Raw genomic sequence first — 67,909 nt, 5'->3', positions numbered from 1 at the left:
GGCAAAGTAATGTCTCTGCTTTTCAATATGCTATCTAGGTTGGTCATAACTTTCCTTCCAAGGAGTAAGAGTCTTTTAATTTCATGGCTGCAATCACCATCTGCAGTGATTTTGGAGCCCAGAAAAATAAAGTCTGACACTGTTTCCACTGTTTCTCCATTTCCCATGAAGTGTTGGGACCAGATACCATGATCTTAGTTTTCTGAATGTTGAGCTTTAAGCCAACTTTTTCACTCTCCTCTTTCGCTTTCATCAAGAGGCTCTTTAGTTCCTCTTCACTTTCTGCCATAAGGGTGGTGTCATCTGCATATCTGAGGTTATTGATATTTCTGCCTGCAATCTTGATTCCAGCTTGTGCTTCTTCCAGCCCAGCGTTTCTCATGATGTACTCTGCATATAAGTTAAATAAGCAGGGTGACAATATACAGCCTTGACATACTCTTTTTCCTATTTGGAAACAGTCTGTTGTTCCATGTCCAGTTCTAACTGTTGCCTCCTGACCTGCATACAGGGTTCTCAAGAGGCAGGTCAGGTGGTCTGGTATTCCCATCTCTTTCAGAATTTTCCACAGTTTATTGTGATCCACCAGTCAAAGGCTTTGGCATAATCAAGAAAGCAGAAATAGATGTTTTTCTGGAACTCTCTTGCTTTTTCCATGATCCAGCGGATGTTGGCAATTTAATCTCTGGTTCCTCTGCCTTTTCTAAAACCAGCTTGAACATCTGGAAGTTCATGGTTCACGTATTGTTGAAGCCTGGCTTGGAGAATTTTGAGCATTACTTTACTAGCATATGAGATGTGTGCAATTGCGTGGTAGTTTGAGCATTCTTTGGCATTGCCTTTCTTTGGAATTGGAATGAAAACTGACCTTTTCCAGTCCTGTGGCCACTGCTGAGTTTTCCAAATCTGCTGGCATATTGAGTGCAGCATTTTCACAGCATCATCTTCCAGGATTTGAAATAGCTCAACTGGAATTCCATCACCTCCACTAGCTTTGTTTGGAGTCATGCTTTCTAAGGCCCACTTGACTTCGCATTCCAGGATGTCTGGCTCTAGGTGAGTGATCACACCATCATGATTATCTTGGTCATGAAGATCTTTTTTGTACAGTTCTGTGTATTCTTGCCACCTCTTCTTAATATCTTCTGCTTCTGTTAGGTCCATACCATTTCTGTCCTTTATTGAGCCCATCTTTGTATGAAATGTTCCCTTGGTATCTCTAATTTTCTTGAAGAGATCTCTAGTCTTTCCCATTCTGTTGTTTTCCTCTATTTCTTTGCATTGATCGCTGAGGAAGGCTTTGTTTAAAAACATACAATAAATTTCATGCACTTCGGTGTTCATCTCTATGAGTCAAACACATATTTCTGTGTTTCCACTACCATAATAATCTAATTATAAACTGTCTGTCACCCTAAAAGTTTCCTTTGTGCTGTCTTTTGTGGTCAACACCTTCTTCTCACCAAGCCTGTAGCATCTATTGATTTGTTTCCTGTTCCTATGATTTGGGTTTTCCAGAAAAGATTCTCTGAGGTGGGAAAATAGTGTGATTTGAATGTGATAGAGAAACTGACTCAATCTATAATGTGTACTCTTTCGTGCTATTGAATATTTCCTTAAATGTACACATTACTATGCCTTAAAAATAGCAGCAAAATAAGATTTTTGTAAAAGAAAAAGCTAAGATCTCAGAAGGGGATGACAGAGGTTGAGATGGTTGGATGGCATCACCGACTCAATGGATGTGAGTTTGAGTAAGCTCTGGGACTTGGTGATGGACAGGGAAGCCTGGCGTGCTGCAGTCCATGGGGTCGCCAAGAGTTGGACACGACTGAGCGACTGAACCTAACTGAACTGAAGATCTCAGAAAGTGTTGGGGACCACTGAAACCAGTTCCACCTAACACAGTTTAAACTCCCCACAGGGCAGAATGACTTCAGCTTAGTTTCAGATCCTGAGATCTTTTCCTTCACAAACTATGAAAGGCTCCCAAAGCCTGGTAGTTCTTAATGGGCTGAGAACCAAGTCCAATTAATTGGCAAAGAATTTACTGGGCCAATCAGAGAACAATATGCAAATAAATGAAAACTATAAAACCTCACCTTTGCTTTGGACATTGCAGAATTGAGGCTGTGAATGTTGCTGCCCCCTACCGGCCACATCTCTCAACAGCAGGTTCATGGAACTAACTCATATGATCCCACTTCAATTAAGACCTCTGTAGGACTCTGGATTAGAGACACAGGACTTATAATAAATTTACTCTTTGCTGGTAAGATCACTATTCTGCCACAAACATAAGCTGGTAATTATTGTTGTTCAGTCACTAAGTCGTGTCCGACTCTTTGCGACCCACTGGACTGCAGCCTGCCAGGCTTCCCTGTTCTTTTTCACTGTCTCCCAGAGTTTTCCCAAACTCATGTCCATTGAGTTGGTCATGCCATCCAATTGTCTCATCCTCTGTTGTCCCATTCTCCTGCTTCCCTTAATCTGTCAAAGTATCAGGATCTTTTCCAATGAGTCAGCTCTTCACATCAGGTGGCCAAATTTATAGGAGCTTCAGCTTCAGCATCAGTCCTTCCAACGAATATTCAGGGTTGATTTCCTTTAGGACTGACTGATTTGATCTCCCTACTGTCCATTATATCTACTACTGTGGGCAAGAATCCATTAGAAGAAATGGAGTAGCCCCCATAGTCAACAAAAGCATCCGAAATGCAGTACTCAAAGATGACAGAATGATCTCAGTTCATTTCCAAGGCAAACCATTCAATATCTCAGCAACCGAAGTCTATGTCCCAATCACTAATGTTGAAGAAGTTGAAGATGAAAGATTCTATGAAGACCTACAAGATCTTTTAGAACTAACACTAAAAAAATAAAGATGTCGTTTTCATCACAGGGGACTGGAATGCAAAAGTAGGAAGTCAAGAGCTACCTGAAGTAACAGGCAAGTTTGACCTTGGAGTACAAAATGAAGCAGGGCAAAGACTAACAAGAGTTTTGCCAAGAGAATGCACTGGTCGTAGAAAACACCCTCTTCCAACAACACAAGAGACTACTCTACACATAGACATCCGCAGATAGTCAATACCAAAATCAGATTGATTCTATTCTTTGCAGCCAAAGATGGAGAAGCTCTATACAGTCAGCAAAAACAAGACCAGGAGCTGACTGTGGCTCAGATCATAAACTCCTTATTGCCAAATTCAGACTTATATTGAAGAAAGTATGGAAGACAACTAGACCATTCAGGTATGACCTAAATCAAATCCCTTATGATTATACAGTGGAAGTGAGAAATAGATTCAAGGGATTAGATCTGATAGACACAGTACCTGAAGAACTTTGGAGGTTTGAAACATTGTTCAGGAGGTGGTGATCAAAACCATCCGCCAGAAAAAGAGATGCGAAAGGCAGAAGAGTTTTCTGAGGAGGCCTTAAAAATAGCTGAGAAAAGAAGACAAACTAAAGGCAAAGGGAAAAAGGAAAGATATGCCCATCTGAGTGCAGAGTTCCAAAGAATAGCAAGGAGAGATAAGACAGTCTTCCTCAGTGACCAGTGCAAAGAAATAGAGGAAAACAATAGAATGGGAAAGGCTAGAGATCTCTTCAAGAAAATTAGAGATACCAAGGGAACATTTCATGCAAAGATGGGCTCAATAAAGGACAGAAATGGTATGGACCTAACAGAAGCAGAAGATATTAAGAGGAGGTGGCAAAAATACACAGAAGAACTATACAAAAAGGATCTTCACAACCCAGATAACAATGATGGTGTTACTGTTATTGTCACCCAGAGCCAGACATCTGACTTCTTGGAGTGTGAAGTCAAATGGGCCTTAGCAAGCATGAGTGCCAACAAATCTAGTGGAGGTGATGGAATTTCAGCTGAACTATTTCAAATCCTAAAAGATGATGCTGTGAAAGTGCTACACTCAATATGCCAGCAAATTTAAAACACTCAGCAGTGGCCAAAGGACTGGAAAAGGTCAGTTTTCATTCCAATTCCAAAGAATGTTGAAACTGTCACACAGTTGCACTCATTTCATATGCTAGTTAAGTAATGCTTAAAACTCCAAGCAAGGCTTCAACATTATGTGAACCGAGAACTTCAAGATGTTCAAACTGGATTTAGAAAAGGCAGAGGAATCAGAGATCAAATTGCTAACATCTATTGGATCATTGAAAAAGCAAGAGAATTCCAGAAAAAACATCTACTTCTGCTTTATTGACTACACCAAAGCCTTTGACTGTGTGGATCACAACAAACTGTGGAAAATTCTGAAAAAGATGGGAATACCAGACCATCTGACCTGCCTCTTGAGAAACCTGTATGCAGGTCAGGAAGCAACAGTTAGAACCAGACATGGAACAACATATTGGTTCAAAATTGAGAAAGGAGCCTTTTCGATGGTTGCGGTGGTTGTGGGTAGAGCGCCATGAAGGTCTCAGGGACGCTTCGAGAGCATAAGGTGGTGGGGCGCTGTCTGCTGACCCCCAAATGCCGCATGCTTCCCTTCTATGGCATGAGAATTTTTGTGCCTAATCATGTTGTTGCCAACTCCCGCTTCTGGTACTGTGTTCTCAGTTGAAGAAGATGAAGAAATCCTCTAGGGAAATCGTCTGCTGTGGACAGGTGTTCGAGAAATCTCCTCTGCAAGTGAAGAACTTCGGCATCTGGCTACGCTATGATTCCCGCAGCGGCACCCACAACATGTACCGGCAGAACCGGGCCTTGACCACTGCCGGCGCCAGCCCGGCACCGAGCCCGGCCCACTCAATCCAGATCATGAAGGTGGAGGAGATCGCAGCCGGCAAGCGCCGCCGACCAGCGGTCAAGCAGCTCCACGACTCGATCATCAAGTTCCCAGCGCCCCATTGCGTCCTCCGTCGCCAGCACAAGCCACGCTTCACCACCAAGAGGCCCAACACCTTCTTTTAGGTGCAGGCCCTCTGTCCCCGGGGCTGCCCCAATAAAACTTAGTGGGAAAACCGGAAAAAAAAAAAATGGGAAAAGAGTACATCAAGGCTGTATATTGTCACTCTGCTTATTTAACTTAGATGCAGAGTACATCATGTGAAATGAAAGGTTGGATGAAGCACAAGCTGGAATCAAGATTGCCAGGTGAAGTATCAATAACCTCAGATATGCAGATGACACCATCCTTATGGCAGAAAGCGAAGAGGAACTAAAGAGCCTCTTGATGAAAGTGAAAGAGGAGAGTGAAAAAGCTGGCTTAAAACTCAACAGTCAAAAACGAAGATCATGGCATCCAGTCCCATCACTTCATGGCAAATAGATGGGGAAACAGTGGAAACAGTGGCTGACTTTATTTTTCTGGGCTCCAAAATCACTGCAGATGGTGACTGCAGCCATGAAATTAAAAGATGCTTGCTCCTTGGATGAAAAGCTATGACCAACCTAAACAGAGTATTAAAAAGCAGAGACATTTCTTTTCCGACAAAGGTCCGTCTAGTCAAAACTATGGTTTTTCCAGTAGTCATGTATGGATGTGAGAGTTGAACCATAAAGAAGGCTGAGCATCGAAAAACTGATGCTTTTGAACTGTGGTGTTGGAGAAGACTCTTCAGAGTCCTTTGGACTGCAAGGAAATCAAACCTGTCAATCTAAAGGAAATCAACCCTGAATATTCATTGGAAGGACTGATGCTGAAACTGAAGCTCCAATACTTTGGCCACCTGATGCAAATAGCCGACTCATTAGAAAAGACCCTGATGCTGGGAAAGATTGAAGGCGGGAGGAGAAGGGGATGGCAGAGGATGAGATGGTTGGATGGTATCACTGACTCAATGGACATGAGTTTGAGCAAGCTCCAGGAGATGGTAAAGTACAGGGAAGCCTGGCATGCTGCAGTCCATGGGGTTGCAAAGAGCTGGACATGACTGAGCAACTGAACAACAGCAGCAAAGCACAATGCCTGGCACATAGTGAGCATGCAGCCAATATTAATAGCTGTTAGGCAAATCTTCAGGCTTCCTACATGGCAACAGTGGTAAAGAACATGCCTGCCAATGCACGAGACACAAGAAACCCAGCTTCCATCCCTTGGTCAGGAAGATCCCGTGGAGAAGGGCCTGGCAACCCCACTCCAGTATTCTTGCCTGGAGAAACCCATTGACAGAGTAGCTTGGAGGGCTGCAGTCCAGGGGGTCACAAAGAGTCAGCTTAGCACACATGCAGGCAAGCCTTCAGAAGCCTCTCCCATTCTAAACTGACAAATTGTCCATTACACACTGTAGCGCAGTGAAAAGACTTTTAACACTTGGCTCCACCGCTTATGACCTTGAGCAAAAGTATCTTAACCTCTTTGAACTCTATTGACCTCACAAGTGGTTTCGAATGTTACCTGACATCATTTATGCAAAGCACCAACCACAGTACCTGGCATGCAGTAAACAGTGGTAATTAACACAGGAAGAATTACCAAGTACAGCCAGAGGCTGAACAGCTCTTGTTGCAAACAAGCAGGTCACAGGTGGTCACTATTCTGTCTATATTTTGAGCTGGCCCTCAGTGTTTGACAATTTTTAAGTTATTTGCCAGCATTAGAAACAGAAATTTCACATGTAAGCCCAGATTCTTCTATTTTTTAATGTGAAGCTCTGACTAGGTGTCACACCAGATCTATAAGGAAGATGGCAAATAGCAGTTGTTGTTCAGTCGCTCAGTTATGTCCGACTCTTTGTGACCCCATGGACTGCAGCGCAACAGTCTTCCCTGCCCTTCACCATCTCCATGTAGCATATAGCAGAGAAACCTAATTTCCTGCAAAGGAGCCAAGTAATCGCTGAAGAAGTGATGTTACAGCTGAGACATGAAAGTTAAGTAGGAGTTAACTTGATAAAGACAGTGGGGACGATGTCCCAGCAAAGGGACTGGCAGGTCTAAAGACCCTGATTCAGGGACATGAGTGCCTCCAGGACACTTCAGGGAAGCCTGGCTGGAGCACAGAGGAGGGGAAGGTGGGAAGATGAGACTCCAGTTGACACTTTATGGATTTTGGACTTTATTGTGGGGTTGAATATAGTTCAAGGCTGGAAGCTGGGCAGTAGCCAATCGGTGTAACAAACTGATGGGGCTAGACAGGGTCAGAATGGATTAGAGTCAAGGGTCGAGACTGAGCAGATGAAAAAGCAGAGCAGTACGAGGAGCCCCATCTAGAAACTCTGGGCAGACACAGGATAGCCTGTCAGCTGTGGTCTTGCAAAGGGCAGACTTTACAAGGACCAAGCTAAGCTGGACACCAGGGTGAATTTCCCATGTTCATTTTCAAAGTGAAAAAAATGAGAAAAATAAAGATTTGGACAAGGACATATAACAAGCGAGATACAGAACTAGATTCACAACGCCTACCTCTGACTTGCTGCTTATCTCACTGTATTAATTTTCTCAAGGTGAATAATCTCAGTACCAATACTGTGTTGTTGATAATAATATAGGTCCTTTATCAAGAGCTTGCTAAATGGTAGGCTCTGTGTTTATGTGCATTATCATTCTCATTATTTCATTTAGTTAACAGCTATAGTCCACCCAAAACAGTATGTACCAGGGGACTGTTGGGCACTGGAGACACAGGAATGAATGAGACAGACACATGCCTATCCTGTGGGAGTTCACCATCCGGAAAGGAGCTGAGTAGTTGAGGTAATGACAAAGGGTAATTGGCAGGCATTGTAGGGAGAGTCTAACAGTGAGCCTGTCCTACCATGGGCAGCTGGGAAGGCTTTCTGGGAGAAGTGACAGTTGAGCTGAAAAGGCAGGAGTGAAACTCAGAGGAAGATTGTTCCAGGAACAGAGAACAGCACATGGAAGTCACTATTGTCACCATAACCTGATGAGACAAGTGCTGTGGTTATCCCCTTCTCACAGATGAAGAAACTGAGGTTCTAAGAGAGATGAAGTAGCTGCCCCACTAGACAGTGCTGGAGCCAGGGTATAAGCCTGGATCTGCCTGGACCAAGGCTCATTCTCTTCGCTGCTAAACTGGATATTTCTCTTAGTTGGTCTGTTCCTTCTAAGGGTCATGTGAGTGAAGTGGAATATTAACTGAGATGCCTGCAATACAAGGAGTTGAAATCATGGCTTACAAACTATGCAAGCATGTCTGTGTCAGGGTTGGCTGTCTGTTTGGGAATGATAGCTATTCAGTGACACAGCTCCTGTGCTAACATCTGAATAGATGTTCAGTTCAGCTGAATATGATTCAACAGCCATTTATTGAGTGCCTACTATGTGCTAGGAAGGGTGCCAGGCATTGTCAGAGTTACAGAGATGATGAGAAAAGTGCCCAGGTGCTAGGCTAAAGATCATGTCTGTTGTTGAGTCGCTAAGTCATGTCCGACTCTTTTATGATCCCATGTTAATCACTAACAGATTTTAAAAGTTAAACAACAAAGCCATAAATAACCCTGGCAGTTAAAAACCATAGATAATGTCATAATAGCTACCAAGTTTTGAGAACTTAATGAAAATAAAACTGATCATGAAATCGTAGCTAAAAACTAAAAGCCCATTCTGTGAGATTAGGTTGAGGACTTGGCATGTATTATCTCCCTTAACCCATGTTCATTCTGTAAAGTTAATATCATACTGCCAATGGTACTAATATGACCCATTTTATAGATGAGGAAACTGAGCTTCAGAGGTTTTTTCTTGAGATTGCAGGGCTTCCCAGATGGCATACTGTTAAAAGACTCTGCCTGCTAATGCAAGAGACACAAGAGATGAGTGCAATCCCTGGGTTAGGAAGATCCCCTGGAGAAGGAAATGACAACCCATGCCAGTAATCTTGCTTGGAAAATTCCATGGACAGAGGAGCCTGGCAGACCACAGTCCATGGAGTTGCAAAGAGCTAGTAAATAGGAGAACTATAATTCAAACCCAGGTCTGCCTGACTCCAAAACTTGGACTCTAGAGCACCACACCATCTTTGCAAGAAGAGTCAGTTTGTGAAAACCCAGGGGAATGTATGATCTGCATTTGGCCAGGCACACATCCAGACAGGAGAAATAAATATCAGTGCTCTAAAAACCCTCCAAGGGAGTAAAGAACCAGAGGAAAAAAATAAAACAAGATGTCTAATCATTTAAAGACTAGTTAATCCCTAAATGGAGAAGGCAATGGCAACCCACTCCAGTGTTCTTGCCTGGAGAATCCCAGGGATGGAGGAGCCTGGTGGGCTGCAGTCTGTGGGGTAGCAAAGAGTCTGACACGACTGAAGCGACTTAGCAGCCGCAGTAATCCCTAAATGGAGAGCCCACCTCAAATATTTATACTGTCCTTTTCGTCACTTAATTCTACTTAAACTGGCCTCTAGAAGTATCTTTAACTAGCAAAAGCTTAGAATTTTTGGTATCAAGATATACCTCTTTGAGTTTTTTTAAATTAATTATTTAATTAATTAATTTGGCTCTGCCTGGTCACAGTTGTGGCTCTCAAGACCAATATTCTTTGTCGCATGAGGGGTCTAGTTCCCTAACCAGGGATCAAACCCAGGCCTCTTGCATTTGGAGCTTGGAGTCTCAGCCAATGGACCACTAGGAAAGTTGCACCTCCTTTAATTCTTGTTTTACATTTATATGGGAAAGAAAAGAAACTATTTCATAAAAATCAGTATTAAGCAAATAAGAGAACCTCATTAATGGTGAGCTAGATGACTCACAATCTAGAATTAAGATTGCCAGGAGAAATGTCAACAACCTCAGATATGCAGATGATAACTCTTTAATGGCAGAAAGTGAAGAGGGACTAAAGAGCCTCTTGATGAAGAGTAAGTGTTAGCTGCTCAGTCACGTCCTACTCTTTTGAGTTCCCATGGATTGTAGCCCACCAGGCTCCTCTGTCCATGGAATTCTCCAGGCAAGAATTCCAGAGTAGATTGCCATTCCCTCTTCCAGCAGATCTTCCTGACCCATGGATCAAACCTGTGTCTCCTGCATTGCAAGCAGATTCTTTGCTGTCTGAGCTGAAGAGGAAAAGAGGTGAGTGCAAAAGATGGCTTAAAACTCAACATTCAAAAAATGAAGATCATGGCATTCAGTTCCATCTGTTCATGGCAAATAGGGAAACAATGGAAACAGTGACAGATTTTATTTTCATGGGCTCCAAAAATCACTGTGAACAGTGACTTCAGCTACAAAATTAAAAGATGCTTGCTCCTTGGAAGAAAAACTCTAACAAATCTGCTGCTGCTAAGTCACTTCAGTCATGTCTGACTCTGTGCGACCCCATAGACAGCAGCCCACCAGGCTCCCCGTCCCTGGGATTTTCCAGGCAAGAATACTGGAGTGGGGTGCCATTGCCTTCTCCGCTAACAAATCTAGACAGTGTATTAAAAAGCAAAGACATCATTTTGCTGACAAAGATCCATCTATTCAAAGCTATGGTTTTTCCAGTAGTCATGTACGGATGTGAGAGATGGACCGTAAAGAAGGCTGAGCACCGAAGAATTGATGCTTTCAAACTGTGGTGCCTGAGAAGACTCTTGACAGTCTCTTGGACCAGTCAATCCTAAAGGAAATCAACCCTGAATATTCATTGGAAGGACTGATGCTGAAGCTGAAGCTCCAGTACTTTGGCCACCTGGTGTGAAGGGCTGACTCATTGGAAAAGACCCTGATGCTGGAAAATATTGAAGGTAGGAGGAGAAGGGGCCAACAGAGGATGAGATGGTTGGATGGCATCATCAATTCAATGGGCATGAGTTTGAGCAAACTCCGGGAGATGGTAAAGGACAGGGAAGCCTGGTGTGCTGCAGTCCATGACATTGCAGAGTCGGACATGACTGAAAATAACAATAGTTAAGGATGTGGGTACAAACTGTGCTATGCTTTGCAAACTGGGGGAAGAACATCCCTTGCAGTAGGCAGCCATCCGTCGTGGGACATGAACATCCTGTCTCTGTGATTATCTGTGCTGTGGGGAGGGAGGTATCCAGCCTCATTCCAGATGTTCAGATACTGCCAGAAGTGAAATCTATGTAGCTAAGGGAGTGCCCCGAATTGCCTCTGTGACACATGGATCAGGAAGATCATTGTTGTGTTCAAACATATGACGTTTACCCTGTTGTGTTCAAACATATGGATGCTTGCATTTCCATCTGCTTATTTACCCTTTGTCCTAGCATAAAAAAGGCGTGAAATAAAACTAATGCTTACTTTATGCCACTTTGAATATGCTATGTTATTGTCTCTTTAACAGTTCATTTAATACTATAAAATGAGTTCAAAGAGGTAGAACACACAACAGCCTCTATCACAGCAACTGTAACAAGTTACTTATTACAACTATTGTGTTAGTAGAAAAGTAAACTGAGAGCTTCCATTTATTGAGTGCACACTATGTGCCAGGCACTGTACAGAGCACTTCTCATAATTGTCTTTTTTTAAGCATAAAGTATTTTTATTTGATTTTAAATATTAATTGAAATATAGCTGATTTACAATGCTGTGTGAGTTTCTGCTGTACAACAAAGTGAATCATGTATATATGTATTAATAGCAACATTTTTTTAGATTCTTTCCCCATATATATAGGTCGTTACAGAGTATCGAATAGAGTTCCCTGTGCTATACAGTAGGTCCTTATTTGTTATCTGTTTTATATATAGTAGTATGTATATGTCATTCCCAGTTTCCCAGCTTATCCCTCCCCCTCCCTTACCCTCTGGTATCTGTATTTTTATATCTGTAACTGTTTCTGTTTTGTATTTAAGTTCATTTGTACCCTCTTTTAGACTTCATGTATATGATATGATATTTGTCTTTCTCTGACTTACTTCACTCAGTATGAGAATTTCTAAGTCCATCCATGTTGCTGCAAATGGCATTATTTTGTTCTTTTTATGGCTAAGTAATATTCCACTGTATACTTTATCTATTGTCTTCTCTATCCATTCATCTGTCAATGGACATTTAGGTGGCTTCCATGTCTTGGCTATTGTAAATAGTGCTGCTATGAACACTGGGGTGCAAGTATCTTTTCCAATTATGGTTTTCTCTGGATATATGTCCAGGAGTGGGGTTGCTGGATCATTGTGTGTGTGTGTGTGTGTGTGTGTGTGTGTGTGTGTGTGTGTTAGTCGCTCAGTCATGTCCAACTCTTTGTAACTCCCTGGACTGTAATCCACCAGGCTCCTCTATCCATGGAATTCTCCAGGCAAGAATACTGGAGTGGGTAGTCATTTTCTTCTTCAGGAGATCTTCCCCACCCAGGGACAGAGCCTGGTTCTCCTGCATTGCCGGCAGATTCTTTACTGTCTGAGCCACCAGGGAAGCCCTTGCTGGATCATATCATAGCTCTGTTTTTAGTTTTTTAAGGAACCTCCATACTGTTCTCCATAGTGGCTGCACTAATTTACATTCCCAGAGTTCTCTTTTCTTCATACCCTCTCCAGCATTTATCGTTTGTAAATTTTTTTATAACGGCCATTTACAGCAGTGTGAGATGACATCTCATTGTAGTTTTGATTTGCATTTCTCTAAAAATTAGTGAAGCTATGACAAACCTAGACAGTGTATTAAAAAGCAGAGACATTACTTTGCCGACAAAGGTCCATCTTGTCAAAGCTATGGTTTTTCCAGTAGTCATATATGGATGTGAGAGTTGGACCATAAAGAAAGCTGAGTGCCGAAGAATTGATGCTTTTGTAACAGTGGTGTTGGAGAAGACTCTTGAGAGTCCCTTGGACTGCAAGGAGATCAAACCTGTCAATCCTAAAGAAAATCAACCCTGAATATTCATTGGCAGGACTGATGCTGAAGTTGAAACTCCAATACTTTGGCCACCTGATACGAAGAGCCAACTCATTGGAAAAGACCCTGATGCTGGGAGAGATTGAAGGCAGGAGGAGAAGGGCGTGACAGAGGATGAGATGGTTGGATGGTATCACCGACTCAATGGACATGAGTTTGAGCCAGCTCTGGGAGATGATGAAGAACAGGGAGGCCTGGTGTGCTACAAACCAGTGGGTTCACAAAGAGTCGGAAATGATTGAGCAACTGAACAACAGTGATAGTGACATTGAGCATCTTTTCATGTGTCTCTTAGCCATCTGTATGTCTTCTTTGGAAAAATATATATTTAGATCAACTGCCCATTTTTTGATTGTGTTGTTTGTTTTTTTTAAATTTTGTGTTGCATGAGATGTTTGTATATTTTGTAGATTAATCAATCCCTAATTGGTTCCTTTGTTTGCAAGTGTTTTCTCCCATTCTGAGAGTTCTCTTTTTGTTTTGCTTATGGTTTCCTTTGTTATGCAAAAGCTTTTAAGTTTAATTAGGCCCCAGTTATTTATTTTTGTTCTTATTTTCATTACTCTATGAGGTGGATCAAAAAAGATCGTGTTGCCATTTATGTCAAAGAATGTTCTGCCTATGTTTTCCTCTAAGAGTTATCTGGCCTTACATTTAGGTCTTTAATCTCATACATTATTTCATGTAATCTTTAGAACAACCCTATGGTCTAAGAACTATCACCTATTTTACAGAAAAAGAAACAGACATTGAGGAGGTTAAGCAACTTCCCGAGGTCACACAGAGAACAAGTAGCCTCTGAGGCAGACAGGTCGTCAAGGCTCTCTGAGAGACTAATACCATATTTAGACATCAGGCTTCTCTTCCCCATGCAAGCTTTTCTCTTTTTCCTCATCAATATAGACACCTGATTCCCCTCCCCAGTTGTGGTTGCTGTTCAATCACTAAGTCCTGTCTGACTCTTTGAGACCCCATGGACTGCAGCAAGCCAGGCTTCCCTGTCTCACTCTCTCCTGGAGTTTGCTCAAATTCATGTTCACCGAATCGATGATGCCATCCAACCATCTCATCCTCTGTTGCCCTCTTCTTCTCCTGCCCCCAATCTTTCCCAGCATTAGGGTCTTTTCCAGTGAGTTGGCTCTTTGCATCAGGTGGCCAAAGTATCGGAGCTTCAGCTTCAGCATCAGTCCTTCCAGTGAACGTTTAGGGTTGATTTCCTTTAAGACTGACAGGTTTGATCTCCTTGCTGTCCAAGCAGTAAGAGAAGTATAGCAACTGAGCCTTGAGAGGATATTTTTGCAGTCAGGCAGCCTAGGCTAAAATCCATTTCTACCTCTTACAGCTGTGACCTTGGCTGTATTTCTCCATGAGCCCCAGTTTCCTTATCATTAAAACAAGGATAATAATGTCTCTCAGAAGATTGTTGAAGTGTTTAAGACGTGACAGTTTTTTATTTTTTACTTTTTGAAAAATATTTAAAAAATTTATTTCTGTATTTATTTTTAAATGTTTTGGGCTGTTCTGAGACTTCATTGCCACCCACAAGATTTCTCTAGTTGTGGTTCTAAGGGGCTACTCTCTAGTTGCCGGGTTCGAGCTTCCCGCTGTGGTGATTTCTCTTGTCACAGAGTGAAGGCTCAGTAGTTGTGGCCCACGGGCTTGGTTGCTCTGCAGCATGTGGAATCCTCCCTGATCAGAGATGGAGCTGGTGTTCCCTGCATTGCAAGGCAGAGTCCTAACTGCTGGACCACCAGGGAAGCCCCTTTCAAAAATATTTATTTATTTGGCTGCACTGGGTCTTAGTTGTCTTATGTGGGATCTTTCATTGCTGTACACGGATTCTCTAATTGCTGGCTTATTTGCTTTGTGGTATGTGGGATCTTAGTTCCCTAGCCAGCGACAGAACCTGAGTTCCTTGCATTGCAAGGCAGATTCTTAACCACTGGACAACCAAGGAAGTCCCTTGTAGGTTTTTAGTACAGAGATCAGAGCATAGTAATTGCTTAATAAACAGTAACTCTGATTATTACCTGTCAGCCACCAACCTTATCAAGTACATCTAATAAGGACTGAATTTCAGGAGTGGACCCAACTTAAGGTCAGACTGGGGCCCAAAACAGTATTATGCCTGTTTCTTTAAAAACATAGGATGCCTTATGTGTACAAATGAAAATTGTTAACTTCAAGTTGTCATCACCTTGGGGACAGTGTGCTTATTCCACGGACACTTCCACTCTCCAAAACATTTTGGGGATACCCAGTTCAGAAATGGCTTCAGGTTCTATGACACATTCTTTTGAATATTGTCATCAATAGCAAATCTTTACCCTCTGTAAAGATAAATTCAATGTTTGAAATAATCAGAAGTTGGTGAATAAATAGGGTACAGGGGAAGATGAAGTAAGACTAATTTTCTAATATGGCTTTTACATAGATTTTGTCCTTTTATTTTTGGTCATGTGACTCGATGAATCTTAGTTTTTCTGCCAGAGACTGAACCTGAACCCTCAGCAGTGGAAGTGCAGAGTCCTAACCACTGGACAACCAGGGAATTCCCAAGGATTTTATCCATTTAAAATAGACTAGTTTTTCTTATCCTTCAATTAAAAAATAAATTAATTTTAAAAAATAAAAAAATAGTTTTTCAAAGATAAAAGCAAATGAAGTCCAATTAAATTAAAACAAGAAAGAAAATTACCCATAGCTTACAACACATGCATGTTAAGCTGATTCAGTTGTGTCTAATTCTTTGTGACCCCATGGACTGTAGTCCGCCAGGCTCCTCTGTTCATGGGATACTCCAGGCAAGAATACTGGAGTGGGTTGCCATGCTCTCCTCCAGGGAATCTTCCTGACCATGGATTGAACCCACATCTCTTAAGTTTCCTGCATTAGCAAGCAGATTCTTCACCACGAGTGCCACCTACAACTGCTATCATTTTGGTGCATTTTTTAATATCTTTCCTTAATACACAATTTTAAAAATAGAAGTAAAAGTGTATATACAATTTGTAAAATGCTAACCTGATTTAAATTATGTCATAAACATATTTTTATGTTGCTGTAGTCTTTGTAATATTTTTAACGGCTGCATAATATTTCATCAAATAGACATGGCAGAATTTACTTAACCACTTCTCTTCTGTTGAACATGTAGGTGGTTGTTTCAAATGTTTTATTATGAAATATATGTAATTTCCCCCCAATTTTTTCTTATTTCTTTAGCTTAGATTACTGGAAGAGGGATGTTGGATCAAAGGGTATGAGAATTTAATGATTCTTTTGTTTTTTTTTAATTTATTTTTAATTGAAGGATAATTGCTTTACAATACTGTGTTGGTATTTGCCATATATCAACATGAATCAGCATAGGTATGCATTTGTCCCCTTCCTCTTGGCCCTCCCTCCCACCTCCCACCCCATGCCACACTCTTAAGTTGTCACAGAGCACCTATTTGAGCTCCCTGAGTCATACAGCAAATTCCCACTGGCTATCTATTTTACATACGGTGGTGTATACGTTTCCCAGTGGCTCTTGATATTTACTTCCAAATTGTTTTCCAATAGGTTTTCACTGGGGCTTCCTTGGTGGCTCAGCTGTAAAGAATCTGCTGCAATGCAAGAGACATGGGTTTGATCCATGTGTCAGGAAGATCCCCTGGAGGAGGGCATGGCAACCCGCTCCAGTGTTCTTTCCTGAAGAATCCCGTGGACAGAGGAGCCTAGTGGGCTACATACAGTCCATAGGGTCACGAAGAGTTGGAAGCTCCTGAGCACGCATGCACACAGGTTTTCACTCATTTATAATGCCACTGGAAATATTAGAATATCCATTTCACTGCATCTAAAACAAGAACTTGGTAGCACAATTTTAGTAAATTAGGAACTAGAAAAAAATTTCCTTGGGAACTAATTTTAAAGTCAGCTGCGGGGCTTCCCTGGCGATCCAGCAGTTAAGACTCTCCGCTGTCAGTGCAGGGAGCCTGAAACTAAGATCTCATATGCTGCATGGTGTGGCCAAATAAATAAATAAAATAAAATTGGTTTGACTTCTCTCTCTCCCTCCCCAAATCAAAAAATATATATATTTGAAAAAAATTTACAAAAACATGTAAATAAGTGTGTAGTTTCTCAAAATTAGTACTTTGAAGGGAATCACTTGTTTAGGTGTTTGTCTTCTGATATTTTTGTTTTTTAAAAAAATTAACCTCATCACTTCACATTCACACCTCCAAAGAAAAACACAGGAGCAATTATAGTCAACCTGACAAAAACACTGGTGTGATGACTCATATCCTGTCCACCTTGAGTTTGGCGCTGGTGCTATACTGCTGGGCCCGACACTGCTGGGAGCCTGCCATTGCCTAAAGGCTTCTGGGGGTGGGATCGTCTCTGCTTTGAAAGAGGAGGGATCACCTTTTAAAGTGAGTGGAAAAGACTGGCTTTACCCTCTTATAACAATTACACCAGCTGAAAAGGGCCCAGACAGGTGGAAAATTCCAGATACCTGTTGCTGCTGCTGCTAAGTTGCTTCAGTCGTGTCCAACTCTGTGCAACCCCATAGATGGCAGCCCACCAGGCTCGTCTGTCCCTGGGATTCTCCAGGCAAGAACACTGGAGTGGGTTGCCATTTCCTTCTCCAGTGCATGAAAGTGAAAAGTGAAAGTGACGTCGCTCAGTCCTGTCCGACTCTTAGCGACCCCATGGACTGCAGCCTACCAGGCTCCTCTGTCCGTGGGATTTTCCAGGCAAGAGTACTGGAGTGGGGTGCCATTGCCTTCTCCGCAGATACCCGTTACTCCCCTACTAAAGCAATGATCTTTTTGTTTTGTTTTTAATTATGATAACTTTTCAGTTACATAAGAAACCTACATTAATTGTAAATGTACAAACAAGACAGGCAAAAACAATAAAAAGTACAGCGTATTTCCCAATTCCGAGCAAAAACCATCCAGATTTTGACGTATGTGCCCTCACACCATCTCCTCTGAGGCACATTTTATCAAAACCATCATGCCTCGTGTGCTCAGTCCCTCCGTCGTGCCCAGCTCTTTGCGACCCCATGGACTGTGGCCCGCCAGGCTCCTCTGTCCATGGAATTCTCTAGGCAAGAATATCGGAGCGGTTTGCGATTTCCTTCTCCAGGGGATCTTCCCGACCCAGAAGTCAAGCCTGTGGCTCTTGCTTCTCGTGCATTGGCAGGCAGGTTCTTTATCTCTGAGCCACCTGGAAAGCTCAAGGAGACTGAGGCAGAGAAGTAATTTGCCTAAGGTCACAAAGTTTATAAGTTAACTAACTGGAATATTTTTTCCATGTTGTTAAGTTCATTTCCACACAACTTTTTGAATGGCTGCACGGTATCTCACTCTGTGGATGAAGTAGCATTTAATTGTTCCACTTCCTTTTATGAGACATCTAGATTATTTCCATTTTTCAGTGTTATACACATCGCTAAGATACTTACTATGTGACCTTTGTGCACATCCTTGATTATTTCCTTTTAGGCTAAATGCCCGCAAGAAGAGTTGCGTTGATTTTTATTTCCCTCAAAGAGATGTTCCTTTCTCTATGTTTTTCATGATCTTGAATGTTGTAAATTTTACCACTTTCGCCTACAGCAATATTTTAAAATTCATTTTACCAGTTCTGAGAAATGAATTCCAGTGCTAAAGGGTGAGTCATTTCTCCAAAGTGAAAGAGCCAGGGCCTCATATCTCCCCCCTTTCCATGCTGTCTTGCTTTTTACAGGTGCTGAACTTCATGGCTTATCCACTTGTTCACTGGCCAGGAATGAGGAGTGTTAACCTGGGACAAACCAATTTATGCAGGCAAGATTCTTTTGGTCTATGAGTCAGCATTCACTCATTCAGTAAATATTTGAATAGTTACTTCATGAGTAGTACTAAGCAGAGGTTATGGGGTTCACAGAAAAAAATATTTAGAACATGCTAACAAAACATTTAGCACATTATACACAATAATTGCTCGAGAAATCAATATTTATGCCAGGCACTGTGCTAATTGCCCAAGGAGTGTATTATCTCCTTTAATTCCTACACCAGCCTGCAGAATTGGGTTCTTTTTTAATATTTATTTTTATTTATTTATTTGGCTGCACTGGGTCTTAATTGTGGCATGTGGGATCTAGTTCCCTGACTGAGATTGAACCTGTGCCCCTTGTATTAGAAGTCATTCTTAACCACTGGACAGCCAGGAAATTCCCGGTGGTCTTTTATTATTCCCATTTTGCAGATAAGAAAACTGAGGCCTAGAGAGGTTTACCCATATTGAGCAACATGTATGTGGTGTTCAGATTTGAACTGAAGACTCCAGAGTCTGTGCTCTTAACTATTACGCTGTACTACAAAACACAATTTCTCCCCTTAAGACTCATGTAATCTTAACAATGCTAAAACTGAAAACAGCTAACTTACATGCCAAGCACTCTGCTAGGCCTTTATGCTTATCGATCATTTAATTGATATGACAGCTCTATGAAATAGATACTACTGTAATTATACTTGTTTTATAGATGAGAAGATAGACATTCTGAGAGTTTAAAGAGCTTGTATGAGATACAAATAACCACTAAATGGTAGTACTAGAAGCCAAGATAGACCAAAGCATTTCTAGGGCTTGCCTAGTGGCTCAGTGGTAAAGAAGCAGCCCGCTGATATAGGAGACACAGGTTCGATTCCTGGCCCAGGAGGATCCCTTGTGCTGTGGAGCAACTAAACCTGTGTGCCACAACTACTGAGCCTGTGTGCTAGAGCCCAGGAACCACAACAAGAGAAGCCACCACAACCACAACACTCTGCACCACGATGAAGCGTAACTAAACCCCTGCTAACTAGAAAGCCCATGCAGCAACAAGCTGCCTCCCCCAAAAAAAACAACCCAAAGAATTACTGTATAGGGAATGTGATGAATGCAAATCAAGTGATGCTACTGAGCTGTCATCAAATGTCAGAAGTCACAGGAAGGAAGCTTCATGACCTTCTTGTGTTCCAGGAATGATCACAGAATGACAGAAAGGGAAAATCCTGGCTGCTTGTGAGGCCTGGTGTTGAAATACTTCACACAGGTTATTTCATTATATCCTCTACGTGATGAAGATGTCAAATTTCCTCACTTTGACAGATGGGGAAATGGATTCGCTAGAAAGTGATGCAATATGTCCAAGGTCACATAGCTGGTAAATGGCAGGGCTAGAACTGGAACCTATTTTGTCTCTCAGGCCTGAGCCCTTAACCACTATGTTACCTGCTTTCTATTATTTGATCTTGCTTTTTGGTTGTGTGGGAGTCACATAGCCAGGGATGAATGGAAAAGTCAAAGGTAAATGGATATAAAGGAAGATAATGTATAACCAAGTGTATTCAAGTACATTCAAGCAAAAGGAAGCAGATCTGCTTGGTCAGTGCTAAAGATTCATTTGTTTTGGGAAGGAGCCCCTTGTTTGCGTACCTTTGATGACTACATGAACTGTACAAATGTCTGTTTCTACCATTGTAATGGGAGCTATTAAAAACAGGGACTGTATCTTAGACACTGTAAGCCAGTGTCTAGCATTATTGTTATTCACTAAGGCCTGTTCGACTCTTTTGTGACCCCATGGACTGTAGCCCACCAGGCTCCTCTGTCCATGGGACATTCCAGGCAAGAGTACTGGAGTGGGGTGCCATTTCCTTCTAAAGGGGATCTTCCCAGCCCAGGGATCAAACCCACGTCTCCTGTGTCTCCTACACTGGCAGGCAGATTTTGCCACCTGAATGGCAGGCAAACTTCTCTTGCCACAAGGCAAAGCCTAAGGCATTTATCGAGAAAAACACTAAACGCTATTCAAGGATATAAGAAGACCTGGATCAATGTCATGATCCAGATAACCTCAGCTGTGTAAAGATTTCATTCATTTAACAAATATTCAGAGTGACTATCACAGGCCAGATATTGTTCTGGGTACTAGGGGTACAGCAGAGAACAAAAGAGAGCACCTATCTTCACGAATCTTATATTTTTAGTAGGGAAGCAGTGATTAGATCATCTAAAGTTGGATAGTAATAAATGCTATGAAAATGATTAAATAAAAGAAAGAAGGGGTAATGGGTAGTGAGTGTGCTCCTTAATTTAGGATGGTTGGGGGTGCTTATCAACGTTTTAGCAGAGACCTGAAAGAGATGAAGGGAGTCTGCCACATTGAATTCTGGCGAGAGAGCACCCCATGCAAATGTCAGTTCTCCTGCATGAGAGGAAAAAAAGTCTATGAAAGCTGAGTCTATTTTCAGAGGGAAGTAAAAGTAGGGAGACCTGCTCTACTGGTAGAACTGGCTCCACCACGAAGCCACAGTCATAAAAATATTGTGTTGACACTGAAACTGAGAAAATGATCAATGGAATGGAATGGAGAGCCTAGGAATGGGAGCTTAACGTGTGATAAAAGTGACATCATGAAACACTGGGACGATTGTTTTTCCCTTGGTGATAGAAAAATGAATTTACTGTGTAGAGAAAAAACTGAATTTTTCCCTAAATGTGCAAATTAAAACTATAAAGCTATTATGAGACAGTACAGGAAAATCTTTGTTACCCAGGTATAAATAAAGACTTCCAAAATAAGACTCCAAATTCTAAGGTCAAAATTTAGGACATCTACTAAATTAATGACATAACAAATTTGCATGAAGGTTGCAGACTGGGAGAAGGTATCTGCAGTGTTTAAACAAGGAGGGACTTCCCTGGTAGTCCAGTGGTTAAGACACCACCCTCTCGATGCATGGGGCCCAGGTTCAGTCCCTGGTCAGAGAACTAGATCCTGCATGTGGCAGCAAAGATTGAAAATCCAGTGTGAGGCAGCTAAGACCCAGAGCAGCCAAATAAATAAATAAATGTTAATAAACAAGGAATAATGTCTAGAATATACAATCACTACAAATCAACAAGACAAGAAATCAAATAGAAAAACAAGCAAAGGATATATAAATACCTTAGTATTTTTTCACATACTAAGCATACAGAAAAATGAAAGTGTCAACTTTAATTATAATCAGAGTGTACAAATCAAAACAGCTAAGAACTCCCACTTTACCGCTACCAGACTAGCAAAAATCAATAGCACTTGTGTTTTTTTTGTTGTTTAATCTGTGGACAAAGACAGGTGAGAAAAGAAATCCTCTTCTGCAGCCCAGAACTCTTTGTTTAGTATGAGTTTTGAGACAGATAAGAAGGATCATGATACCTGAAAGAGATTCAAGTGGTGCAAGTATTGATAAACACAAAGGTTGCTTCCAGGACTATAGATTCGATCATTTCAAAGCTTAAGATATGCAGGAAATTACCAACTACATTGATTTAGTACTCTAAATTTAATATTGATATGAAACAAAGATGGCTTCCTTTTTTAGGCTTTTATTTTGAGGGTATGAACTTTAAAAATGAATTACCATATCCCAGTGATCTGTACTAGTCTTTTTTTTTTTAAGAACTTTATTTATTTATGTATTTTTGGCTGTGCCGGGTCTTTCTCTGGTTGTGGAGAACAGGGCTTACTCTCTAGCTTCAGTGCCTGAGCTTCTCACTGCAGTGGCTTCTCTTGCTGCAGAGTACAAGCTCTAGGGCTCCAGGGCTTCAGTAGTTGGGGTCCCCGGGCTCTAGAGCATAGGCTTAAAAGTTGAGGCACATGGGCTTAGTTGCTCTGCGGCATGTGGGACCTTTATGGATTAGGGATTGAACTCGTGTATCCTGCATTGGCAGGCAGATTCTTTACCACTGAGCCATCAAGGAAGTCCCACCTGTACTGTTCTGAGGTGTGATAGCTTAAGAGTAATCTGATTTGAACTTAATGCATGTTTGCTGCTGCTGCTGCTGCTAAGTCACTTCAGTCGTGTCCGACTCTGTGCGACCCCATAGATGGAAGCCCACCAGGCTCCCCTGTCCCTGGGATTCTCCAGGCAAGAACACTGGAGTGGGTTGCCATTTCCTTCTCCAATGCATGAAAGTGAAAAGTGAAAGTGAAGTCGCTCAGTCCTGTCCGACTCTTACCGACTCCATGGACTGCAGCCTACCAGGCTCCTCCGTCCATGGGATTTTCCAGGCAAGAATACTGGAGTGGGGTGCCACTGCCTTCTCTGAATGCACGTTTCAGTTCAGTTCAGTTCAGTCGCTCAGTCATGTCCAATTCTTTGCGACCCCATGAATCGCAGCATGCCAGGCCTCCCCGTCCATCACCATCTCCCGGAGTTCACTCAGACTTGTGTCCATCGAGTCCATGATGCCATCCAGCCATCTCATCCTCTGTCGTCCCCTTCTCCTCCTGCCCCCAATCCCTCCCAGCATCAGAGTCTTTTCCAGTGAGTCAACTCTTCCCATGAGGTGGCCAAAGTACTGGAGTTTCAGCTTTAGCATCATTCCTTCCAAAGAAATCCCAGGGCTGATCTTCAGAATGGACTGGTTGGATCTCCTTGCAGTCCAAGGGACTCTCAAGAGTCTTCTCCAACATCACAGTTCAAAAGCATCAATTCTTCGGCACTCAGCCTTCTTCACAGTCCAACTCTCACATCCATACATGACCACAGGAAAAACCATAGCCTTGACTAGACGGACCTTAGTCGGCAAAGTAATGTCTCTGCTTTTGAATATACTATCTAGGTTGGTCATAACTTTCCTTCCAAGGAGTAAGCATCTTTTAATTTCATGGCTGCAGTCACCATCTGCAGTGATTTTGGAGCCCAAAAAAATAAAGTCTGACACTGTTTCCACTGTTTCCCCATCTATTTCCCATGAAGTGATGGGACCGGATGCCATGATCTTGGTTTTCTGAATGTTGAGCCTTAAGCCAACTTTTTCACTCTCCACTTTCACTTTCATCAAGAGGCTCTTTAGCTCCTCTTCACTTTCTGCCATAAGGGTGGTGTCATCTGCATATCTGAGGTTATTGATATTTCTGCCTGCAATCTTGATTCCAGCTTGTGTTTCTTCCAGTCCAGCGTTTCTCATGATGTACTCTGCATATAAGTTAAATAAGCAGGGTGACAATATACAGCCTTGACGTACTCCCTTTCCTATTTGGAACCAGTCTGTTGTTCCATGTCCAGTTCTAACTGTTGCTTCCTGACCTGCATACAGATTTCTCAAGAGGCAGGTTAGGTGGTCTGGTACTCCCATCTCTTTCAGAATTTTCCACAGTTTATTGTGATCCACCAGTCAAAGGCTTTGGCATAGTCAATAAAGCAGAAATAGATGTTTTTTCTGGAACTCTCTTGCTTTTTCCACGATCCAGCGGATGTTGGCAATTTGATCTCTGGTTCTTCTGCCTTTTCTAAAACCAGCTTGATGTCTAAAATTCAGAACCAGGCAGATCCATCTCCTCTGACCCTAAACATAGTCCACAGCTAATTGCTTGAGGAAATTGAATCTCCAAGACCACAGCTGGGGAATTTTGAAGTGTGTCCCTATTTCACTGAATATCAAAGAAGCCCAACTGAAAAACTGTGGACTGAGCAAAAATTCTTTTTGAAAGGGTTATCTTGAACAGTATGACTCAAATGGAGGAATCAAGGTGATTGGCATTGAAAAGGCATCAGAATGTAAAATTACTTAAACATTTATTGATAAGTAATTTTGCTTGTTACATATTTTAAAAATCTTTACACTTAAATAAAATACTGGCAAAAGTTAGAAAAATGGTAACACTGAAGATTGGTGAGGATGTGGTTATTAGGATTTCTTGTGTACTGTGATGATAATGTAAATAGCACAGCATTCTGAAAAGCAACCTGATAATTTTTGGCAAAATTGAGCATTCCCAATTACATAGTGTAGGGGAATTACTCATGTCAATATACAAACTTGCTTATTTTTGCAATTTTAATAGAGACAGAGTGTTGACGGCAATCTAGGTTTCTATCATCAGAAGAGTGAATGAGTGCAAATGTGGTAGACGCACGGTACTTCCGTGCCTGGATTCTGAAGCTAGACTGTTCTTGTTCAAATGCAGGCGCCAACCTTACAGTGGAAGTAAAAATTTGAGTTGTCTGCGCCTCATTCTTATCTACAAAATGGGAGCAAAACTATCATACGGTTGTTGGGAGAAGTATATGATTTGAAACATTTAAAGCATCTGAAACACAGTGAAGCATTGTTGTTGTTCAGTCGCTAAGTCATGTCCAACTCTGCAACCCCACGGACTGCAGCACGCCAGGCTTCCCTGTCCTTCACTATCTCCCAGGGTTTGCTCAGATTCATGTCCATTGAGTCAGTGATGCTATCGAACCATCTCATCTTCTGCTCCCCTTCTCCTTTTGCTGTCACTCTTTCCCAGCATCAGGGTCTTTTCCAATGAGTCGGCTCTTCGCATCAGGTGGCCAAAATATCAGAAGCTTCAGCTTCATCATCAATCCTTCCAGTGAATATCCAGGGTTGATTTTCTTTAGGATTGACTCGTTTGATCTCCTTGCAGTCCAAGGGACTCTCAAGAGTCTTCTCCAGCACCAGAATTCGAAGGCATCGATTCTTCAGTGCTCAACTTTCTTTATGGTCCAACTCACATCCATATATGACTACTAGAAAAACCATAGCTTTGACTATATGGACCTTTGTTGGCAAAGTTAAGCATTATTTAAGTACTAATATTACTGGTAATATGAAAGCCTATGCAAGTTCGAAGTTGTAAGTTAGGTTTACATATAGCAACAAGAGAATATCACAAAAGCAATATTAACTTTAAAAAGAAGAGAAACATTTATTGCACATCACTTATGTGAATATGCTTACATAACTACACAGTTTATAAGACAAGCATCAGAGACATACATTGAACATATATGAATGGGTGCCTATAATAAAGAGTTGAGTTTAGGAATAAAGTAGATGACTACAAAATAAGAAAGGGGCCTGCTTGAATTATCTTGCTAATATGTTATGAAAGGAGGAACAAGATTTACTCATGCAACTGAAGCAACAGTTAGAATTGGACATGGAACATGGACTGGTTTCAAATTGGGAAAAGGGTACATCAAGGCTGTATATTGTCACTCTGCTTATTTAACTTATATGCAGAGTACATCATGTGGAATGCCAGGCTGGATGAAGCACAAGCTGGAATCAAGATTGCTGGGAAAAATATCAATTACCTCAGATATGCAGATGACACCACTCTTACGGCAGAAAGTGAAGAGGAACTGATGAAAGGGAAACAGGAGTGAAAAAATTGGCTTAAAACTCAACATTCAGGAAACTGAGACCATGGCATCGGGTCCCATCACGTCATGGCAAATAGATGGAGAAACAATGGAAATAGTGAGAAACTTTATTTTCCTGGGCTCCAAAATCACTGCAGATGGTGACTGAAGTCATGAAATTACAGATGTTTGCTCCTTGGAAGAAAAGCTATGACAAACCTAGACAGCATATTAAAAAGCAGAGACATTACTTTGCCAACAAAGGTCCATCTAGTCAAAGCTATGGTTTTTCCAGTAGTCATGTATGGATGTGAGAGTTGGACCATTAAAGCAAACTGAGGGCCAAAGAATTGATGCTTTTAAATTGTGGTTTTAGAGAAGACTCTTGAGAGTCCCTTGGACTGCAAGGAGATCAAATCTGTCAATCCTAAAGGAAATCAGTCCTGAATACTCATTGGAAGGACTGATGCTGAAGCTGAAGCTCCCAATACGTTGGCCGTCTGATGGGAAGAACTGACTCATTGGAAAAGACCCTGATGCTGGGAGAGATTGAAGGCAGGAGAAGGGGACAACAGAGGATGAGATGGTTGGATGGCATCACCGGCTTGATGAACATGAGTTTCAGAAAGCTCCAGGAGTTAGTGAAGGACAGGGAAGCCTGGCATGCTGCAGTCCCTGGGATCGCAGAGTCAGACACAACTGAGCAACTGAACTGATAGAACTGAAGCCAGTAAAAGCTATGTTGAAAATACGCAAGGATAAGTCAAGACGAGGATCCCAGTTCAGTTCAGTTCAGTTCATTTGCTCAGTCGTATCCGACTCTTTGCAACCCCATAAATCGCAGCACGCCAGGCCTCCCTGTCCATCACCATCTCCCGGAGTTCACTCAGACTTGAGTCCATCGAGTCTGTGATGCCATCCAGCCATCTCATCCTCGGTCGTCCCCTTCTCCTCCTGCCCCCAATCCCTCCCAGCGTCAGAGTCTTTTCCAATGAGTCAACTCTTCCCGTGAGGTGGCCAAAGTACTGGAGTTTCAGCTTTAGCATCATTCCTTCCAAAGAAATCCCAGGGCTGATCTCCTTTAGAATGGACTGGTTGGATCTCCTTGCACCTGAGAAATAACCACCTAACCAACTTGGAAGTTATCCTATTCTTGATTTTACCCTTAAATCAGGTAATATCATCCTTACCATTTAAGTCAACTTTGGATAGGTTTTCTTGAGTATTCATATAATCTTTCAAGTGGTAAACTGAGGTCCAACGAGAATTATGATTTGTCAAATGTTGGTCAACTGGGGTGTTATCTAAGTGGAAGGTTCCAGAAGAAAATGAAAAATTTGAGTGACCTACAATTTTTAGCAAGCCAAACTGTCTCCAGTGTATTAAAAACTCTACAGGGATTAAAATAACGCACATTTATCTCACTTAGAACTGTTTTAAAAATTCATTAAGTCAAGTGATAAATGGAAAATTATATAAAAGCTCTTTACAAATAAAGATGAACAATGAAGAAAAGGAAATTCATGTAAGGAAAAAATGTCCAATAAACACAAAAATTTAAATCTCACTGATCGTTTTTTTTTTTTTTTAATTAAAACCAGTCACCATTTAACATCAAATGGGAAAAATGTGTTATCATGGTCACACCCAGTTTTGGCAACTGTGTTGGAAACCTCATTTACAACTGGTAGGAGTGAAAATTGAAACATTTCTGGAAGGCATTTGGCAATACATGGCAGAAGACTTAAAACAGTGCATACTCTCTGACCCAGCAGTTCCCTAGAATTTATCCTAAAGAATGATCACGCATGACAAAAAATATCTAATTTAAAGTACTAGCAACACCAGATAGTTTATAAAAGCAAAAACATGGGATCTAACTAAAAATCCCAAAGTAGAGGAAACAATTAAGTTTTGGAAAATCCTAATGATAGGATACAAATAACAATTACAATTATCAATATTTAAATACAAACTCTGCTCATTTGTAGCTGAATTGCTCAGGGAAAGCTAATCACTCTCTTTGCACCTCAGTTTCCCTGCAAAATACGGGTCGTTGTGAGGCTTAAGTTAATAAACATACCTAAAGCACTTAGGATAACACTGACACATAATAAGAACTCAATAAAAACTTTTTTTTTAAGCAGAGGAACATTGTAGCCTAATATCCTAGAAAAATGTTACTGATTTTAAAAAATGATTATAAACCAGTATATACACAATATTTTTCTAAAATATATCTCATATATATACATTTCTAAAAATAAAGCCTAGAAGGATATAAAACAGAATAGAAACTGTACATCTCAGGACGTCCCTGGTGGTCCAGTGGTTAGGAAACTGCTTCTACTACAGTTTGAGCCCTGGTTTGGGAACTAAGTTCCTGCATGCCATGCATGAGGCACACCAAAAAACACACAAAACCCAGCACATCTCCTTAAATAACAGGATTATACATTATCTTCCTTATTTGTGTCTGTATTTAATTTTTTTCCACAACAAACACGTGCTACCCATACAAAAGGTAAAAGCTATCTATCATCTACCAAATTTAAACAAAACACTGTCATATTATTTGCTCCAGTTGGTAATGAGTCCATCCCAAATTAGTAGGGTAGTACGGTAAAGAATCAGAATGGGAGACATTTCTCCTTATGCTTTTATTACTGCACAATACAAACTTGGTCTCTATTTTACAAACCTTATACATAAAAAGTTTTCTTCCCGAAAGCTACTTTAGTCCAGTTTCCCTTCTTCCTACAGAAGGATGATTTAGTTATTCTTAGCGTTTAAGTTAGAAAGCCTGTCACAAAAGTGAACTGGCCATATGAGGAAACCAGTGCAAAAACAACTGAGTTCTCACTGGCTTCCATCCTGAGGGAAGAATGCATGGCTGGCAGTGGTGAAATGGGGCAATTATAACATCTTTTCTTGTAACAGCTGAGGACAAGCCCCAGTGGACAGATTGTCTTAGTCACATGAGCCTTTTGGGGTCTATTTTCTCGAGGTGAACCAGAGGTTTCAGCTGCTCTGCAAAGTTCCTCATGTCATCAGAGACCATGTCCTGCCCAGCTGGTGCAACAACGCTTAGTTCCACGAGATAGGACAGTGACAAGGCCTCAGTGTTGTCTGTGTTCCCAGGCACCAGGATACGGAAGATCTTGTACACCACGATCTTCATGATGCCTTTCCGGAACAAGTGTCCCCTGGCAACAAACTCGTGGTCCATGCGAAAGCCCATTTCCATGAGGAAGTCAGTGAGGTTCTCAGATGTTGCAATGTCTACGCAGTTACGCACCAGGGCATGGCGGTTCTTATCTCCCATCTCTGGCTGTCCCAGGTAGCGAAGATGCCAGGGTGCCCCTGCCCTATCCAGAGAGCGTCGGGCCCTTAGAACAAATGGACTGGCCTGCTGGCCCTTAAGGAGGAATACCATCTCGTGGTCAACAAAAGTCTCGGGTTCCATGTTGTCACATAAACCACGAAGGCGGTGGATGAGGCTTTCCAAGCTGTGATCTAAAACACTTCCTGAAGAAGGAAAAAAGCACTACTGAGTTCCATCTTTCATTTTGGGTAATGGAATTAGCAAGAGACTGAAAAAACTTAAATGAAAAACCAAAATAATTTAGTGCAGTGTTTTGTAAACCATAGGCCCAATATATGAGATTGTAGGAGGTTACACTGCCAAGATATTATATAACAAGTTAATCTCTTTACTATTTTTTGTACTGTTTTATTTGGTACTAGAAGTTAGGCCTTGTTTAGTAATGCTAACATCTAGCAGACTTTGGGGTTTAACAGGCAACAGTATCTACCTAGAATAATTATTTTATTCCATTCTATTATAAAATAATATATATTATTTTATATAAGACAAACAATACTAAATAAAACAGCATGTTTGTGTGTTAGTTGCTTAGTCGTGTCTGACTCTGCAACCCCACGGACTGTAGCGTGCCAGGCTCCTCTGTCCATGGGATTTTCCAGGCAAGAATACTAGAGTGGGTGGCCATTTTCTTCTCCAACAGAATAGTGTATTTCCCTGCAATCTCTTTTCACTTTCCCGCTTTATTTTTCTTTAGCTTATCACCTCAACTCTTTAGTCATCTTTCAACATATCAGTGTATTGACTTTTTAATCATTTTTCTTTCTCTACTGCTGATACTCCAATGTGAGGAACATATTCCTTTATTGACTAAATCTGTTAAAGTAAATAAAAATATACTACTATAACTACAGTAAATATTGGCAGTGGTATTCAAATGACTAAATTTTTGGAAAAGCAACAGAGTAGGTCCCAGTTATCAAAGGACAGAAGATCACAAGAGTAGGGAGTAGGCCCTACATTCAGAACAGTGTCAGACATGTGTTTTTTCATTCTTCAAACATTTAAGGAGCTTTGTTAAGTGCTGGTTCATATACTTACACTTACTGAATGGCACCATGCTAAGAAGTAGAGGGCCTGGCCTGCCCAGAGATTATAGTTTAGTGGGGGAAATGAAAATAATAAGTAAACCAATAAACAAGAGATAAATGGGGTGTGGAATAGAGAGCAATCAGTATGGGTGGAGAATAGGAGACCTCTTTGAGGGCTTGGAATAGTCAGAGAAGATCTCTAAGGGAATGACAACTGAGCTGAGGCCTGAGGAATAAATATGAGATGGCTATGTGAAGGGCTGGAACAAAGTATAGACACCTGGGGATCAGAGGTAGCAAAGAGCTTGGGGAATCCAAAGAAATGAAAGAATCTCAGTGTGGCTGAAGTATGGTAAGCAAGATGGAAGATGATCATGAAATGAGCATTTGGGATGGGCCAAAGCAGGCAGGACTTATGTGTCGCCCATGCTAAAGGCTGTATTTTATTGTAAGGCCACTGGGCAGTTATTAGCTCCACACTTTATTCTCCATGCAACAAGGAAAGATATGACTGGATTTACATTTTAAAAAAAGATCATTCCAGGAAAATTGGTATGGATGCTTCAACCAGACAGGGTCACATGAAAAAAAGTGGGAATGAGGGGAAGCGGGTCCAAGTTAAAAAAGGCTTAAGAGACACGGTTTGCATATGTAATGCATGAGACGATATTACACCCTGGATCAAAACACAAGATGGAGGAAACTTCTGAATATGAATTATATATTAGATGATATGAGAAATATACTATGACTCTTTCAGGTAATAATGATAGTATTGGGGTTATTAAGGAAAATACGCTTGCTTTTTTAGAGATGAATACTGAAAGTGTTTGGGGGTAAAATGTTATGAGATCTGAATCTGTCTTCAAAAACGGCAAAAGGAAAAAGATAAAGCAAATATGGCAAAAGGTCAGAAACGGACATGTAGATGACTAGATCTAGAAATCTAGGCTGACTGTTCACAGGAATTCCCTGGTCATCCAGTGGTTAGGACTTGGTGCTCCCAATGCAGGGGACCCAGGTTTCATCCCTGGTTCAGGAGCTAAGATCCTGCATGCCATGCTGCTGCTGCTGCTAAGTCGCTTTAGTTGTGTCCGACTCTGTGCGACCCCATAGACTCTATTTTCTTTTCTCTGAGATTGATTCCTGAATGCATGGCTTAAGCAACTGATGACTGACAGCGGCACTTACTGAGACGGGAAAGACTGAAGTAGAGGCAGCTTGAGGAGTGCAATTAACAATTTTATTTTGCCCATTGTAAGTTACTAAACGGATGATCTGAATTAAAGTCTAAATTCTTCCACTAAAGATTAATTGACCTCTGGAAAATCATTAAGTCTCCCTGGGTCTTGAGTTTTCTCATCTGGGAAAGTTACTTCACTTCTATTTCCTGATCTAGAAGATGGAACTAATAACGGTATCATAACATTACCATATGATCTATTAATTTCACTTCCGGGCATTCACTCCTAAAGAATTCAAAGCAGGATCTTGAAGAGGTATGTGCACACTCATGTTCACTGAGCGTTATCTATGATAACCATTTGGGTAGAAGCAATCCAAATATCTGACAGAGAAATGAATAAAGAAAATATGGTATGTACATACAGTGGAACATTATTCAGATTTTTAAAAGGAGATTCTCTCACATGCTAAAGGGTTAATGTTGAGGATATTATACTAAGTGAAATAAGCCAGTCATAAAAAGACAAATACTGAATGCTTCCACTCCTATGAGGTTATCTAACGTTGTCAAAATTAGAAACATCAAGTAGAAAGGTTGTTGCCAAGGCCTAGGGCAAGGGGAAAGGAGGAATTAGTGTTTAACAGGAATAGAATTTCAATTCTGCAAGATGAAAAAGTTCTAGAAATTAGCTATACAACAATGTGAAATACTTAACATTACTGAACTGTATGCTTAAAAATGTTTAATATGGTAAACTTAATGTTACATATTTGTGACCATAATTAAAAGTAAATTGGGGAATAAAAGGGTGCCAGAAATTATGCAGGTAGCTTTTATATAACAGCCTCTCATCTCCATGGAAAGCGGAACAGAAAACAGGAAAACAGGTAATTCAAGCTCCCTAGTTCACTTACCCTGCAGCAGGTACTCCATCATGTTAATGGTGCCCCCGGTGACAGGCATCATGGTGACTGGAGGTGCCTCCATGTTTATCTGTTTAAGTTGAAAACGATAGAACTAGATTTGGAATCCCCAGTCAGGTAACACACAGGATACACCTGGAGAAGAGTTATGTGAGAGGCAGAGAGAGACCGGATCTGCTTGGGTCATTGGCCTGGAGATGAAAATTCATTCATCCACCCATTCAAAACTTCTTTAGTAACTGCTATAGGCCAGTTTCAGGTGATCCAGAAATACACAAAGGAGGCCTGATCATGGAGTTACAGCATAATCTTTCAGTCTCAAGGTCTGAAACCCTTCAATGGCTTTCTGTGCACCCTGGGACTCAATGTTTTCTTCTAAAATGAGGCCATATTAACCCCCAAGTCTTTGTGGCTCAGATGACATAATGGACCTGCAACTAAAGACTGAAAAGTGACTTAAGGACTCTTGTATGCCCTTCAATTTATAGATGAGGATGTTGAGGCTTGGGGAGGAGCCTAAGGACACACAATAGGTCGGTGGCAGAACCTAGACCAGACTAAAATCTAGGCGTTCCACCTCTCTAAAAACCTTTTAAAGAGACTGAAGCGAAAGCACGAAGTTCTTTCCATTGATGCTTTGTGTTAGTCGTTCAGTCGTGTCCGATTCTTTGTGACCCCATCGACTTAGGCCTGGCTTCTCTATCCATGGGGCTTTCCAGGCAAGGATACTGGACTGGGTTGCCATTTCCTTCTCCAGGGGAATCTTCCCAATACAGGGATCAAACCCGGGTCTCCTGCATTGCAGGCGGATGCTTTACCGTCTGAGTTTACTAGGGATGCTTTAGGGCCTCCTAAACCCAGCATGAAAACGTGCCCACTTATACCAAAAACACACCTCCGAGCGCGTTCCAGCCTCTTCCAGGAAAGCGGGGGACCGTATTCACCCGAACACCTCCGAGCTTTCGAGCAACAATCACCACCCCCAGCCCTAAACTTGAAAACCCCTAGGCAGTGCAACACTTCTCTCGCCTCTTCCCACGTCTGACAAAAACCTTTCGTCGCGCAAACCTCGACACCGCCACTCTGCGACGTAAGGGTGCCGAGAAGACAAAAAAAGTCTCTTTCGCTGTACGGCAAGCAGGGGCGCATGCGCAAACTGCGATGCTGCACGGAAGATGGCGGCCTCCTTAGGAGGGGTCCTTTGGGAGATTCAGGCGGCATTGCCGTCATAGGCCGTCTTCCAGGAAAATATTTTTTTCAACTCTGAAGACCTGGACGTGTTTTTGTCCAGGAAATCTCTTGGACCTGAAAGGACAAAGAGACCCTGGGGAAGAGAGCTTCAGAAAAAGAGGAGAGATTGTCGTAAAACAGAAACTTATTTTGGGTGGGTATCTGATGATAGAACTTCCCGGTTGCTCAGCGGTAAAGAATCTGCCTGCAGGAGACACAGAAGCCTCTGGTTGGATCCCTGGGTCAGGAGGATCCCCTGGAGAAGGGCATGGCAACCCACTCCAGTGTTCTTGCCTAGAGAATCCCATGGACAGAGTGGCTGGCTACAGTCCAATGACTGGCTACAGTCGATAGGGTCAAATAGTCCCGCAGGACTGAAGCGACTGAGTACGCACGCAGCAAACTGTTCAGAACCGTGAGGGAGCTCAGCAATACATTTAATATTTGTTCACTCTTCTGTGTTTGTTTTACTTCAATACAAAAATATTGGGAGATAAATTCGATGAATACTGCTTATGTGGCAAGGACATAAAGTCCAGGAAAAGAGAATTTAAAGGGCACCAAAACACTCAGTAATAAATTTTTAAAAATTTAATGCAGGGTGTGCGAGCCAAGTTAAGCGACGCAGACGCATCCTCGAACAGCCGGAGGTTCACTCAGAACAGCTCCCGCTCCTAAGGACGAGCTGCGCTTGGAGACTTTTGGTCCTCATCTGGCCCCTCCCTCCGGCCGGCGTGCGCGGCCCCGCGGGGACGGGGTGGGGCCCACCTGCGCCTCCTGGGGGACGTGCAACCCGCCGCAGTGGGACTCAGTCGCCTAACCACCGCCGCCGCCACAGCTTACATCAGTTTGGCTTCTGATGTTTTCATTTCCCTTGCTGAGGTGCTGCTTCTGGGTTAAAGTCATCTTATTGCCTGTCCATTTGTAGACAGGACAAGGTCGCTCGAATAGATCAGGAGTCGAGCTCAGAGTGGGCTTCCCTGGTGGCTCAGATGGTAAAGCGTCTGATCCCCTGGAGAAGGAAATGGCAACCCACTCCAGTACTTTTGCCTGGAAAATTCCATGGCCGGAGGAGCCTGGCAGGCTACAGTCTATGGGATCGCAAAGAGTTGGACACGACTGAGCAACTTCACTCACTCCGGCTCAGAGTAGGTCAAAAGTACACACATGTTGGGAGTGGGGATCAAAACAGAAGGAGGGCTGCCAAGTACAGCCAGGACTAGGTGTTCACCATGTATACTTAATAAAGGCCAGAATCTCATCTGTCTCTGGTGGGAGGGTCTGTTGGTTTCACTGGATCAAATTCAACCGGATCCGAACCAGTTTCATGGAATAAAACACTGGACTTCGGTGGCCACTGTTCCCATCAAGAAAGGATGGTCGCGTTTGGAAGTAAACATGTTGGAGAGCTGTAAACACCACAAAACTAAATACAGGTCACAAGGCTGAAACTGGGTCTAATTAGACCTGAAACCAAGGAAAAGAATTCGGCTTCTCCAGCTGGCTCTCCTATGGACTTTTGATGGTTTACTGCAGCTGGATTACAGGCACTTCCGAAGGTACTGAGTCCTGTGGTGAGTCTTCCAGGCAGTTCTGGATAAGAGGCACTTTCCAGACTTCAAGACGGCAGAAGAAAAGTTCAAGAGTCAACTTTGAGTCAAGCTCAAAGGTAGTAGATCCAGGGACTGACAGATTACCTACAAAAGTGACAAGAACAGTGGGAAAAACTAGCTGTTCTGCCCCAGGGGTGAGGGAAAATGTCTCAAATCACAAACACTTACATCTATGATGCCCCAACAGACTTTATCGATTTTCAGTCAAATCATCACAAAGACACGGAAGGCATAGATTCTTCATTTGAGAAGGCCAGTTGGAGGATAAGGTACTGAGAACTGTGGAAAAACACCCTTTATCCTTTGATTCTCTGAAGAAAACACCAGTTACAGGAAGAAGAGAGAACTGCAGACAGGTGAGGTGCCCTTCGGGTTCAAGGTGCACCCATTGCCTTAATTTGTCATCATTAATTTGTCAGAGAAGGTGAAGAATACAACCAAGCCTGAAGGCCCAGATTCAGAATCAACAGCTGGAGGAAGAACTAAAACAGCAGAAAGCAGCAGCTTGCTTCGAGGGTGGTCCAAACACCACCATCTACCTCAAGCCCTTTTGTAGGGAAAGAGTAAATTAGCCAAGATGGCATGGTCAGGCCCTCTCTCTCTTGCCCCACATTTTGTAAATAATGATTATGTAACATCTGAGCTCATTTATAGCACTGCTGATGGGCATCAGGAGGTACTCACTTGGCCAAGGGCTTCTGTTTTTCTCTAAGCATATGTGAGCTTTACCTGGAAAGCCCTGGCGGGCTATGTTATGGGTATGTGACATTATGGCTGTTACTACGGCTGCTGATCAGCCAGGAGAAAGACTGCATTATGTTACATTATGGCTGCGTTATGGCCACCTTCTGGTTAGGTTAGGTTATGTGATGTTATGGCTGCCGCTACGGCTGCTGTGTCAGCCAGGAGAGAATAAAGGTGTCTGCAGTTCCTACTGCTCCTTGCATCTTCTTCCAGCCTTTTAGTTCGTGTCTTGCCTACTCTGGATTCAAAGAATAGTGCGGCACAGTGAGACACAGGCTGTAGCTCACCAGGCTCCTCTATCAATGGAATTTTCCAGGCAAGAATACTGGAGGGGGTTGCCGTTTCCTACTCTAGGGGATCTTTCTGACCCAGGAATTGAACTTGTGTCTACTGTGTCTTCTATATTGGCAGGCAGATTCTTTACCACTGAGCCGACCTGGGAAGTCCCTGCTAACCTTCGGACTGCCAGGGAATTCCCTTTTTAAACATTTTTAATGACATTTACTCAAATTTTAGCTGGCATTTCAGAAGCGGCATTAAAAACAAAGAATGAGTAAGAAATGGGTGGACAATATGGTAAAACTTGGACAAAGGCTCAGGAGTTATAGGGGTGGGTTTTTGTATAAGGATGTGAGAGCTGGCGCTTAGAATGGAGCTTGCTTCTGTCTTCTGTCGCTACCCAGCTGTGCAACCTTGGGCAATTCACTTCCCCTCTCTGAGCCTCAGCTTCCTTTGTTATAAAATAAAGTTAAAAATAGTACTTTCTGAAGCGGGGGAGGTTGTAAAAATAAAATGAGATGTTTATGAAACACAGCATAGAGCCTGGCTTATTATAAGCAATCAATAAATGATAGCTATTATTATTACACTTTATATCTCTCATTTGAGCAAACACATTCTATCTTAATGAATATATTTTGTGCATGTCTCATCCCCCAAAGTCAGAGAAGGCAATGGCACCCCACTCCAGTACTCTTGCCTGGAAAATCCCATGGATGGAGGAGCCTGGTGGGCTGCAGTCCATGTGGTCGCTAAGAGTCAGACACGACTGAGCGACTTCCCTTTAACTTTTCACTTTCATGCATTGAAGAAGGAAATGGCAACCCACTCCAGCGTTCTTGCCTGGAGAATCCCAGGGACAGGGGAGCTTGGTGGGCTGCCATCTATGGGGTTGCACAGAGTTGGACACGACTAAAGTGACTTAGCAACAGCAGCATCCCCCAAAGTAGGTTATAAACATCTTGAAGGGAGGAATCATGCATTTCCTTTTATATAGTTGTGTCTTAGACAGCTCAGGCTGCTGTAACAAAATATAAATGAAATGGCTTATGAACAACAGAAATTTATTTTACATAGTTCTGGAGGGTGGACATCTGAGCTTAGGGTTCCAACATGGTTGGGTTCTGATGAGCGCCCTCTTAAGGATGCAGCTTGCCGACCTCTCCTTGTAGCCTCACGTGGTGAAGACCAGAGAAAACTCCCTCTGAACTCTCATTAAGGGCACTAATCCCATTCACAGGGCCCCCTTTCCTCTTGACCTCTTCTAACCCTAGCCATTTCTCAAAGGCCCTTGCTCCTAATACTGTCACATTGGCAGTAGTATTTCACCAATATCAGAAGTATTTCACTGGTAGGAGGGTTTCACCATAAGGATTTGGTGAGGGGGGACACAAACATTCTGTCTACAACAGTGTACTTGATAGGTAGTGGGTGTTCAAAACTGTTGAACACATCAAAATGACTACCAATTATTGAACAGTTGCTATATACAACTTTACACTGTATGTGTGTAACTATGTCAAATACCTCCCAAAGGTAGCTATTACCATCTCCATGTTACAGAGGAGGAAAAAGAGGTTCAGAGAGGTGAAGTGACTTGCCCAAAGCTGAATCACCAGCAAATGGCAGGACTCAGATTCAAAATCAGTTCTTTCACTTATAAACCTATCTCTTTAGCATGCCTCCCTCTGAATTCATGGGCTCTTTCTCCACAGTGAATTTCCTCAATTATTGCAATTAATGGCACCAAAGAAGGAGAAAACGTCATACATTAATGCTTCCTAGCCCATCACTAGACTGGGCTCCAAGGAGTAAGACTAGCTCTTGGCCAGTCTTCATCAGAACAGCAGACCATCAACATGGATTGCAGGGTACACTTACCCATACACAGTTCCTTCATCAATTTTCTAGAATAGCCTGATATAAATTGACAGATCTATCTCTCTGTTATCTGAAATGCGAGGATATCAACCTTCGTGTTACAAACTAGTTAATTTCCCTGGGAAAAGCTGCTTCCTGTGCACAGTCCTCAGGGAAATGTATAACTGCTCTTTTCAGCCTAGTTGTTTCCACCATCCTTATAAGTTCATGCCACTTCTCAGAGTAAAAACCAGAGTTCTCACTATGTCTACACGGTCTGCCCCCATCACCTGTTACCTCTCTGACCATTTCCATCTGTGTCTGCCCCCGCTCCATTCACTCAGCTCCAATCACACTGTTCTCACTGGTCTTACTTGAACATGTCATGAAGGCTCCCATCTTAACTGTGGTACAGTCAATCTGGAGCGCTCCTTTTCTACTGAACTGCAGGATTCACTCCCTTGTTTCCTTTTGGTCTCCTCTCACATCTTTACTAGGCATGCCTTCCCTGAGCACCCATTTCAAATTGTAATCCACTATCCACCCTGTATTCCCTCATACCCTGTTGTATTTTTCTTCACAGGACATTTGACTAGGTGATATACTGCCTATTTACCAATTATTTGTTTATTTTCTCCCTCCCCATTAAAATCACAAGTTCCATGAAAGCAGAGTTTTATTTACTACAGTATTCCCAGCTCCCAGAATGATGCCTGGCATAGTGCATAAACTTAATAAATACTACTTTTTTTGAGAGAATGATTTGAAGAGAACAGAGGTTACTAGATGCTTTTCTTGGTCTCCTAAATTTAGTCCGCCCTGAATTCAGCAGGAGAACCTAAGTCCTTAAATTCCAAATGGGAAACACTGCATCTTTCTTCTAGGTATGTGTTGTCTAATATGACAGCAGTGAACCACATGTGGTTATAAACCACTTGAAAAGTGCCTAGTTCAAATTGATTTAAGCTCCCAGTGTAAGATATACATTGGACTTTGAAGACTTACTATGAACTATATCGATAATTTTATATATTGATTACATGTTGAAATGAAATTTTGGATATTTAGTGTTTAATAAAATAAATGATTAAATTTAATTTCACTTGTTTCTCATTTTTTACAGTGTGGCTAGAATATTAAAAATTGCATATGTGACTCACATTCTATTCCTATTGGACAGCACTGCTGTAGGATCTAGATTTGAAGATATGGATTTAAAGCCTGACTGATCTAGGTTTGAATCTTGGCTACTGTTTACATGGCCTTAGGCAAGTTATTTACATTCCTAGGCCTTCAGCAGTGCCTGGCACATACTGTGTATTGTAGGTATGCAATGAATCAGAGCTATCATTAGGAGAATGGTTTAGGAACTGTGGAATGTTTAATTTGGAAAAGACTTGAGAGGGTGGAAATAACATCTGTCCTCAAATATATAAAATTATAACTAATCTAGCAAGAAAAGAGTATAGAGAAAGAGGAAGGAAATAGCTTACTTTTATTGAGCATCAGATGCCAGATACTTTGTACTCATATATCTAATTTAAACCTCACAACGATGGTAATTTAATCCACTTAATAAATAAGTTAACAGAAACTAAGTTATTTGCTAATAACTGGTAGAGTCAAGGTTAAAACCCAGATCTGTCTGCCTTCAGATATTTTGCTTACTGTTCTGAGCCACTCTGCATCCTAAGAAAAATTTATTTTGTGTAGTTCCAGAGGAAAGGACTAGAAATGATGGGAAAAAATTATAGACAGATTTTGGCTCCATGTAAGGAACAATTGGTCACAGTGATGATGTCTAGTAATGAAGAGGACTGCTTGGATAAGTAAATTCCTTTCCAGTGGAAATATTGAAGCCGAGATTACGGTAGAAAGAATTCTTGCCTGGAGTGGGAGATTGAACGCTTACATTGCTTTGATTCTTGGACAATAGCCACTGTTAAGCCACAGCAATTACATAAAAAGTTTTAGGCAGTTGAGAAACACCTCCATAAACAAGCACATATGTATTAAAAGGCAAAGTCTGATAAACATGGACACAAAGTACATCTCAGAGTTGAAAAAATAAGGTAGTTGAAACTTATGATATCATAATTCATGGAGAACACCTAGCTTTAGTAATTCTTCGCCTCTGGATTTTTTTCCTATTATGAAAACACCGACATCATTATTAATAGTAACCATCATGAGCAAAACACCCAATGACAAATAATAAATAATACAATTCTGGCTCTAAAGGTGTTTGGTTTGCAGAGAGACAGGTAAAACACCCCAGGTTATTTTGTGCCTAGTATTCTTCATTGGCTGCTGACTCAAGAGTTCACCTTCTTACCCCACCCTCGTGTGACAGGCAGCATCAGCCAGTTCAACCTCTTAATCTTAAGGCGGGGACCTAAGAAAGTCTGTTGCAGAAGCGTAATTGGCCTATTTACTTGCTGCTTTCCACTTAGCCCGGCCAACCCAACCCCAGCCTCTGGTTGACCAGGTGTCAAGGTGCCTCAGGGGATAGGCTATAATAGTTAATGTATTACACATATCCATAAAAGATTAAAGATTAGCTCTGTTTTAGCTGAACTGTAACTGTCTGTTTGGGTTTCCCCCCTCTTAGGTCTGTGTGGGGAAGTCAGTGTTGTTTTCTATCTGAGGATAATTAACCCACTGGGTCTCAGATTTCCTAGACAGAGGCCCCTTTAGTGTGGGCTTACTGTGTACTGTACCAGACTCTGCGGTAAGCACTTTCAGTGAATCCAGATCACTCATTTACTCCCCACACCCACCTTCTGAAGCAGGTGGTGTTCTTCCAGTCTCATAGCTACAAGAATTGTGAGTCTGCCATGTGGTATCTTTGGAAGTAAGAGTTTGTTTCAGATCCCCTAAGATTTCATCGTCATTAACCCCTTCTTTGGGTTGGAGGATTATACACTATCAACTCAAACCATTCCTGTAGGACACTCTGCATATAGCCCAGAGGAGCTAAAGAAACCCAGGGGGGCTCCACGGAGAAGAAGAAGGGCCAGGGTCAACACACTAGTGCTTAGCACTTAAGATGGATCCTGAAGTCAAGCTACTTGGGTTAAAATTCTATCACTGTCTAGCCATGTAAGCTTGGGCCACTGGCTTTGCCTCTGTGAAGCTCATGTTCTCCTCTCTCCAGTGGCGACATGCTAGTGCTTCCCTTTAAGGTTGTTATGAGGATTGACGGATACATTTGGCACATAGCAAGTATCAATAGTAGTTTTAACTATTCTCATTTTGATTTCAGGAGTTGGATTCTATTAAATGTGGGTTAAAAACAAACAAACATGGGTCATATCTGGACCCAGTTGCATACTGGTGTGTGGTCTTGAACTGGTCACTTAATTTCTCTGAGTTTGTTTCTTAACCTGTAAAAGAGGGAAATGACCCACTTGACAGAACTGCTATGAAGAGTACATTATGGGACATACAATGTGTTGAGCATGTAATAGGTGTTTGCAGACAGTGCCTTCAAGTAGCTTGGTTGTGGAGGCAGGGCAAAAACATTAAAAAGAGAACAAATAAAAATAAAATTTTAAGGAAATCATATACAAATGCATATATGTGGAATCTGAAAAAAAGTGATATAGATGATCTTATTTCCAAAGCAGAATAGAAACACAGATGTAGAGAACAATCAATGGCTACCAAGGGGGGAAGGGGATGCGATGAACTGGGAGACTGGAATTGACTTGTATACACTATTGATACCATGTATAAAATAGATAATGAATGAAAACCTAGGGTATGTCGCAAGGAACTCAGCTCAGGGCTCTGTGGTGACCTAAATGAGAAGGCAATCCAAAAAAAGAAAGGATATATATGTATGTATGACTGATTCACTCTGTTGTACAGTGGAAACTAACACAACATTGTAAAGCAACTATACTGCAATTAAAATGTTTTTAAAAATTTAAGGAGAAGGACATGTCCTTATACAAATATAGCAAGGCAAGCTGTGGCATAAAGTTTAGTCAATATAAATTGTGTGCCTGCTTCAGGCCAAGCATTGTACTAGGCTCTTAAAATACAAGAATAAGCAAGACCAGCAGAAACTAACACAACATTATAAAGCAACTATACCCCAATAAAAATTTTAAAGAAAGAGCAAGACAACCTAAATCCCTTCCCTGACAGGCCTACATTTTAGAGATCAAACATTACATACCATTAAAATGGTTACAAAGGAAATAATGTGAAAAACGCATATGATGTCAATTTTAAAAAGCCAGAAAATCCTATGTATGATGTGATTTTAGCTATACAGCCTCCAAAGCATCTCTGCACAGAGGAAAAAAATCTCTAATACCAACAATAATTGATTTTGGTTAATGAGACCAGAGATTATTTTTCTTCTATTTGTCTCTGTTTTGCAAATTTTGATGAGCATGTGTTACCTAAAAAGCTTAAAGCAAGCCACATGTTCATCAAGAGGTAAATGGATAAACAAGATGGGATATATTCATCCAACACAATAGTATTCAGCAATAAAAAGAAGAACAGAGTACTGACATATGCAACAAGATCGGTTCAGTTCAATCGCTCAGTCGTGTCTGACTCTTTGCGACCCCATGAATTGCAGCACGCCAGGCCTCCCTGTCCATCACCATCTCCCGGAGTTCACTCAGACTCATGTCCATCGAGTCAGTGATGCCATCCAGCCATCTCATCCTCTGTCGTCCCCTTCTCCTCCTGCCCCCAATCCCTCCCAGCATCAGAGTCTTTTCCAATGAGTCAACTCTTCCCATGAGGTGGCCAAAGTACTGGAGTTTCAGCTTCAGCATCATTCCTTCCAAAGAAATCCCAGGGTTGATCTCCTTCAGAATGGACTGCTTGGATCTCCTTGCAGTCCAAGGGACTCTCAAGAGTCTTCTCCAACACCACAGTTCAAAAGCATCAATTCTTCAGCACTCAGCTTTCTTCACAGTCCAACTCTCACATCCACACATGACCACTGGAAAAACCATGGCCTTGACTAGACGGACCTTTGTTGGCAAAGTAATGTCTCTGCTTTTCAATATGCTATCTAGGTTGGTCATAACTTTCCTTCCAAGGAGTAAGCATCTTTTAATTTCATGGCTGCAATCACCATCTGCAGTGATTTTGAAGCCCCCAAAATAAAGTCTGACACTGTTTCTACTGTTTACCCATCTATTTCCCATGAAGTGATGGGGCCGGATGCCATGATCTTTGTTTTCTGAATGTTGAGCTTTAAGCCAACTTTTTCACTCTCCACTTTCACTTTCATCAAGAGGCTTTTTAGCTCCTCTTCACTTTCTGCCATAAGGGTGGTGTCATCTGCATATCTGACTTTATTGATATTTCTCCTGGCAATCTTAATTCCAGCTTGTGCTTCTTCCAGCCCAGTATTTCTCATGATGTACTCTGCATAGAAGTTAAATAAGCAGGGTGACAATATACAGCCTTGATATACTCCTTTTCCTATTTGGAATCAGTCTGCTGTTCCATGTCCAGTTCTAACTGTTGCTTCCTGACCTGCATACAGATTTCTCAAGAGGCAGGTCAGGTGGTCTGGTATTCGCATCTCTTTCAGAATTTTCCACAGCTTATTGTGATTCACACGGTCAAAGGCTTTGGCATAGTCAATAAAGCAGAAATAGATGTTTTTCTGGAACTCTCTTGCTTTTTCCATGATCCAGCGGATGTTGGCAATTTGATCTCTGGTTCCTCTGCCTTTTCTAAAACCAGCTTGAACATCAGGAAGTTCACGGTTCACATATTGCTAAAGCCTGGCTTGGAGAATTTTGAGCATTACTTTACTAGCATGTGAGATGAGTGCAATTGGTATATAATAAATACTGGTTAAAGAAAACAGTAAAGAGAGAATTAATGCCATGAGGAAGCTAGAAGAGTGAATAGAAGGTTAAACCCAGTAAAAACTACAGAAATCCAGGAGAAGCCCTGTGGAAGATAAGGCCCTCAGAGATGGCAGAACAGGTGTGTGACCTTTATGAGATCCCCACAGGTGGGAAGGAAGTGAGGCTGGATATCAGAAGAGGTGAACTGATAAGGAATCATATTTCACTGCTCTTAGGGTTCTGGCCTCCCTTCCCTTGGGGGAAGGAGTGAGACTGTGGCGATGACGAAAATCACGGTGGAAGAGAAAAGCTGAAAATAAATGAAGGAGGTAGTTGGCACAGGGTTCTCAGTAATGACCAAGTCAACCAGGGAGCTAATTGTCTTTCCTGTGACTGGCCAGTATTGTTGATTGATTGATTGTCCTTTATGAATAGAATGGTATCTGTCAGCAATTACACACCAAGAACCCATAGAAAGTCCCACCTTGGCATTATTCGGGGATGCAAAATGGTGCAAGACTCAGGCCCCACTCCCACGACAGTGGGAATAAGATTACTAATAAATGACTCCTAAAGTGAAGTTCACCAAGTGCTTTTCATTCGTTTCAGTCCATTCTCCCACCATCAAGGATAAGAGGTAAGAGGAGGAGATGTGCGGCAAAGGACAAAGAGACAGACACACCCCACCCATGCTGAGATGTCAACTCCACCTGCTATAAGCCGGATGATCTCAGGTGGTGACATCCTCTCCTATGGCCATTGTGAGGATGAAAGGACATGTACATGACACACCTAGCACCGTGGTATGTAACCAGTAACTGGGTTGCTGGTACTGCGGCCATCCCAATTTTATGGATGTGGACATGGCTCAGTGGAAGTCATAAGAAAAACAAAACGTAAGAAAGAGTTGAGACTTTCTGAGAAATCTTCAGGTTGGAAGAATCATTCACTACTGTTGCCCGCTCTTCCCCTAGAGTGGGCTGTTTAGGAAACAGAGACCGTGCCAGAGGGGTAACTTAGGGAAAGACCTGTTGACATGAAAGCACAGGACCATAGACTTAAAGATTATCAACTCTGGGAATTCCCTGGCTGGCCTGTCATTAGGATTTGATGCTTTCACTGCCAGGTCCCAGGTTCCATCCCTGGTTGGGGAACTATGGTCCTTCCTGCAAGCCACCAGTAGTAGACATGATCAGCTCCCTCTCCCCCACCCCACAGAACAGACAGGGAAGCCAAGGCCCACAAGCAGAAGGGACTTGCCTAAATGACTCAGCATAGAATGGCAAGCCCTGAACCATGGCCAGACTTTACTCTTGCACCTTCCTCCTGAACCCAAGTTCTCTAGTCATACAGACTTGGGGTCGACTCTTGACCCTGTGTAAACTAGCTATGGGGTGTAACATCTCTGATGCTCAGTGTCTACATTGGTAAAATTAAACATCTCACTGGCTTACTATAAATATTAAATTACATGGTGCATGTGGAGTGTGCAACAATTTAAACATGCGTATATTTCCCATTTTACAGAGGAGGAAACGAGGCTTGTTGAAACTTCCCTTGGCTCAGGATTGTATCCACGGTCAAAGAGTGAGCCTAGAAGACATTGAAGAAATTTCTGGATGAGGACTGAATGGACACGGGCTGAGACAAGCTCTCTTGGCCCTGTCAGTGGGAACTGCCTTTCTGCCCAGGAACTCAAGATGATGCTAGCCATCCACAGTGACCTTCCCTGCCTCTGCGGCCTCCGTGCATAAACAGGTTGTGAAACAACCTGGGTGGTGACTCAGCCTGGGGGCCTGCTCTGCTGGTCAGTGCAGGTAGGCTGGGGCTGTTTGGTTGAGCTCTGAAAGGACATCGCGTCTGACAAACATGTTGCTTGTCAAAGCCTTGACGGGAGTGCCAAGCACAGACTGTGAACTCTGGTCCCTGAGGCATCACAGATGACTGAACAGGGCTTCTTGAGATGTAGACAAGATCTCTGGGTTGTTATTTTGGTCTAACAACCACCCAGGGCCAATGTCATGAAGAGGGGAACATGTTAGAAGCTGGGGAGCCTCCATTTCTCAAGAGGCAGCTTGATGTAGTGGCTAGGGTCTGAGCTTTTGGTGTCCACATTATACAGAACTGAATTCAGATTCTGATCCTGTTTGTTATCGTCCTCGTGACCTTGGGCAGGTGGCTTAGCCATGCTAGGTTTCAATGTCCATATTCTGTATAAAGCCCACCTCACAAAACTGTCTTTTCAAGATAAAAGATGTAAGTTTCCTGAAGCATAAAAAACTTTCTATACATTGTTATTAGAATCCTGTACCCAAATCTCTTTCTCCACTCTGGACTGAAATTGCCTCCCCATCCCCTCAGCTAGGGGTTTACATTATGGTGGTCCTTTCCCACTCAGACAGAAGTGGTGAAAAAGTCATCAGTGTCACTGTCACAGATACAGGCCCAAGGGCAGCATACCATTGCCTCTGTATGGATTAATTACATGAAATTAAAAGATGCTTGCTCCTTGGAAGAAAAACTATGACAAACCTCAACAGCATATTAAAAAGCCAAGACATCACTTTGCTGACAAAATCCATCTAGTCAAAGCTATGGTTTTTCCAGTAATCATGTACGTATGTGAGAGTTCAACCATAAAGAGGGCTGAGCACTGAAGAATGGATACTTCTGAATTGTGGTCCTGGAGAAGACTCTTGAGAGTTCCTTGGACAGCAAGGAGATCAAACCAGTCAATCCTAAAGGAAATCAACCCTGAATATTCATTGGAAGGACTGCTGCTGAGGCTGAAGCTCCAATACTTTGGCCACCTGATATGAAGAGCCAACTCATTGGAAAAGACCCTGATGCTGGGGAAGACTGGAGGCAGGAGGAGAAGGGGGTAATGGAGGATGAGATGATTGGATGGCATTACTAACTCAATGGACATGAGTGTGAGCACATTCCGGGAGATAGTGAAGGATAGGGAAGCCTGGTGTCCTGCAGTTCATTGAGTTGCAAAGAGTCAGATATGACTTAGAAACTGAACAACAATTGATTACTGGATTTATTTCCTAATATTAGAAGAGAAAGAGACATTTTTAACCAAGGGATGTGGTGGGCTGAAAACTGTCCCCCAAACCATCCAGATCCTGATCTCTGGAACCTGTGAATATTACCTCATATGGCCAAAGAGACTTTGTAGATATAATTAAGTTAAGGATATTGAGATGGAGAGATTACCCAGGTATGCCTTAAATGTAATCACAGGTATCCTTAGAAGAGGGAGATAGCGGAATATTTGACTGCAGAAGAGGAGTAGGCAATGTGATGGCAAAAGCAGATAGGGGTATTGTGATAGCAAGTCAAAGAATGCAAGCTGCCACCAGAAGCCGAAAGAGGCAAGGAATGAATTCTTCCCTGCAGCCTCCAGGAGAAATCAGCTCTGCCAAACCTGGATTTTTGCCCCAAGCATGCATGTGTGCTCAGCTGATTTAGTCGTGTCTCATTCTTTGCAACCCATGGACTGTAGCCCACCAGGCTCCTCTGTCCATGGGGTTCTCCAGGCAAGAACACTGGAGTGGGTTGCCACGCCCTCCTCCAGGGGATTTTCCTGATCCAGGGATCAAACATGCATCCCTTGTGTCTCCTGCATTGGCAGGCATGTTGTTTACCACCACCGCCACCTGGAAGGCCACTTTTAGCCCCATAAGATTCATCATTTCTGCCTTCTGGCCCCCGGGACTGTAAGAGTGTATTTCTGTTGTTTTAAGGTACTATGTTTCAGATCATTTGTTACAAAAGAAATAGAAAACTGATCCAAGGCTGTGATTGTCTTACTAATTATAAAAATCAATACTTGTGGCACTTGAATCTGCCTGTCAATACAGGAGACACAGGTTTGATTCCTGATCCAGGAAGATCCCACATGCCTCTGGGATCTAAGTCCGTGCTCTGCAACTACTGAGGCCGTGCTCTAGAGCCTGGGACTGCAACTACAGAAGCTCTTGTGCCCTAGAACCCATGCTCTGCACCAAGAGAAGCCGCCACAATGAGATGCCCAAGCATAGCGACTAGAGTGAAGCCCAGGCAGCAACAAAGATCCGAAAAATAAATAACATAATATTTTATAATTATATACAGAAAATAAAATATCTAGATATATTGAAATAAGTAAACTTTTTATTTAAAATAATTTTTTTTAATAAAAAGGAATAAAATATTGTCACATGCTACAATGTGAATCAACCTTGAAAACATGCTGAGTGAAGGAAGCGAATCACAAAAGGACTATGTATTATATGGTACCATTTGCATGAAATAAACAAAATAGACGCATTTAGAAGGACAAAAAGTATATCAGTAGTTGCCCAGGACTGGCAGGATATGAGGGTTGAGGGGTGATGGCTAAGAGATGATGCAGTGATTTTTTTTGGGGGGGAATGAAAATGTTCTAATATTTATTGTGATGATGATTGCGCAACTGTGAACATGCTAAAAACTTTTGAATTGTACACTCATAGGGTATGTGAGGAGAAGGCAATGACACCCCACTCCAGTACTCTTGCCTGGAAAATCCCATGGGTGGAGGAGCCTGGTGGGCTGCAGTCCATGGGCACAACTGAGCGACTTCCCTTTCGCTTTTCACTTTCATGCATTGGAGAAGGAAATGGCAACCCACTCCAGTGTTCTTGCCTGGAGAATCCAGGCAAGACAGAGGACCTTAGTGGGCTGCTGTCTATGGGGTCGCACAGAGTCGGACACGAGTGAAGCAACTTAGCAGCAGTAGCAGCAGCAGGGTATGTGAATTGTATCTCAATAAAGTTGTTAAAAATAATACTAAGAGGGGACTTCCCTGGCGGTCCAGTCATCGAGAATTTGCCTTCCAATGCAGGGAATGTGGATTTGAGCCCTGGTTGGAGAACTAAGATCCCACATGCCATGGTGAGAGAGCCCAGGTGCCACGACAAAGATCCAGAGCAGCCAAAACTAAAAAGGAAAATACCAAGAGCTTACGCTGAACTCTTGCCAGACACTGTGCTATAGTTTAGGAGCTTTCTCACTTAATACTGGAATAGTAATGATACAGTAAATAACCTTAGCACTGGCTATATGCCAGGCACTATTTTTAAAGCATTTTACAGAGATAAATTCCTTCAAACCTGGTTAAGTCAGTTCAGTTCAGTCGCTTAGTTGTGTCCGACTCTTTGCGACCCCACTCGTTATCAACCCAATAAGGTAGATTACCCCATTCTGAGATAAGAAGACTGAGGTACTGAGAAGCTGAGTAATTTGCCCAAGGTCAAACTGCTTGTAAGTGGTAGAACCAGGATTTCATCCCAAGTCACAGACTCCTGAGCCGGAGATCTTAAAAGATTTTGTTTGCCTGCAATCATGCTGGCACCAGGGGACTGGTCCCTAGACTGGCTGATTGGATCTAAGGAACCTTACCATTTCTTAGCGCTAATCCTTTGCACTGATCAGCTGTACTTCCTGTATCTTCATAACTGAGTCCCCGTTTTAGTTTAAAACTTAGCAGATTTCTGTTACTTACACTTGAAAGGACCCTGATTCAGAAAATGGCAAATTACACCCACACCAGGGCAGAGCAGGGGCTTCTTGTGAACTTGTGAGCCCAGAGCATGTTCTACAGACCCTGGCACCTGGGGGCCCCCAAAGACCACGTGCTGGAGAAGACAAAGTGCTTTAGCCCCTCCCAGACCAGCAGCTCAGTAGCCTATGTGTTCCAATGTGTAAAGGTCCTGTGAATATTGTTTTTAATTAAAAAATAACTTATACTGTGTTTTTTAATAGTGTATTTAATTTAGTGTATTACTAAAATTCATTTACAGGCAATAGAATAAGCATTATATTAAAATCCTGGCCTCCGAACTCTGGAAAAGAGTTTGCCAGTTTTTTAAAAACTAAGCACAAAACTATCATACAACCCAGCAATTAAAAACTTTTGTTTTTATCCCAGAAAAGCAAAGACTTGTGTTAAGACAAAGCCCTGTACATGAATGTTTAGAGCAGCTTTATTGAGTGAGTGAAAGTTACTCAGTCGTGTCTAACTCTGCTACCCCATGGACTACACAGTCCATGGAATTTGCCAGGCCAGAATACTGGAGCAGGTAGCCGTTCCCTTCTTCAGGGGATCTTCCCAACCCAAGGATAGAAGGCGGGTCTCCCACATTACAGGTGGATTCTTTACCAGCTGAGCTACCAGGAAAGCCCTCCAGTTTTATTTGTAGTAGCTAAAAACTGGAAACAACCCAGATGTCCTTAAATAGGTGGACAGTTAAACTACGTTGTATCTATGGAATACCACTCAGCTTAGAGAACTGCTCAACAGTGAAAGGAAAAGAAGATACTGATACGCGCAATGACCTTGATGGAATTTCAGAGAATTATGCTAAGCAGGGAAAAACTGATCTCAGAAGGTTACACTTGGTACAATTCATTTGTATAACATTCTTGAAATGACAAAATTATAGAAATGGACAGACTTCAGTGGTGGTCCAGCGTTTGAGACTCCAAGCTCCCAATGAGGGCGTGGTTTCAGTCTCCGGTCTGAAACTTTTTGGCCACCCACTAAGATCCTGCTTGGGTGGCCAAAAAAAAAGTATAGAAATTAAAATCACGTTATTCATGCCAAGGGTTAAGGAGGGGATGGAGGCAAGAGGGAACTGGATGTGGCTATAAAAGGTCAATGTGAGAATCCTTGTGGTGATGGAATATTCTGTGTCTTGATTGTATCAGTGTAGTGATAGTGTGCTATAGTTTTGCAAGATGTTACTATTGTGAGAAATTGGGTAAAGGGTACATAGAATCTTTTTGCATAGCTTAAAACTGCATGTCTATAATTGTCTGAAAATTAAAAGTTTAATTTGATCTGGCTTTTAAAAAATATTTTTATTTATTTATTTGGCTTGGTTGTGGCATGTGGGATCTAGTTCTCTGACCAGGGATTGAACCTGGGCACTTTGCATGGGGAGTGTAGAGTCTTAGCCAATAGACTACCAGGGAAGTCCTTGTTTCATTTTGTTTTTAAGAAAAGTTTTAATTAAAAAAATCCTGGGCGCTATATTCAAATCATGCCTCCACCCTTTATCAGCTCTGTCTTAGAGTATGTTACTCTTCCTCTCTCACCTCAGTATTTACTCATTTTATAGATTTTTTTTTTTTAGAAACAAATGATATTGTGCATGTAAAATGTTAAATACAGTACTGGTACACTATAAGAGCTTAAATAATTCCACTACTCTGACTCAATTTCAGTTTTCAGCTGCAAGTGAATTTGTGTTTTTAGCAACATCAAGGGAGTGTCATTTCAAATACACCAGAATGGCTGTAGTCAAATAAATAAATGAAAGCAAAAACAAAAACAAAAAGGGGGAGAAATAACAAGTACTGGTGAGAATGTGGAGAAATTGGAAACCCTCATACATTGCTGGTGGGACTGCAATGTGGTTCAGCCTCTGTGAGAAATAACCTGGCAGCTCCTCAAAAAGTGAAACATAGAATTACCACATGACCCTGAATTTCCACTCTTAGATATATACCCCAAATAATTGAAAACAAACGTTCGAACAAGTGCACGTAGACATATGTTCATAGCAACATTCACGATAGCCAAAAGTGGAAACAGCCCAAATATTCCTCAGTGAGTAACCGGATAAACAAATTATCATACTTATGTGCAATACAATGTTATTCAGCTGTAAAAAGGAATGAAGTAGCAATACATGCTACAGCATGAATGAATCTCAAAAAGCATTACGCTGCATGACCGATGGTCATATATTGACCAGACCCCAAATAATATATTGTATGATTCCATTTATAGGAAACACTCAGAATAGGTAAATCCACTGAGACAGAAAACAGATTGGTGCTTCCCAGGGGCTGAGGGAAGGAGGGAGGGCGGGTGAAACTGTTTATAGAGTGTAAAAGTGTTTTACTCTGGAGTGATGAGTATAGTTTGACATTGAAGGTGGTGGTTGTATAACATCGTGACTGTACTAAATGCCACTGTGGCATGTAATGTGATTGAATTCAAGTCGTTAATTGTGTGTTATGTGAATTTCATCTCAAAAATTATCTTAAAAAATTCATGGGATGGTTTAAGAAAAATTTCTCTCCCGTATTATAAAGTCCTGAGGTAGAGAAGCTCTAGAATCATTTATTTCAGTGGTTCAAAGATTTCATCACAGACCCAAGTTCTTTCCATCTCTCAGTGTTTCCATTCTTAGCCTGTTGGCATTTTCTCTTTCATGGTTGAAATATGGTTGCCACAGTTCCAGGCACTGTATCTAGACACAATTGTTGTTGTACCGTTGCTCAGTCGTGTCCGCCTCATTGTGACCCCATGGACAGCAGCACTCCAGGCTTCCCCGTCCTTTACCATCTCCTGGAGCTTGCTCAAACTCGTGTCCATTGAGTCAGTGATGCCATCCAACCATCGCATCCTCTGTCGTCCCCTCCTCCTCCTGCCTTCTATCTTTCCCAGCATCAGGGTCTTTTCTAATGAGTCAGCTCTTTGAATGAGGTGGCCAAAGTATTATGAGGAGCTTCAGCTTTAGCATCAGTCCTTCCAGTGACTATTCAGGGTTGATTTTCTTTAAGACTGGTTTGATCTCCTTATAGTCCAAGGGACTCTCAAGAGTCTCCAATCACAGTTCAAAAACATCAGTTCTTCTGCCTTCAGCTTTCTTTATGGTCCAACTCTCACATCCATACATGACTAGTGGAAAAACCATAGCTTTGCCTATATAGACTTCTGTTGGCAAAGTAATGTCTCTGCTTTTTAATACGTGGTCTATGTTATAACACATAGCTTAGTTTATCATTTTCTACTTGTTTCTTATTATCATTTGGTTGCACTGTGTCTTCGTTGCTTTGCACGGGCTTTCTCTAGATGTAGCAGGTGGGCTACTCTGTTGTGGTGCCTGGGTTTCTCACTGGGAGGGCTTCTCTTGTTGCAGAGCGTAGGCTCCATGAGCAGGGGCTTCAGTGCTTGCAGCACTTGGGCTTGGTAGTTGTGGCGCATGGGCTTGGTTGCTCCATAGCATGTGGGATCTTCCCGGACCCAGGGATCTAACCGGCATCCTTTGCACTGCAAGGCAGATTCTTAACCCCTTAAGCACTAGGTAAGCCCATAACATGATTTTAATGGCTGAATCTGCAACCTAATGAAGCCTTTCTAGTTTGTTTTGGCATGCTTAAAATCAGATTTACAGAAGGACATTAAGTGCTGACTCAGAGAGAAAGCAATGGATGATGGCAGACCAATTTCTTGGATTCTCTGTCTCCTTAACTCAAGGCAAGAACTCAGATGCCCTCTTTCAGTGAGAAGAGGCATCTGGTAGGTACTCTCTTTCCTTTCTCTGCACTTTGAGGCTCTTCGCCCCTACGGAGCCTCCTTCAGTAGTTGTCTCATTGCCTTCCTTTACTGTCTTGCTGGTTGTTTTCTCCTCCCTTCCATAACTCTCTCAAGTCTATGTAGAATTCCTTAGAATATTTGAGACTTCTTATAATTGTATCAGTTAGAGTTCTTCTAGTTGCAAGGGACCAAAAAACCAGCCCCCTGTAACTGAAGAGGATAGGTGAAGACGTCAGACATATCTGCATTTAGAGACTCACACACAAACCTAAAGAATTTATCAGGACTTCCCTGGAGGTCCAGTGGTTAAGATTTTGCCTTCCAATGCAGGGGATGTGGGTTCGATCCCTGGTTGGGGAGCTAAGATCCCACATGACTCGCCAAAAACCAAAACATAAAGCAGAAGCAATAGTGTAACAAATTCAATAAAGAATTTAGAAATGGTCCATCAAAAAAATCTTAAAAAAAGAATTTCTCTCTCTCTGCCTCCCTCCCTCTCTCTCTCTCTGATTCTATCTCTGTGTCTATCTGTCTCTTCAATCTCTAAACTTGATTTTCCTTTCTCCTGGTTCCCTGGTGAAATACAGCTCCTTTCCCCCCCAGAGTTCCAACAGATGTGCTGGAGAGCATTCTCATTGGCCCAGCTTGGGTTATATGTCCATCTTTGTAGCAGTCACTGTTGTGCTCTAATTGGTTAGATAAATCAGACTTCATTGTGTGCTCTCATCTAGAGAAATAAAGATGGAGTTGGCCCCACCAGAGCTTTATAGAATGAGAGTAGGATAAGTGAATCTCTAAAGTACAACAGGAGCATGCAGTTTTCAAAAGGTGTAAAGCAGGCTGGGTGGGTAAATGCCAACATTCTTTCCAGGATACTCAGCATGGTACACAGTTTGTCCCCAGCAGTGTGTCTATGGGGCTTGTTTATAACTCGCTATCCATTCTGATCAGCTGATGCCTATCCCCTTCCAGTTTTTAACTGTTTTGAACATCATCTATGCCCATTTCCATCAAACAGTCTTACCCTTATTTATTAATGTTCTCAGCCAGGTCATCTGTTTCTGCCCCATCGGCACACATCCTATGGCCCAACCATACTTCTCAGGACCTCACTCTGAAGGAAGATTCTTGGCATCTACTTTGAAGCCTACTCATCTTCAAAGACCACCAGCTTAACTACCATTTCGTCTATGAAGTGTTCCCGGTGGCCCTCACCTGACCTCCACTTTGCCCTACTCCAACTGAATGCTCCTTATTACCACCTCTCTCGGGGGCTTTCCTGGTAGCTCAGCTGATAAAGAATCCACCTGCCATGCAGGAGACCTCGGTTCTATTCCTGGGTCAGGAAGATCCCCTGGAGACGGGATAGGCTACCCACCAAAGCATTCTAGAATGGAGAATTCCATGGACTATATTATAGTCCATGGGGTTGCAGAGTCGGACACAACTGAGCGACTTTCATTTCAACACCTCTTTCAATGTCTCTTTGCTTGGAATTAGACTTTTACCCATCTTTACCTCCCTTATGAGACTCTAAGTTTCTTGAAGAAAATGTCTACATCTTTTTCATCTTTCTGTTGCTGGAAAGCGGGACCCTTCCAGGGCCTGAGGGTGGGCTCTCATCTAACGCTTGGAAAGAAATTGTGCAAGGAGATACATGTTATCAAAGCCAGAGTTTTTATTGGGAAGGGGTGTTCCATGAAAAGCCATAGGGTAAGGGAACCCGGAAGAACTGCTCTGCCTGTGGCTCGCAGTCTCAGGTTTTCTGGTGATGGGATTAGTTTCCGGGTTGTCTCTGCCCAATCATTCTCATTCCAGGTCTTCCTGGTGGTATATACATCACTCAGCTAAGATGGGTTCCAGCAAGAAGGATTCTGGGAGGACACATGGGCTTGTATCTTTCTGTGTCCTTTTGAACTTTCTTGAATTCTTCCGGTTGGTGGTGGCTAGTTAGTTCTGTGTTCCTTACCAGGATCTCTTGTCACAAAATAACTCATGCAAATGGTTACTGTGGTACCTGGCCAGGGTGGGTGGTTTCAGTCAGTGGTTCCCCTTACATTTCTATTTCCTTAAAGTCTGTCACAGCAGTCCTCTGCCACTTAATTTGTCCTGTGACATTAGACAAAGCCCTTCCTCTCTTTGAGCTTTGACTTATTCTTTCGTAAAATAGGGAAGATGGTGGTCCTTACTTTCCAGCTTTTTGTGATACCTGAAACACTCGTACATAATTTATTGAACAGATATACCATGCATATCATATTATGCCTTATAAAGGTCAAATACCTGGTGCTGGCAGACCTGGGACTCAAAAATGCTTTTCTAAATAGGCTATGCTCCTAACCACTACTCCAAACAGCCTTCCGCATTGGAGAAAAACAGTTCCTGGAGCACAGTAGGAGTGCAATGAATGTAGCCAAATGCTCGGCTCTGTTGAATTGACTCACATTCTGGTTTGGCTGCGCTTTCCTCTGGACTGCGGTTTGTGTCATCAGACCATGGGATCTTCCTGCTGACCTAGAATATGTCTTCCCAGCACTCCTGTAAACTGGGAGGAGCTCATGGACTGTAAATCCTGGATCTGGAACAGCCCAAAGGTCTTTGCACCAATCCAGAAAGCAACTGGAACACCGGCCAAGGAAGACATTACCTGGCGGGGGAGGGGAAATGCGGGAGCTGTCTCCTCCTCCTCCCCAGTAGAGGAGCCCAAAGTCCAAGGTCTCGGGTCTTCTATCTTGGACATATTCCTTACTTTTTGGTTTCGAAGGAATTTGTGGAGATAAAACCACTTCTTCATTGTGAGCCTCCTCAGTTCCTAACAACTTTGTAGCTAGATATTTGGGAAAGGGACCGTGGGCAATTTGGATCTACCAAATTCATATTCCTGTTTCTGGAAATTTTTTTTTCCCTAAAGTTATTTGTTTTTCATTTATTGAGCAGTTGATATGTGCCAAGTGTTGTATTGCACACATTACGTACATTATTTCATTCAGAATCTCTCAGTCTTGAGACTGCTGATTTTTCTGGACTGGATGTATTGTAAAGGACGGCCCTGTGCCTTGTAGGGCAGCATGCCTGTCTTCTGTCTACCAGATGCTAGTAGCACCTGCCCACTTGTGACAACTGAAACATGTCTCCAGAGTTTGCCAAACGTCCCGGGAGCAAAATCATTCCACGATGAAAATGATTTGCTCGAATAGACGCCATGATATACTGAGGAAAGGGGAAAACAGATTGTAAACCAGACTGTTTTTAAAAAAGCAGACTGTTTAATATATTGCCATTTTGTTAGCATATTTAAACATAGAAGGATGATCTAGAAGATTGGTGTTGCTGTTCAGTTGCTCAGTTGTGTCTGACTCTTTGCGACCCCATGGACTGCAGCACGCCAGGCTGTCCTTTACCATCTCCCGGAGCTGGCTCAAACTCATGTCCATTGAGTCAGTGATGCCATCCAACCATCTCTGTCATTCCCTTCTCCTCCTGTCTTCTATCTTTCCCAGCATCAGGGTCTTTTCCAGTGAGTGAGCTCTGTGCCTCAGGTGGCCAAAGTATTGGAGCTTCACCTTCAGCAACAGTCCTTCCAATGAATATTCAGGGCTGATTTCCTTTAGGATTGACTGGTTTGATCTCCTTTCAGTCCAAGGGACTCTAAAGAGTCTTTTCCAACACCACAGTCAAAAGCATCAGGATAAATCTAAAAGACAAATTCTGCAAAAAAACCCAAAACAGTACTTTCTGAAAAAAAGTGAAAGTTAGTCACTCAGTCATATCTGACTCTGTGATCCCATGGACTGTAGCCCACCAGGCTCCTCTGTCCATGGAATTCTCCAGGCAAGAATACTGGAATGGGTTGCCATTTCCTTCTCCAGGGGATCTTCCTGACCCAGGGATTGAACCTGGGTCTCCTGCATTGCAGATAGATTCTTTACTGTTTGAGCCACCAGAGAAGCCTGGTAGTAACAGGGGTGGATTACTAACAACTTCTATTTTCTTATATCTCTTTATCTGTATTTTCTGATTTTTCTAAAATGATCAGAAAACATTTCTTTGTCTTTTTCCTGTCTAACTTAATGAAGGAAGGGAGTTTACTTATAGGAAATATACATTATCAAATAGTGAACAATATATTATGTTTAGTCAATTGATTTTCATCAAAAGTAACAAGATAATTAAATGAAGAAAGGATAATCTTTTTAACAAATGGTGCTGGAACAACTGGATATTTGAAGGGAGAAAAATGAACTCCTACTATTACCTCACAATATACATAAAAACTAATATGAAATGAACAATAAATGTTAAGAATAACACTTTTGGGGGAATAAACACAGGAAAATACATGTGTGCTGTTGGGTTAGGCAAAGATCCCTTAGATAAAACACAAAAAGCACAAAATATAAAAAAATTGATATATTGAATTCCATCAAAATTTAAGTCTTCCACTTTTATAGGGAATGAAAAGGCAAGCCATGAGCTGAAAGAAAATATGTGCAATTTATATATCTGAGAAAGGATAAATTTAGAGTATCTAGAATATACAAATACTTAATAATAAGAAAATAGCACAATAAAGAATATGACCGAAAGATTTTAAAAGACACTGCAACAGATACACAAGATATACAAAACGCCAGTAAGTACATCAAAGATGCTCAACATCCTTAGTCATCACAGAAACACAAATTAAAAACTCATGAGATACCAATACATACCTAGGAAAATGACTGAAGTGAAAAATGTTGACAATACCAAGTGTTGACAAGGATGCAGAGCAATGAGAACCCTTCTATGTTGTTGATGGAATTAGCTCAGCTGGTAAAGAATCTGCCTGCAATGCAGGAGATCCCAGTTTGATTCCTGGGTTGGGAAGATCAGCTGGAGAAGAGATAGGCTACACACTCCAGTATTCTGGGCTTCCCTCATGGCTCAGAGAGTAAAGAATCTGCCTGCAATGTAGGAGATGTGGGTTCAATTCCTGGGTTGCGAAGATCCCCTGGAGAAGGGAACTGCTATCCTCTCCAGTATCCCGGCCTGGAGAATTCCATGGACAGAGGAGCCTGGCAGGCTATAGTCCACGGGATCCCAGAGAATCAGACATGACTGAACGACTTTCACAGCCCCTTTGGAAAATGATTTGGAAATTTCTTATAAAACTAATATACATTTACTATATGTCCACAAAATTTCACTCCTATGTTTTTACCTAAAAGAAATAAAAACCTATGCCCCCATAAATAGCAACTTTATTCATAAGAGCCAACATTACAAACAACTCAAATATCCATTAACTGGTGAGTGGGTAGACAAATTTCTGTATATCCATGCAATAATATTCTATTTGGCAATAAAAAAGAATGAACTACTGATACACTCAACAACATGATGAGTCTCAAAAGCATTATGCTAACTAAAATAAGTCAGCCCCCAAAGATTACACCATGAACACTTACTCCATTTATATGAAATTCTAGAAAAATCAAAATTATAGTGACAAAGCTAACCAGTGGTTCTTAGGGGACGGGATTGGAGGAAGGGACTGATGACAAGGGACTCTAGGAAATTTTGAGGGGGATTAAAATTTTCCACATTAAGATTGTGGTGACCGTATAACTTGATCAGTAATCTGGGGACTGACCAGATGTCTTCACACCTGTTTGATGTGATTAGAACAGTGAGAAGATAATCTCGTTTCCTTTCTTATATACTTTGGTGATTTTTCACACTTTAAATAGCATTTTTTTTTTTAAGAGTTGCTGTACTGCTCAGCCATAAAAACTAATGAAATAATGTCATTTTCAGCAACATGGATGGACCTAAAGATTATCACACTCAATGAAGACAGTCAGAAAGAGAAAGACAAATACCATAAGATATCACTTATATGTGGAATCTAGTGTGTGTGTGAAAGTCTCTCAGTCGTGTCCGACTCTTTGTGACTCCATGGACTATATAGTCCATGGAATTCTCCAGGCCAGAGTACTGGAGTGGGTGGCCTTTCCTTTCTCCAGGGGATCTTCCCAACCCAAGGATCAAACCCAGGTCTCCCGCATTGCAGGCAGATTCTTTACCATCTGAGTCACAGTGGAATCTAGAATATAACACAGATGAACGTCTACAAAACAGAAACAGACTCACAGACACAGAGAACAGACTTGCGGTTGCCAAAGGGGAGGGGAGTGCAGGAGGGATGGATTGGGAGCTTGGGATTAGCAGAGGCAAACTGGAAAGTATAAACAGCAAGGTCCTACTGTGTAGCACAGGGAACTAGGGTCAAAATCCTGTGATAAACCACAATGGAAAAGAATATGATAAAATGTATAAGTATGTGTATAACTGAATCACTTTGCTGTACAGCAGAAATTAACAAAATATTGTAAATCAACTATACTTCAATAAAATAAATTTAAAAAAATAAAAAATAGGGACTAACCTGGTGGTCTAATGGTTAAGAATCTGCCTTGCAATGCACAGGACACGGGTTTGGTTGGGGAGCTGAGATTCTCAGATTCTGTGGGGCAAACTAAGTCCATGGCATAACTAGAGAGAAGCCCTCACATTGCAACGAAGATCCCATGTGCAGCAAATAAGACCTGAAGCAACCAAATAATTAAATAAATATATTTTAAAAATGTTTTTTAAAAAGAGTTGCTGTCAGTTGTGTGGTCATCTCTCCTCCGAGCGCCAATGTTCTAGTAACACCCCACCTTTGGCCTTTTGTTCTCCTGAGAGGTTGTAACTTCTTTCTACAGTCTTCAGTCTCTGGGTTACCTCAGCATCTTTTTTCAGCTTTATTCTCCTTTAAGCTATAATTATACGTCTAATCCCCATATTAAATCTCATTTTTAAAAAGTTCCTATAGTTTAGCCCAATAACATGGGCCAGGTATTAAGGTTTATCACTATCTAAATTTAGAGTAAACACTTCTCCTGATGATTTACTTTCTCTTTGATATAATAGCTGTCTTCCTATTCAACGAGAACTTGAAACAAAACTTTAATCGTTTCACCCCATTTCTTCCTTAAGTTGACATCTCTTTCAAATTTCAGAGTCATTCTTTTCCTTTTTTCTGACCACACCATGTGGCATGTGGAACTTCCCCAACCAAGGATGGAAGTGTGGAATCTTAACCACTGGACCACTAGGGAAGTCCCGGATTCACTCTTAATTTGTGTATCATGAAATTAAAGGAAGAGATCAGAAAAATTGGATAATGACTATTGCTCCGTAATTCTTTCTTTTAAAAATGACTTTAAAAATATTTAAATTAAATTTAAAATATTGCCTTATATGTAAGTAAGCATATCTGTACCTCTTGTAAATTTGTAGGCATAGTTTTAAATCAGTGCTCAACTTGTCTTCAGTAAATGGATAAATTATGATTATTGCTAATTCTTTTCTACCATTGAAAGTGCTAGCTGCACAGTCATGTCCAACTCTTTGCGACCCCATGGACTGTAGCCCACCAGGCTCCTCTGTCCATGGAATTCTCCAGGCAAGAATACTGAAGTGGGTTGCCATTTCCTTCTCCAGGGAATCTTTCTGACTCAAGAATTGAACCCGGGTCTCCTGCATCACAGGCAGATTCTTTACCATCTGAGCCACCAGGGAAGCCGATTATCTAATGACTGCTATGTTCATTAGCAAATGCCTAGAATGAAAATATTGTCCTAAGCCTGGTGAAGTAATACTTTTTGTTGCATTTTCTTTTTTGTTCTAATTTTTGAATGCAAAACTTTGTGATTTACTAATAAAAAAGTGAGTGATTAACAACAACACAGATGCGCAAGTGGTTCACCACAGTTGCATGTCTTGAGTTGCAGTTCTTTACTGCTCCCGAATAAACCTGTTTTGCTGGTAAAAATAACTGTTTACCTGGCCAACCAAGGTCCATCTAGTCAAGGCTATGGTTTTCCAGTAGTCATGTATGGATGTGAGAGTTGGACTATAGAGAAAGCTGAGTGGCAAAGAATTGATGCTTTTGAACTGTGGTGTTCGAGAAGACTCTTGAGAGTCCCTTGGACTGCAAGGAGATCCGACCAGTCCATCCTAAAGGAAATCAGTCCTGAATATTCATTGGAAGAACTGATGCTGAAGCTGAAACGCCAATACTTTGGCTACCAGATGTGAAGAACTGCCTCGTTGGAAAAGACTCTGATTCTGGGAAAGATTGAGGGCAGGAGGAGAAGGGGACGACAGAGGATGAGATGGTTGGATGGCATCATCGACTCAATGGACATGGGTTTGGGTAAACTCTGGGAGTTGGTGATGGACAGGGAGGCCTGGTGTGCTATGGTTCATGGGCTCACAAAGAGTCAGACATGACTGAGAGACTGAACGGAACTGAATTGAACTCACCTGACCTGTGTTTCAGGTCAACAAATTCTAGGTAAAAGTTTTGCATGTCGAAGTGATTGGGGTGCAATGTTTCAATATTTGTAACTTATTTTTAAATTTATCAGAGATAAGTTGAATCAATAGCAGGATGGCTAGAGTATATGTGATTAAACAACTACAGCAAAATGTTCATTGTAGAATCTAGGTGGTGGGTATACAGTTTCACTGTAAATTCTTTCAGACTTTCAAAATGTTGCAAAATTTGCCGTAAAATGTTGGTGGGGGGAAAGAGTGTTAAAAAAAGAACAACAACAACAAACTAACCTGTAGTGGCAGAAAGCAGAGTAGATGTCTGGGGACACGAGAAAGGGGACTGGGGACTCACTGCATGGGGAGACAAGGGAATTTGGTTTGGGTTCAGTTCAGTTCAGTTCAGTCGCTCAGTCGTGTCCAGCTCTTTGTGACCCCATGCACTGCAGCACGCCAGGCCGTCCTGTCCATTACCAACTCCCGGAGTCCACCCAAACCCATGTCCATTGAGTTGGTGATGCCATCCAACCATCTCATCCTCTGTTGTCCCCTTCTCCTCCTGCCTTCAATCTTTCCCACATCAGGGTCTTTTCCAATGAGTCAGCTCTTCACATCAGGTGGCCAAAGTATTGGAGTTTCAGCCTCAACATCAGTCCTTCCAATGAACACCCAGGACTGATCTCCTTTAGAATGGACTGGTTGGATCTCCTTGCAGTCCAAGGGACTCTCAAGAGTCTTCTCCAACACCACAGTTCAAAAGCATCAATTCTTCTGCACTCAGCTTTCTTTATAGTCCAACTCTCACATCCATAAAATGACCACTGGGTAAACCATAGCCTTGACTAGGTGGACCTTTGTTGGCAAAGTAATGTCTCTGCTTTTTAATATGCTGTCTAGGTTAGTCATAACTTTCCTTTAATTAAATTAATTAAATTAAATTTCTTTTAATTTTATTGCTGCAATCACCATCTGCAGTGATTTTGGAGCCCAGAAAAATAAAGTCTGACATTGTTTCCACTGTTTCCCCATCTATCTGCCATGAAGTGGGACCAGATGCCATGATCTTAGTTTTCTGAATGTTGAGTTTTAAGTCAGCTTTTTTGCTCTCCTCTCTCACTTTCATCAAGAGGCTCTTTAGTTCTTCTTCACTTTCTGCCATAAGGGTGGTGTCATCTGCATATCTGAGGTTATTGATATTTCTCCCAGCAATCTTGATTCCAGCTTGTGCTTCTTCCAGCCCAGCGTTTCTCATGATGTACTCTGCATAGAAGTTAAATAAGCAGGGTGACAATATACAGCCTTGACAGACTCCTTTTCCTATTTGGGTTAGTTATGTAGCATTTGATTAATTACACAGGTCTCAAAACTCATGGAACTGTGCATTTAGAACATATGCATTTTATTGCATGCAAATTATACTTCAGTGAGTTTTATTTGAAAGGAAAAATTTTAGAGAAGAACGCCAACCTCAAAGGGGGAAAAGTAAAACTTAGAGAACCTGGCAAGCCTTGCTTTGGTTGGTCTGTGACTTCAACTCTGAGCTTCCCCCCCCCACACACACCCAAATCTTACCTATCTTTAAGGCCTAGCTGAAATGTCACCACTTCCAGGAAAGTTCCCTGGCCTTTCCAGCCTACAATGATTCATTTTTGAAGTCAGTATTGATTCTGCATATTAATATAAAAAATACCCCATGAACAAGTATAGTGCTTCAGTTTATTACATGCTTTCAGCTCACTATCTCATCTGACTTTCACCTTAACCACTAGTTAGGGCAAGGATTCTTCTACCTTCTACCCATTGTAGAGTTGGGAAAACTGAGCCTCAGGAAGGAAATCTTAACCTAAATCTTACAGCTTCCAATTCCTGGGCTTCCAATTCTCCTTCTCCATTGGAAGGGTGGGTGGAGACAGCACAGGTCAAAGAGTTAGAACTCCTGGTGATATGGTTGAGAAATTCCTGGGCAATATATTTTTTAAAATATTTATTTGGCTGTGGTGGGTCTTGGTTGTGGCATGCAGGGTCTTTAGTTAGAGCATGTGAGATCTAGTTTCCTGACCAGGGATCAAACCCAGGCCCCCCACACTGGGAACGTAGAGTGTTAGTCACTGGATCACCAGGGATATATATATTGCTAGACCTCAGCTTCCACAGCTGTAAAATGAATGAAATCCCTGCCCTGCTGATGTCTCAGGGCTGTGGTTAGGATTGCTGAGAACAGTCCCTGGTTGGTGAATAAGTAATCAATAGGTATTTAATGCAAGCAACATATATTTATTGAGCATTTATGCTAGCACTGTCTGTGGCAGACAGTGGAGATACAACAGCGAGCAAGGAGACAGGCAAGACACAATAAAGATTATGAAAGATGCTGAAGAGGAAAGGGGTGGAGTTAGGTTGAGAAACAAGGATCAGGTCAGACCTCTTGACGAGATGATGTTAAAGGTGAGGACAGAAGGTTTAGAAGAAGCTAGCCCCACACAGGTCTGGGAGGGAAGCATCCTAGGTCATGGGAATTCCATATCATCTTTCATTTCACAACTTCCATTTCACAGATGAGGAAATAGAGGCAATTCATCTGAGAGAATGACATTGATCTAACCCCTGTATTCCATGGAAGGGAGGAACTAAATGAACTAAAAACGCACTCTGTGAACATTTTCTCTTTTGATCCTGACACTAATAATTTTTGATGGTAATATTCTTATTTTATAGATGATAAAATTAAATAAAGTTATCAAAGGCCATATAGGTAACTGGTTCTGTTTACTTATCTTCTGCCTCATTCCAGATGGACTTGCACTTGGGTTTCAGCCTCGTCTTCAGCGTTCCAAAGTCCAGGCTCTTTGCCTGACACCAGACTGACGCTGAGAGTCTGAGAGCTGGAGACGTAACAGACAAACACCCGGAGCTAAGGCCAAGTTCAAAACACGGGGAGGTTGTTATTTCTGGAACACTGCTGCCCAGAGCCAGCACTAGACCAGGCATACTAGACCAGGATGTGCTGCGCTCAGTCGCTCAGCTGTCTGACTCTTTGCAACCCCATGGACTGTAGCCTGCCAGGCTTCTCTGTCCATGGGATTCTCCAGGCCAGAATACTGGAGTGGGTAGCCATTCCCTTCTTCAGGGGATCTTCCCAACCCAGGGACTGAACCTAGGTCTCCACATTGCAGCTGGATTCTTTACCAGTTGAGCCCATCCTGCTGGATACAAACATATATTCCACACCTATTTTATTTTTTTCAGTCCTGACCACATGCCAGGTCCTACTCTAGGCCCTGGATATCAAGCCGAAAACATGCTAGACAAATATCCTCTGCCTTCACAGCGCTTGTGGTCAAGTGGGGAGGTTACTGAGCCATGTCATGGTTATAATATTAGGAAAAAAATGCCTTCGGAAAACAGAAGCACTTGCTAAGTTTAGGTCAAAGGAGGAAGATGTATAGTGAGGGTGGAGATGGGGAACCAGAGAAGCTTTTTTTGACTCAGGGGACTTTTGAGTCTCATTTCCATCATGTATGATGTGCTAGATTGCATCAGCCATGTCCAGCTCTTGTGATCCTATGGACAGTAGCCCTCCAGGCTCTTCTGTCCATGGGATCCTCCAGGTAAGAATAGTGGAGTGGGTTGCCATGCCCTCCTCCAGGGGATCTTCCCGACCCAGGGATCAAACCCGAGTCTCTCGCATCTCCTGCCTGGGCAGGCGCGTTCTTTACCACTAGTGCCACCTGGAAAGCCTTCATTTCCATTACGTCCACCTGTAAAAGGGAGACAATACCAGGCTCTACTCTACAGGGCTGTGGGGAGAAAGAAATGAGGTCATGCTTGTGAATCACTGATGGAGGACCCAGCATGTAGGCAGTCCTAAGTCTCATGACCTTCTCTACTCCTTCTTCTAATAAAGGCTACCTATTGTTTTAATTCAGGCTACTATCACAAAAATAATCTTAGACTGAGTGACATAAACAACAGACACTTATTTTTCACAGTTCTAGAGGCTGGGAGGATGTGCTGCCATCATGGGGTTGCAAAGAGTTGGACACGACTGAGTGACTGAACTGAACTGAACTGAGAGGCTAGGAAGTTCAAGGTCAAGGTACTAGCCAGACCAGTTGTTGATGAGAACCGTCGTCCTTGCTATGTCTTCACACAGTGGAGAGAGAGAGAGAAAGCAAGCTCCCTCCTGTCTCTTCTCAGAAGGGCAGTAATCCCATCAAGAGGCATGACATAATTACCTCCCAAAGGCCCTGTCTTCAGATAACATCACACTGGGATTTAGAGTTTCAACATATGAATTCGAGAGGGACACGAACATTCAGTCCACAGTGTCTATTTTGTCGTAAATAGCAAGATCTCTGAAGACTTCCCCTTGCCAATAGGATAAAGTTCAAAATTCTTAATATGACTGCCTGCCCTGGGCTTTCTCCTTACCTTCCCCTTCCTCATATTCTCTCTGCTCTCTCTGCCCCTGCCAGGCTGCCTTCCTGTTTTAAATCTTTCATGCCATTTCCTCTCCCAGAAATCTTTTTTTTTTTTAATAAAAGAATACTTATTCATTTATTTGGCTGTGCCAGGTCTTAGTTGCGGCATGTGGAATCTTCTTCGTTGAGTCATGTGGGATCTTTTGCTATGGCTTGTGGAATCTAGTCCTCCAACCAGGGATTGAACCCTGGCCCTCTCTTTGCCTTGGGAATGCAGAGTCTTAGCCACTGGACCACCAGGGAAGTCCCAGCCAGAAATCGTTTTTGGTTCCACCCCCTTTCTCTCCTCTCATCCTTGACTGGTCCTTTCTCATCCTTCATGTCCAAAGTGTTTCTCTGGGAACTCCCATCCTGAGTATGGACATTCCCCTGCTGCGTGTTCTCATGGCTCCCTGTGCATTTTGGTTTTTTTCTTCCCAGGAATCATCAAAGTACTTGTGGGATGTTCATCTTTAACACTGGGTTTTAAGGTCCTTGAGGGCTGGGACTGTGTCTCTGTCATTCACCACTATACCGCCACCATCCAGCAGTGTCTGCAACAGTGTAAGCACCTGATGATGTGGGCATGAACTTAGAAAAGGGGCTCCTCCTTGGGAGGTGAGTTTAGAAACTTGGAATTGGGACAGAAGCTCAAGGGTTCCCTGAATGGGAAGCAACATTGAGGTTAGAGGTGATTCAGAGAGAAGGGGAAAGAAGCTCTTCCAGCTGAGACATGGTTTTTCTCAGAACCAGGGCCATGACACGGGATGGCTTAAGAGAAGGTAGGACACTCAGGCAGTGAGTGTACTTAACATTCCCCTAGAGACGGCAAGTAACTTGTCCAAGGTCTCCAGCGTTGGCAGTGGGGATGGGAGAGAGGATCTTTTGTGGCCCTGTCAGCATTGCAGCTGTCGCCTCCAGCCTTGGGAAAAGAAAGCTGAGACAGGAAGCTGTAGGACTCTGACAGAGGGCGGTCACAAACTCTGAAGAGGATCTAAAGGTTCAGGCTTGTGAGACCACAAGCAAGAAATTTCTCCCCTCTGGTCTTTACTTTCACCGTCTGCAATAAGTGTGTCTTAAGCTAAGTACCTTGGTGAGCAGACTCTGAGATGGAAAGTTGCACAGGTTTATTGGGGATTCGAATCAGACAGAATTTGGACTGCAAGTGCAGCAGCAACACGGACCTCAGCTGATCACGAAGGCAGCAGTAGAGCTGGGGCAATCCTTGAGTTGTTTCAAATAGAGGCAAAGAGGTCAGACCTTCGTATACTCCTCTCCCATCTACCAGGCCTTGGAGGCAGACTAGACTGCCTGGTGGGACATAACCATGAACTTGGTTGCTCCCTTCAACTCAGGGCAGTTCCCAGAAAGGCACTCAGCAATCCACTCTCCCAACAGAGTGTGGCGTGTAGGAAGGCATGCCTGCCACAGTCTGTGTTGCACACAACAGCATCCATTAGAGAAGAATGTAGGTTAGCAGTTTTCTAACTGTTCCATGGAGACTTTGGGTTCCAAGAAGGTGCTTCAGTAGGTGGGAAATCGCTCCTCTTGGATGTGTGTTCATTTCTGCAGAAACCCAACATACTTCCTTGGAAGAAAAGCTTCTGATGCTAGGTTGAAAATACTCTGACAGCACCTTGAATCTCTCCTTTTGAGGTGCCGATTGCAATTATAATTGAAACAA

The 67,909-nt window shown here is 42.2% G+C and overlaps 1 protein-coding gene, 1 long non-coding RNA gene and 1 pseudogene across 3 annotated transcripts; 2 read left to right on the top strand and 1 right to left on the bottom strand.

Moving 5' to 3' along the window:
• On the top strand, positions 4,426–4,970 carry LOC102181446 (annotated as a pseudogene).
• Positions 28,434–33,559, bottom strand: MED18 (mediator complex subunit 18). Of its 2 annotated transcripts, none has more exons than XM_005676778.3 (3): positions 33,373–33,527; positions 32,469–32,547; positions 28,434–29,480 (listed from the first exon to the last, which is right to left on the bottom strand). In XM_005676778.3, the coding sequence occupies exons 2-3, from the start codon at positions 32,539–32,541 to the stop codon at positions 28,927–28,929; spliced, it is 627 nt and encodes a 208-aa protein (XP_005676835.1). In that variant the 5' UTR covers positions 32,542–32,547; positions 33,373–33,527; the 3' UTR covers positions 28,434–28,926. The 2 variants fall into 2 exon arrangements, with proteins under 2 accessions (XP_005676835.1, XP_005676834.1); XM_005676777.3 differs by having other exon boundaries at positions 28,594–29,480; positions 32,469–32,612; positions 33,373–33,559.
• LOC108637370 lies at positions 33,623–35,208 on the top strand. The gene is made up of 2 exons (XR_001918975.1): positions 33,623–33,861; positions 34,308–35,208. It is a non-coding gene; the product is annotated as an uncharacterized LOC108637370 (long non-coding RNA).

Source organism: Capra hircus, chromosome 2, assembly GCF_001704415.2.
Source record: "Capra hircus breed San Clemente chromosome 2, ASM170441v1, whole genome shotgun sequence".
Taxonomy (NCBI): Eukaryota; Metazoa; Chordata; class Mammalia; order Artiodactyla; family Bovidae; genus Capra; species Capra hircus.
Note: the sequence above shows the minus strand (reverse complement) of the source record. Positions and strands in the feature narration are given on the sequence as shown.

Coding starts and splice junctions, on each gene's coding strand:
- MED18 (XM_005676777.3), bottom strand. CDS start 32,541: ATGGAGGCACCTCCAGTCACCATGATGCCTGTCACCGGGGGCACCATT. Junction 29,481..32,468: donor GATGGAGTACCTGCTGCAGG/GTAAGTGAACTA, acceptor TTCCTTCTTCAG/GAAGTGTTTTAGATCACAGC.